Source organism: Pinus tabuliformis, chromosome 2_2 (genome assembly GCF_031772625.1).
Source record: "Pinus tabuliformis cultivar Carrire ecotype Pingquan chromosome 2_2, CPIR1, whole genome shotgun sequence".
NCBI lineage: Eukaryota > Viridiplantae > Streptophyta > Pinopsida > Pinales > Pinaceae > Pinus > Pinus tabuliformis.
The window spans coordinates 250310409-250382497 of record NC_142300.1 but is presented as its reverse complement, the minus strand read 5'-3'; the positions used below and the strand labels follow the sequence as shown (position 1 = coordinate 250382497).

The window sequence follows — 72089 nt, the reverse complement described above, 5'->3', positions numbered from 1 at the left end:
CTAAAGCTTCTCTACCCACAAGTATTTAGGAGTCCCTTTGATCGATTCAGCACTTAAACATGCCTCTTGGCAATTGCTCCTCGAAAAACTTGAAGCCCGCCTTTCTTCCTGGACCTTTAAAGTCCTTAATATCGCTATTCGATTGGTGCTAGTTAAAGCCATTTTATAATCGATGCCTCTATATCTATTCTCTATTTTAGCAGCACCAAAATTTTCTTCCTGAACCTTTAAAGCCCTTAATATGGCTATTCGGCTGGTGCTCGTTAAAGTCATTTTACAATTGATGTCTCTATATCTATTCTCTATTTTAGCGGCACCAAAATGCATGCTTAAGAGAATCAAAAATTTACAATGTAGCTTTATATGAGGATCCTCAGGCCAAAATAGTAAATGGACATTGGTCAAATGGATGACTGTTTGCCTTCCCAAAAAATATGGAGATGCGGGTCTCCGAGATCCTCAACACAGCAATGCAATTATGGGAGCAAGGATATGATGGAAATGTCTCTTAGCTCCATACACACTGTGGACTACACTTTGGACTACCAAATATGCAAATAACAGACCGCCAGAAGATTTAAACAGACTTCAATCCACTGAAAAAGACTCCTTAATATGGAATGCACCCAGACAGCATAGCGACATGACACAGAAGCACAGCTTCTAGGAAATTAGAGACAGTAGCAATGCTCATTCCAAGGTTGACTCTTGGAAACAAAAACCATCTCTCATCAATTTGTTCAAACCTCCACATACAAATGATTGGGCAACGCAACAGAAGTAAAAAGTCAATTAGCAATGAATTCCAACCCTCAATCAGGGATATAGACAATGGCTAAAAGCGGCACAAATTATCAGACAAGGAACAGAGAAAATCCACCATGAGATTGAGACAGAACTCGCGAATAGGAAAATTAGATTCTCAGACAAGAATGATATTCTGAAATGGGGGTATACTATACGTGGGATGTTCACCACTAAAGAAGCATACAACCTTTTGAATAATAATAAGGATTCAAAAGATCATATTTGGGACAAAATCTGGTCTCATGGTATTTGGCTCAAAATCTCGACGTTTCTCTAGCTGCTATGTCAAAAAGGATTCTCACGTAAGACAATCGAAGGAAAAAAAACTTCCATAAGCCCTCAAAATGCCCCAATTGCAACCAACAGAAAGAGACAATACAACGTCTTATGTAGACGTGCAACCTAGCCAATAAACTATGGGAAAAAACCAACTTTAGATGTCAAAAAAGAGTTTGAGTAATAGGGGATATTACAAACACCATCCATAATTGGGTAATCGATCCTTACAAGAGCAGGTTGCTAAACTTTCTATGGAAAATTATTCTAGGCCTTCTTCTCTGAACTTTATGGAAAGAAAGAAACAGACACATTTTTAAGAATCAATGCACGCATCTCGATAACATATGGAGTAATTTCTACAACAATCTTCAAGAAACCTTTTCACTTCAAAAATGGCATGAAGAGGACTTTCCTACCCTTCCTCGGGAGAAGAACATATGGGAGAATTGGAATCTTCGGATTACCCAAACGCTGGTAAACCCCAGCAACCTTTCTCAAATTCCCAAAGCACCAAGTAAATGGCAGCCTCCCCCTCAAAGAATGATATAATTAAACTTTGACGGAGCCTCCAAAGGCAACCCAAGCATGGCAGGTTATGGCAGGTTGGGACACGAACAATTCAGCTGAACTAGAAAGACTGTCGCAGGGACTTTGCTTAGCTCAACATCATGGATTTTTTCCTATTGTAATTTAATGAGACTCACAAATCCTTATCAACATAGCCAGTAAAATTCTCCAAGGAACACCTGCTCACAAAGTAGGCAGCAGCTAGAGATTAGAAGCACATTTAGAGCTCATAGAACAATAGCTCTTAACCAATAGAGCAATCACATTCTAACATGTCAAAAGGCAAGGCAATAAAGTGACGAATCTTCTGGAAAATCTAGGGGTGGATATTGATCGAGTTCTAAAGGCAGACTCATTTGACATCTTAAATGACAGCTTTCATTTACAGGAATTCATTCACTTGGTGCAGAACGATGCGGGTGTTTAAAAGTGTTGGTACAGCGCAACAAATTTGGTTTGGCAAATGGTGCGAACACCTGGTCACCCACGCTTCCATCCAGAAGATCACCACCGACATTAATGGCGTTTTAATGTAGTGTGCGGGCCAAGGAAACCTCAATATAGTTCTTAAGATGGCATATTCGGACCGCCTTCCCCCTGTTCCGCCTCCTCTGAAATGCAATTGTCACCCTACTGTTGTATTGCTGAGCTCGATGCCATATTCTTTGCTACATTGAGATGGTAGATGGTGCCCATTTCTCGCAGTCTCCTTTGTTGCCTTCGAACTGATGCTTCGGCCTTGAATATTGATTTTGAACCGCGAATAACCTATCCTCCTACTCCCACTGGCCATTCAATCCCTGGCATTGATCCTACTTATCCTCGTCTACCTAATTTCAACCAGGGGAACATGCTTCGTCTGCGTCACAGGATGCACTACAGGAGGGGCAGCAGCAGAGGAAGAGAAATTCGCCCACCCCCCCCCCCCCCCCCCCGGCTGTCCCTCTCTAACTTGACCCATTTAGACTCTTCCTCCCCCTCAACGACGACTCATTTCACAAGACGTTATCCAGCCACCCGCAGCAGTCGGAGGCGAAATCAGACTGCAGGTTCTCAGCGTGTTAAAGACGCTCCACTTCCAACAGATGTCTTTGTCTGACCTGTGCAACCCAGTCACTCTACCCAATTCCAGTTCAGCTGCACCTTGGAGTGTCCTTGCGTAATTGCAACCATTTCAATAGCTTTTAGAGAGGAGACTCAAAGCTCTGAATTCCCAGCTCACAATTTTCAGGAGAGGATTAACACCAGCGAAAGAAAATCCCCTAGCAGTAGCTTAGGGACACATAGAAGCCTTGAAGAAGCTCTGGGCCGCTCAGGTGCAGCTCAGGGTTGCAATAAGTCAAGTCGCTTCAAGACTATGAAAGCAACGCCGAGAGTTCAACAGGACAAGACAAATGACATGGATGCATACAAGTGTCTGATAATGGAAGAACCTCCTCCTACTACTGACACCTAACTGGCCAAGGTTGTTTTTCAGGTTTTAGGTTCCCGGCTCCCTTCCTTAGGGGTATATTCTGTTGTTTCTTTTATGAAATTGTTGTTAATTTTGATCTTTGTTCGGTTGTTACTCCTGCGTGGGTAGAAAACACTTCTAGTTTTGGACTGGTTTCCCCAGTGAGGGCGGTCTCTTTCAGTTATTGGTTGTTAAACATGGCATAATCTAAGGCTTTCTCTGTAGAGGCTGGTGCCTCCTTGTACCAATTTTGTTACATTAATAGAATTCGTCTTATTTAGAAAAAAAACAAAAACAAAATAGTACAAAGAGGCACCAGCTTCCGCATAGCACGGCCAAAATATGCCACGCTTAACAACTAAAACTGAAAGAGACTGCGCTCACCGAAGAAACTAGTCCAAAATTATAGAAGTTTGTTGCGCACGCAGAGACAACAGCCTGTAGTACTAGACATTTCATAATAAAAAACATCAGAATAAAGCCGGGAACCCAAAACCTAAAAATACCTTGACCAGCTAAGTGTCATTAGGCGGAGGAGGTTCTTCCACTATCATACACATGTACGTCTCCATATCTTCTTCTGCATCCTGAGCTACCTTTGTGTGTCCCTGAACATCTTCACTGCCTCTGTGCTTCCCTGAGCTGCTGCCAAGAGCTTTTCTGTTGCTGGAAATGTTCCGCGTCCGAGTATTACGGTCTGGCTCTTCAGAGCTTTGTGGCTCCTCTCTAAAAGCCACCGTGATGGTCGCAATTACGCAGGGTCATTCCATCGTGCAGCGGAAAATGAAATTGAGCGGAATGGCTGGGATGCAAGGATGAAACAGACACAGTATGAGGCTGGTGATCAACATCAACAGGCCAAGGACCTGCAGTCTGAGCTTTCCCCCGACCGCTGCCAGTGGCTGGGTAGCGTCCAGATAAATGAGCCGTCAAAGGGGAGGATGAATCAAACGGGGATGACTCAAAGAGAGACAAAGAGGGGGGGCAAATTGTTCTTTCTTTGCTACTTCCCCTCCTGTAGCGCATTTTATGACGTAAACGATGCATTTTTTCCTGGCAAAAACAAGCGGACGAGGACAAGAAAGAGCATAGCCAAAAAATGAGTGGAAAATTGGAGCAGAAATGGCAGAAATCAGCGGTTCAAAACTGAGATTCAAGACCGAAGAACCAGTCTAAATGCAACATAAAAGATTATGCGAGAAGTGTGCACCATCCACCATCTCAATATAGCAAAAAATTTGGCAACGTCTCCCCGTTGTTATGCGCGAGCTCAGCTCTGCAACAATAGGAAGACAATTGCAGTTCAGAGGAGGCGAAGCAGGGGGATGACGGTCTGAAGAAGCCATTTTAAAACCCGAATTGATGAAGCCTAGGCCCGCGCAGTGCATTAATATGCCATTAATTTCGACGGTGACCTTCTGAGTGGAAGCATGGGTGACCAGGTGGCCTCGCCACTTGCCAACCCATCGTCGCTCAATCATACCAACACGTTTAAATACCCGCATTCGGGAGTTCTGCATCATTCTGCACGAGATCAATACATTCCTATAGATGAGAGCTATCATTTAAAATTTCAAGCGAGCCTGTGATTAGAACTCGATCACTGTCCACCCCCAAATTTGTTAGGAGATCTGCCACTTTATTGCCTTCCCTTTTGACATGTTAGAAAGTGATTTCTCTAGTTGTTAAGAGCCATTGTTCTATGAGCTCTAAACGAGTTGTTAATCTCCAGCTGTAGGCTACTTTGTGAGCAGGTGTCCCCTGAAAAATTAAATTAGCCATGTTGATAAAGATCTGTGAGTCTCCTTCAATTACAATTGGAAAGAAACCATGCTACTGAGCTAAGTAGAGTCCCTGCCACTGTCCTTCTAATTCAAGTGAATTGTTCGTGTCCCATCTTATTGAGCCAAGGAAGAGCGGGAGTGGTTTTCCTCCATGATCCATGAAGATGCCTCCATAACCTGTCATGCTTGGGTTGTCTTTGGAGACTCCATAAAAATTTAATTGTGTCATTCTTTGGTGAGGAGGCTGCCATTTGCTTGGTACATGGGATTTTGAAAAAAGTTGTTTGGGTTCTCATATGTTTGGGTAATCCGAAGATGTCAATTCTCGCATATGTTCTGCTCCTGTGGAAGGGTAGGAAAGTCATCTTCATGCCATTTTTGAAGCACCAGAGTTTCCTGAAGATTGTTACAAAAATTACTCCAGCTGTTATCTAGAGGTGTACATTAATTCTTAAAAATGCGTCTATTTCTTTCTTTCCATAATGTCTAGAGCAGAAGACCTAGAATAATTTTCCAAAAATAGTTTAGGAACCTGCTCTTGTAAGGATTGATCGTCCAAGTACGGATGGTGCTTATAATATCACTTGCTACTCTACATCTTTTTTGACACCTAAAGTTGATTTTTTCCCATAGTTTGTTGGCTAAATGGCACGAGTCCATAAGATGTTGTATGGTCCCTCTCCGTTAGTTGCAACTGGGACATCTTGAGGGCCTGTGGAAACTTTTTTTTCTTAGATTGTCCCAGGTGAGTATCCTTTTTTGACATAGCAACCAGACAAACGTCGAAATCTTGGGCCAAATTCCGGGAGACCGAATTTTGTCCCAAAGAGGGTCTTTCGAATCCTGATTGCTAATCAAAAGGTTGTACGTCTCCTCAGTCGTAAAAATCACATGTGGTGTGTACCCCCATCTCAAAATATGCTTCTTGTCTGAGAATCTAATTTTCATATTCGTGAGTTCTATATCAATCTCATTGTGGATTTGCTCCATTCTTTGTCTGATGATTTGTGTCGCTTTTAACCATTATCTATATTCCTAGTTGAGGACTAGAATCCAGTGTTGATTGACTTTTCCCTTCTGTTGCGTGGCCTAATCATCTGTTTGTGGAGATTTGAACATATTGCTTAGCATGGGTCTTTGTTTCCAAAAGTCAACCCAGAATCTAGCATCGCTGCCATCTATGATTTCCCAAAAATTGTGCTTCTGAATCATGGCGCTACACTATCTGGCTGCATTCCATATTTAGGAGCTCTTTTCGGTGGACTGAAGTCTGATTAAATCTTCCAACAGTTTGTTATTTGCATATTTGGCAGTCCAAAATATAGCACACGGTGTGTGTGTAGCTGAGAGCCATTTCCAACATATTCTTGCTCCCATAACTGTTTTGTTGTGTTGAGGATCTCGGAGACCCGTACTTCCATATTTTTTTGGAAGGCAAACTACAGTCGATTTGACCAATGTCCATTTACAATTTTGGCCTGAGGATCCCCATAAAAAGTTACATTGTATATTTTTATCCTCTTAAACACCCATTTTGGTGCCGCCAAAATAGAGAAAAGATATAAAGGCATCGATTGTAAAACAGCTTTAACCAGCACCAACCGACTATCCATATTGAAGGATCTGTAGTTCCAAGAGGAAAGGCGGGCTTCAAATTTTTCGAGGAGCAATTACCATGAGGCATGTTTTAGAGCTGAATTAGTCAAAGGAGTGCCTAAATACTTTGAGAGTAGAAAAGCTACAGAGAATCCAAGAATACAAGATATAGAGAATTGAGTAGTGGATGGAGTGTGAAAAAAGAATATTTGGGATTTTGCAGTGTTAATGTTGGCTCCAAATGCTTCCGAATAGTCATCAAACATGGATTTAAATATTAATGTTTCTTGAACTGAAGGATGCCCAAACAACATGTTGTCATCCACAAATTGTTGATGAATGATAGCTAGAGAGTCATGGGCTAAAATGCCTTTAAGCTGCTGAGTTTGAAGAGTGTTCTTGATCATACGATGTAACCCTTCAGCCATTAGTACAAAAAGAAAGAGAGAGGGGATCTCCTTGACGAATGCCTCTAGAGGGGTGGAAAGGACGAAAAAGAATGCCATTTACCAAAATGGAGAAAAAGGTAGAGGAGATAAGATTCATTACCCATCTAATCCATGGAGAAGAGAAACCAAAGGTTGTAAACATTTTTTGAATGTAGATCCAGCTTAACTTGTCAAAAGCTTTAGAGAGATCAATTTTGAGAAGCATACCTACTTTTTTGTTGAGATTTAGTAAATGAATGATCTCATGGGTGAGAATGATGCCATCAATGATTTGCCGTCCTTCTACGTATCCTGATTGTTCTGACAATATGAATAAGGGAAGCAGCGGTTTTTGATGAAAAGAAATCACTTTGGAGATAACTTTGTAGATAACATTGCAGAGCGCTATTGGCCTGAATTTGTCCGGAGTAATAGAGTGTTTTTCTTTATGGATGAGTGCAAAGGTGGCATTTAGAGATGGAAGCAACCAATGAAAAATCCTAGATTCTTCCACAACCTGCCATACGTTCACTTTGATGAGATCCCAGAACTTATGAAATAAGTTGGAGGTAAAACCATCTGGTCCAAGAGCTTTACCCTCCTTGAGCTTATTCATTTCTAATTCAACTTCCTGTAGAGTAACCGAGAGAAGGAGCAATTGATTATGTTCTTCCGTTATGATTTTTGGGATATGCTGGAGAATCCGTTCTATAGCTGGCTGTCTGTTGATTTGTTGTTCCTGGTGAACGTTTTTAAAATGCTTGAGCTCTCTTTCAATATCATTGTGTTCTTTCAGCCTTTCTCCTTGCTGATTCTGTATTTGTGTAATGTTGTTGTGAATTCTTCTCTGTATGGTGGTGCGGTAAAAGAATTGTGTATTCCGCTCTCCGTCCTTTAGCCTTCTTACAATGGATTTTTGCTTCCAGAGGATCTCCTCTTGCTCTCTTCTCTCGTCCAATTGATTCTAAAGGTTCTGTTCCTTTTCCACCAGTGCTTCTTTCTTTCCTTCATTAATTATTTTCTGCTGAAGGTCCATCATTTCTTGTGCTAGAGCATTTTGGGCATGAAAGATATTTCCAAAAGTCGTTTGATTCCACTGCTTGATGTGCGTTTTGATTCTACATGATTTCTCAAGGCTGAATATGTCCAGATCCCCAATGTCAATACTTTTAGGCTCCTCTTCCATATGTTCGGGCTCACTGCTTCCTGCTATGAAGTCATTTGAATGGATTGGTTCTTGGAGAAAGATACCAATTTCCATTCCATTAGACCTCCCTTCAGATTCCTTATTGGGATTGGATGATGGGCTTATATCGGCATGAGGTGGCTTTAGTGCATTCCTTGTGTCTAAGGGTTGGATTAGTGAAGATAGCTTGGATTTTTCAGCGGTATGATTGGGGGGCTCAGAGTCTTTCAGAACTGGTTGTGCCAAGATATCAAAGCTATTGCTGGTAGAGGGTTTGGAGGCTTTGGTTGTGGGATTTCTAAAGCCCGAGGCGGACTTTTTGTGATGCTTTTCCCTGTTATCGACTTTTGTAAATCCTTCTGAATTAGGTTTTTCTGAGGTGGCATTTGTTTTGGGGGTTGCATTTAGGGGGCAATCATGGAAAGGATGACCATGGGCATGACATTTTCTGCATCTAAATGGAACATGTTCATAATCTATAAGCTAAATCCATTCAAAATCATCATGATATAGACTTACCGCATCCGGGAGTGCTTTGTCTAGGTGCATGTAGACACAGATGCAAGCAAAAGAGGTGTACCGTCTGAGTTTCGATTCTTCGGCTATCATTATGAACTCTCCCTGACCATTTCCTATATCTTTTAGCGATTCTTCATCCTAGTATTCCATTGGAAGGGAATACATTCGGATCCATACCGGCGCCCAACTAAAATCCTCTTTGTTCCGATTGAATCTTTCGATCCAGTCTCTCAGATACAGGCCCGCAGAGTTGAAGAAGTAGGGTCCACCATCTAGGACTCTATTACGGTCTTCTATGCAGTTGAAGATAACCGTAAAAAAACCTTTGGTCCGAGTTGCAGGGTGACATGTCCTTTACGTTTCCATTTCGTCTCAATCCATCCCTGCAGGACCTTCTTCGTCGGCTAGAAGCCGATAAATTTCCCTATGATAGCATGGTCCTTCATAAACTGGATTTGGGTATTGATCCGGTGAACATGTAGTTCTATTTTGGGTCGCTTTGCTGCATTGGGTTTGCAAGTGGCAAAAGTCGCTTTGGGGATCTCTCTATTCATTATAAAATCTTGCTGCTGAGACACTATATTAATTGAAGGCCGGAATCCTTTACAAAAAGAATTCAATTTCTACATATCCTATTCCTATTCCTGTTCCAGCACATTTTTTCTTTCTTGCCTTTCTACTGATCTACAAAATTTTGCTTTGACTAAAATTATAAATCCTCCAAAAAAACACTACCAAAAACTGCATATTTTCAATTCATTTAAATGTTAAAATATGGAAATAGGTTGTCATCTTTTTCCTTATTATTTTTTGGGCACTTATCCACCACCTCTTCCGCACTACTAGATCATTGACATGGAGGGAAAATCCCACTAAGGGAGTCCAAGAGAGGTCCCCTCCTCTCATATTAGTTGAATTCTCTACTGAAGGCCTGAGATATTCTAGATTTCCTCGCACTGAATCCACCAGGAGGAGACCGATTTCTTCCATAATCAAGGAATGGGGTAATTTCCCATTGATTCCCAATTGATCAACAAGTTTCCTTGGGGCAGCGCTGCACCAAAATTAGCCATTTCGTCTGTTTTTTTTTTTTGTGCTCTTGGAACATGAAATAGTTCAATTTCTTCAAATGCTTCCAACTGATGGATGATTTGAAATTGCAGAGTCTCCAGGTGAATCCATGCAAAAAAATTTCTTGTTCAATTGTTCAATAACCAAGAGAGAGTCCACTATGACTACCAATTTTTTTATTTCTCCTTCCCTGGTCAATCTTAGGCCTTGTAAGAGAGCTACAAACTCTTCTTCATTATTTGTAAAGAACCTAAGCCCCCATGCATATTTTGTTTCTTCATCTTCTTTGGAATCGATAAGAACCCCACCTCCTCCTGCATGTCCCAAATTTCCTTTTGATGCCTCATTGAAAACAGGAAGGAGCTACGTTTTCCCTTCCTCCAAATTTTTAATTCAAGATCATCCATCTGAAGCTTCCAATTAGGCCTAAAAATAGGCTTCAAACACCAATTAGCTTGAAGGAAGATTTAAGTTTTGCCATTTCCTTTTTGCTTCCAAAATGATTAAGATATCAGTTAGATTGAATTCCTTAGTTGGTATTGCCTCTACTACTAATTACTTTGATTTGGCAGTTGTGACACTAGATTTAACATCTTTATTCTGAAAAATTGTTTGGTTACGAGCTTTCTAGACTAGCCAACAAATATATTTGGGGAGGATGCTCCAATACTGAATGAATGTTGCTTCTTTTGAGCACTTCCACATAATTTTTGAATACAAGTTGTATACATCTCTTCCCAATACGCAGGGCAAGCGTCCATCTCAATTACTTCATTAAAAATTTCCTTCCAAACAGAATGAGCATAATTGTAGTTCTTGAATAGATGATCAATTGTCTCTTCCTTCTCTTTACACAGGACACATCTAGATGGTCCTTGAATTTTTATTTTCTTTAAATTTTCTGTTGTGAGCATTTTCCACAGAACAAGCTCTCAATAGAAAATGTTTACCTTGGGAAATCCATCAATATTCCAAATAGAATTCCACATTCCCATAGAAGATAGATTCTCACAATTGTGAAGAAGCACTTCATATTCTCTTTTAACTGAGTATGAGAGATTATTGGTGGTCATCCAAACTCTTTCATCCACGAGTTTTGTGTTGATAAGAGCACACCCTTTTAGAGCACGAATCGTCAGACTCCATTCATTCAATAGATGTTCTGGAACAACTGGACAGATTCAGCGTCTCCAATGGCCATTATCATCCAAGGAAGAAAGGTCGGTAATATAAACTAATTGATGGGATTTCATCCATTCTTCCTATTCATACATTTTGGCGCTTCATTCAAAAGCTCTTTCATATGAGAATGATCCTTCCATAATGAAATCCTTTTCCCATTTTCGACTTACCATCTTAGATGGTCAAGTATCAATGGGGTGAACTCCCTTGCAAAGCTTCCAAATCTTTGATCCCTTCTCGTTCCAATTTTCAATTTCAGGTCTCAGGAGTCGGCTTTTGTGAAAGTACTTTCTGAGGAGCGTTGGCTTCCACTATTCAGATGTAGGAGAGATCAACCTCCAAACGATCTTGGCACCCATTTTTGTGTTCATAAATTTGGGGTCCTTTAACACCTAATACCCCACAAAGGATGGGAATCCTGCTTGTCTACCAATTGACAAGATGAAATCTATTTTTATTGGACTTGCCTCGTTGCGACAAAAACTTTCTAAAAATCCCCCCCCATTTTGGACATAACCCCTTTAGGAGCTAAAAGTGCCATGCCAGAATAGAGAGGAAGGGCATAATTCACTGCTTTAATGAGGACATCTTTCCCAACAGCGTTAATCCATTTTGTTCCCCAATTCAAAAAAAAAAATGGATCGTGGTTTCCCAATCATCACTGTGAGTTTCTCCTGTGGATATTTCCAATCTAACATATTTAAATGTTTTCCATTCATTGTAGACTGAGAAGGAAATAGTCCTTGCAATTTCAGTTAAGAGATCCTCACTGTTGTTCCAGCCATAGATGTGGAACTTCTCCTTGTTAACTTCCCTTCGGATAACTCATGATAACTACACATTATCTTCTGCAATCGATTTGCAACAATTTTAGAGGCCCCTCCCAATAACAAGGTGTCGTTTGCAAAGAGAGAGTGATTTACATTTTTGCATTATGAGAAATGCATAGCCCAACTAGTTTTCCTTCCATCTTAACCTTTTACAAATTCTTGCTAAAAGGTTTTGCCAAGATGATATATAACGAGGGAGAAGGAAGGATCCCTTGTGATTTAGGGCAAGAGTTCTTCACTATTGTTCCAGCCATAGATGTGGCACTTCTCCTTGTTAACCTTCCCTTCGGATAACTCATGATAACTACACATTATATTTTGGAATTGACCTGCAACAATTTGAAAGGCCCCTCCCAATAACAAGGCGTCGTCTGCAAAGAGAAAGTGGTTTACATTTTTGACATTACGAGCAATGCATAGCCTAACTAATTTTCCTTCCAATCTGGCCTTTTCCAAATTTCTACTAAAAGGTTTTGCCAAGATGATATATAACAAGGGAGACATAGGGAAAACTTGCCTCAATCCTCTCGTTGCTCTAAGAGAGCCCTCAAGGCTTGTATTCACCAATGGGGCTATCCAAGGGGAGCTTATACAGGCTGCAATCCAACGAATTACCTTCTCATTGAAGCCCATTTTCCTCATAGTTTTGAATAGGAAGATGTGCCTCACATTATCGAAGGCATTCTCCATGTCCGACTTTATTACCATACCTACTTATCCTAATTCTTTAGTAGAATGGATAGCCTCCTACACTAAAATTATGTTGTCTATTATTTGTCTCTTCTTCATGAATCCCCCTTGGTTTTCAGAGATCAAAGAAGGCAGAAAACTTCTTGTTGCTCATCTTGATCGATTCTTAAAGGAGATTTCAACATAGTTTTAAAGGGCGCAGAGAAAAGAGGAGGATGCCTTGTTCGAGATCCTTTCCGAGAGCGGATGGAAGATTTAATGTTGGAGTGGGAATTAGTGTATTTGCTACCAAAGACCGGGAAGTTTACTTGGTCAAAAAAATTTGCCTTGTATTTTTGCCTTTTTACTTCGAAGAATTTTTTGGACGTTGTTGTTTCACTCTTTCCCTTACTAGTTTGATCTTTGCTGATCTACTTTTTTCTTGTTTTCACCCTTCTTTTGAGCGTGTCATTCATCCACTTACTCATCCGTCACATTTTTAGAAAGAGCATTTTTGCAATCCCTTGCAAAGTTCCCATACTCATGACAGTATCGGCATTTGAAAGGAATATGTTTGTAATCCATGAACTAACAATGGATCCAATCCCCTAGATTTAAGTTGATCTCTAATGAAAAGTCTTCAAGGTCAACCTCCACACATATTTTTGCACATGCAAACTGTGATCCTTTTGGTTCTTCCCGATCAATATATTTTCTGACTCCGTTGCCTATTTCCCTCAGGCATTCATCGCTCCAACAAGATAAGGGGAGTCTGGGCAGTTTTACCCATACAGGGATAACGGTTGGGGTGTCTTCGTTTGGATTAAATTCCAGAGTCCATTTATTGAGATACATCCCCCTATTTCCAAAGAAGTAAGGTCTGTTTCTGAATATAATGTCTCTGTCTTCTTTGTTTTTAAATAGGAAGGCAAAAAAGCCATTACCAACAGCATATAACTTAATATTACTAGTCATGATTGACCTTCAGGTTTTACAATCCATACCTCCATTGATTTTGGGGATGGCCACATCCCAGTGAACTTCCCTATGAGGACACGTTCTGAGAAGGCGAAAAAGGTTATCCTCGCTCCCAAAGGCAACTCTACCAAAGGGATGTCTTCAGATTTCTTTACAAACTTTGCATTTAGTTCTCTTTTCCAGTGTCAATTTTTCAGTAGTTGAAACCAGAGCTTGAAACACAGTGTTCTCATCAATTTTGGGACGAGGAGAAAGGGGGCCCCACAACATCCATGGCCGCCAACATGCTCACGACTAGGGAACAAGCTCAATTGGCACACACTTGGAATTTCAAAACTAGAACACAGATCGATGCGATTGAAAAAATATATGTGTGTTAATAACATATTTTAAAATAATAATTATGTATATAGATGAAAAAAATTACTCCATATTGCTGGTTCATTTTTATTTATTAGTTGAAAAGGAAAAATGACAGAATATAAATTTTAAAACTTTAAAATTGAATATAAATTTTAAAACTTTAAAATTTAATATATATTTTAAAACTTTAAAATTTAATATCAAATTGTAGTAAAGTTTAATAATTAATAATACAATATAAATATATACATTTTATTTAAAATTTATTATTAAATGAATAAAAGACTTACGATGGAATTTTCTATTCTTGAAGGTGAGGAATATGTGGCATGTTTGAATTATATAAAAATACATATTTAAAGTGATTTAATTTAAATGATTATGTAATTAATATTTTTTAAATATTATATAATTGTATAAATATTTAATTTTAACGATATTTTAAGTAAAGTTTTTCTTTTTTTTCGAAAGAAATTATATAAGAGAAATTTTTGGCATGTTCGTTTTGAATCAATAAATACGGTTTATCATCAAAGCCAGATGATAAAACATACCATAAAAAAAAGTTTAAATAAAAAACAATGTAAAGACATAATTTCAAATAATTTAATTTCTTTTTTATAAATATTAATTAACTTAATTTAATTTTTATAAATATAAATGTGTTATAATTATATTTATTTTCATTGAAATATGTGGATTTAGGTTGGATTCACATTCTACTACTTATTTTTTAAAAATAACAATAATTATTGAGTTTTTTAAAGATTGACATTGGTAAGAAATAAATAGTTTTTACATATTTTGAATTTTTTAAAATAAAGATAATATGATATTTATTAATGGTTAGAAAATACGGGTCGAACAATAAAGTCAAACATGAAGTAAAAATGGTTTTTTTAGTCCACCAACTTCACTAGGTGCATATAAAATGAGTATGTATTGAATTTATTTGATTTATTTAATATTTAATTTAATTCTTTGAAATTTTATTTTTTAATTAATATATATTTTGATTTATTTATGATTTAGAAAAATATTAATATATATAAATCTATAATTTCAATTTTACAATAATATTTATATTTAATTCAATATAGTTTTTATCATTATATTTATTTTAATGTTTTAAAAAATATTGTATTTCCACATTTAAGTTTAAATTTTATATTATTATTAAAGAAAATTTGTTATAATTATAAACATTTTTGGGAGAGTTTTTACGATACTATAGAGATGGATATGGGGTGTAGACTTCTCTTGAAGCCACAATGTTATCAATATATACCTAGGTAGTCATATGTATGAATACGCTAACCTTGGCTAAAACCCAAAGGGATTTACACAAGAAAACACATGATGGGTGAATCAGTGAACCAAACGAACTCAAAGAGTTACATACTTGTATTATAAAGGAAAGGTAAGTTGGTCACCTTGGACATGTGGTTATGCCAAGAGACTTGCCCAAGCATGAACTAAGATGAGTTACAAATATCAAAAGTGGCACAAATTGGCATGGATGTTTAGACCACACAAATGGAGGCATATGATCGATCGAGATATCATGGGACACATTAACTAGTTGCACGGTTTGGTGCATGACCGTTCAAATAGCCCAGAGAGAAACAAAGGGTTGATACTTGGATAGCACACTAGGTGGGGGCACCATGTGTTGATGAATCAATAAGATTACATAAGTAGAGTTTGCGAACAAGCACGAGTTAACAAAAAAACAATGGGCACAGGACATGGGATGCACCGAGTGGCTAGATAAACACGTACATGCAAATGTTTGGAGGCACAAGTTATCCAACACAAGTTGAAATCGACAAATCGACTAGCATCGCAAAAAGAAATGTGGACAAATCTACTAGCATGCCAAAAAGAAGTGCAACACCATATATAGAGAGAATCATTCGTCTAACACAAGTTTGCATACACAAGAGTTGCATGGGTAATCTAGTCGTAGTGATGGAGAAAAGATCATACTGCAAGGGGAGAACAAAGAAGAAGAATGAAGGGATCATGTTGGCAATCAGAGAACAAAGAAGAAGGGCAAGGGAAAGTGTTCTCAATTGGTACTTCTTATGTGCACACCATCGAAGATAGAATGAGTTGGGTGCACAAGATTATGTGACAATATTATATGGGTTTTGTAAGCTAAAAGTGGCATGACTTTGTATTTGGGAATCAAGCAATTTCAGGATCGAGTGTTAGGCAAGTTGGGCCTCCCAAGTTAAAAAGACGTGTGTACATATAATCTATACAATGTGGTTATGTTGTAATTGATTCTTACCATAATTGTGGATTTAATAAACACAAATGTACAAGACAACAATTGCAATACGATTGTGATTAAGGAACATAGTCTGGGTTTGCAAACTCTTGGATTGGCCAAGACAGTAAGACAAATGAGTTGTTGATCCACATGACCTATAATGATGACGAACATGGGAGCACCAAGACGAGTTGGGTGCCCAAGTGACTTGTTCGACAAGCAAAGGAGGTAATGCACAAATTTCACACACACAATTACACAAATTGTGATTGCTATATTGATCACATAAAAACTTGATGATTACAATGAACCCGGTGAGCAATATTTAAACTTTTCGACTAGCAACTCACTCAAAATAACTTTAACATGCAACTACACACTAAATTCAACTTTGCCTAAAATAAGACTTAACTCAAACTCACTCACACTTGATTCGATTAACTCACTCACTAAATTTAGACAACTGCATGCGAGTAATTATCTATCATTAACATGGCTTTAGAGCAAATGATAGTGTATCAAAACATTCTTAAATGCAACCATTTCCATGTCAGGTGGTTGTAGAGCAAGACCTCAAGCAGTGATAATGGGTGGTACATGAGACATGATTCATCTGATCAATCAAAACAAGTTCAATGAGAAAGATGTGCAATAGGAGTAGCATAACAAGGACTAGAATGATATGTGAATATCTGAGTTGGAAAGCCTATTTATAAGTAGCAAACCAAACCCTGACCTTGATAAGGGATATTGCTACACTAAGTGACTTGTGCAAAGAAAAGGTGATGAAATTGTTGGCTTACATTGATGCTTAGAAAGTGTTGAAGATGGATGTATCTAAGATGAGATGGGTCCATGTCAACGACAACATTGTCATGGAACAATCCTCTCTGATTGAAGAGATTGAAGAGAACGATCAAGTGCTTCATAAGTTTAAGGGAACACTTTGCATAGGATTGCTCAAATGGATGGATGTGGTTCAACACCTTGAAAGAAGTCAGAGAGGATTTCGTCAAGGTAGATCCATGCACATTGAAGGAGACACAGAGTCTGCTTCCTGTTGAAGAATAAGTGAAGGATGGAGTCATCTTCGTGGGAGAGTAACCCCATCAATGTACGAAAAAAAGTGAGTTGTGTGAGTTTCTTTTATGTCACTTTTGTTCACAAAACCATTATGTGAACAGTTGTCCATGGAGGGGTAGGTTGGTTGAGTCAACAGAGGATATAGTCATGCCAAAACCTGATGTGCTTGAAGAAGAGCACTCACAAGTTTGTACAACAAAGAAAAGAAAACTATTTGAATGATATCTATGCTCAACATCGCACTATGCGAGGGATTTCCATTAAAGGGGATGTACATTCGATTTGGTTAGAATGAGGACATCCCTTAAGGTAGTAAGGGCAGTTCTGTTAATGAAAGCAGATCATTTGTTCTTCTTGGATAAGGGTAATGCATCAAGCCTATTGATGGTGAGGAAAGCAAGCTTGGACAGAAGCAAGGGCAACACATCAAGCGTATCGCTGTTGAGGAAAATAAAGCTTGGAACCGAAGCTGTAAATTTCTATGATCAGGTTATTTAGAGAAGTTTGTGGGGTGACGGAAAACACTCAACCCGTGATACGTAGTTGAGAAGCAACTAGGTCATTTCTACCATGCACCAAGAGAAGTAGGATGTTAGGACTATAACACAATGTCCTGTAGGAAGATTGAGCCGATAATTTACAAGTTGATTAATAGCCACAGGTAGGAGACAAGGTTCACTCCATACTCGCGATTGTGACGAAATGAAACGATCAACCAAAATCACCACCAAAGCAGCAGAGTTGAGGGAGTTAACCTAATATCCTCCACAAGAGGATTGGACCGAGTGTAGCAGTTGAAGAGAGTTTGGAAACTCTCACTCAACCGAACTTGAACGAAGACGAAGGGGTAGCAGAAGAGGACAAGGATCCCACAGCCATTGTGAAATTTTGTTGGAGGGTCATGGGCGTATGTGACTTTCGGTTGACGGCTGAACAACTTTTAAAGTTGGGTTGTTTGCCACGGTAGTTGGTCTTGTTTACCTACCGATGAATCAATCAGACACAATGATCGCTCAGAGTCTCAGGGCAGATCTCCGAGCCTATGTCTATTAAGACCACTTGCGGACAAATACATTGTCATAAAAATAAATAAACACCCACGCTTTGAGGTAAGTGACATCATAGTAGTATTGAGCAAAGCTAAGAGGAGGAGCAGTTGCATCATTGGTACAATGAAAAGCTTGGCAATTCAAGGAGACAGAAAGGCAAACAAAAACTAGTTTTCTTTGTCGTCAGAATATATGTTCTCCCGAGTTGAGCGTGACAATTGGATTAGCTATCCAACCCGTCCAAAGCATGGGGAAATCTATGTGAAAAGACATGGCCAAAGAAATTGAAATACAGTTACAAGGAGATTCCGAAGAAGCGAACTTGTCAGAGTTGAAGACTTAGTGACAGGTTCCATAGTGAAGACATTCCAATTGGTAGATTTAGAGGTTGAGAGGTTTGCTAGTTGGGAGGTTGTTCGATGTGGAAACGATCTTGGAATGGGGAATCATGCATGATTGCAAGGAGGACATCATTATGCCATAGGTATATCTATTTCAACTTAATTTATGGATGTGAGATTGAGAAATTGTAATTTTTTAATAAATAGACCAGTTTTGATTTCAAGAGAATATTTTTCATATAATACATCATTAAATAGATGATATCAAACTTATTTGAACTGGTTTTCAATTTCAAATTAGTAAATAATAAATTAAATTTAAATATCATATATTTTTCCACTAGTTTAGCGGGTGGGCTGAATCTATTAGGCCCATTGGAATTGAACCATCGTTTCATTTCAATTGTTTTTGTTTAGTTCGTAGTGCTCTAACCGCACATATGTAACAAATTCTTTGTAAAAGAGCCCTGGTATGGCTTTCACAGGTCTCTCTATATCAAATTTCAATTGAAATTTCCAGCCTAAGAGTCGAATGCTGCAGAGGTTAAGTAGCTGCATCAAGGTCTTCTTCGGTGGCGATCGATTGAGAAGCCACTTTGTAGGAAAACGTTTTATTGGAGGAAGCAAGCGCAGTCAATCACTTGGGCAAGGGCTCTTTTCTGTCTGCAAAAAGTTGTGTTTGGCATCTCCCCATTCTCCTAGCACCAGTGGCATTGTTACCATGGTTCTTCCTTTCCAAAGAGGAACTGCATGGGAGCAGTCGCTTCCAGATCGAGCATCATACTTGCTTAAAAGTCACATTATCTATTTGGGAATGTCACTTGTTCCAGCTATAATAGAATTAATTATCGCAGAATTACTCTATCTACAGTATAATGCACCAGAGAAACCAATTTACATGTATATCAATTCCATGGGTCAATGGGTACTACAAAGCATAGCTACCAAATACGCCCGTATCAGAGAAATAAATACGGAAATTCGGCAATTCGATTCGAACATCGAATAATTCGATGAAAATTCGATTCGGTTCATGGTAACTTCGTTTGGATAACAGAAAATTCACTATTTATAGTTTATTATAATTTATTGCACGGATTTGTTAATAGTAAGTTCAGTGATCTTTGTTAATTTGCGTTTTTGAGAATAGTAAAGTAGTAATCCTTAAGCATAAAATAGATAGGTGCCTTATTGCAGTAGGAAATGGAAAGGCCACTGGATTGTAGGTAGGAAATGGAAACAAATTTTGAGTGGAGAAAATTTCTTATTTTTAATTTGAGTATTGCTTCAAAGGGTTTAGATAATAAAGAAAGAAGCAAAATCTTGAAGAGTAAATTTTATAATAATTAGTTGATTTTCTAAATATAATATATTTATATTAAGAGAAATCTTATAAACATATTTTTGAATGTTTAATTTTTAAATATGTATTAATTATAAAAGATTTTAGATAAAATTTGAAATTAAAGAAAAGTAGTTTTGAGTTTAGAATGTTTAATTTTTAAATAAATATTAATCATAAAATATTTTTAAATAAGATTTGAAAGTAAGAGGGAAGTTTTGAATTATAAAAGATTTTAGATAAAATTTGAAATTAAAGAAAAGTAGTTTTGAGTTTAGAATATTTAATTTTTAAATAAATATTAATCATAAAATATTTTTAAATAAGATTTGAAAGTAAGAGGGAAGTTTTGAATTTTGAAAAGAAGAGAGATCTTGGAGCTAAGACAAATGTGGTTATAGTTTTAGTAAGTAAACTCTAATTTTAAAATTGTCTATATTGATTAAAATTATTAAAAATTATTTAAATTTCAAAATGAATGGGGAAAATTGAATGCATTGTTGTTACAAGAAAAAGAGTATATATATTTAAATGTTTAAGATATAAACTATCGAATTTTTCCGAATTGAAATTTTTCTAGTCAAATTTTTGTGGTAATTCGAATCCGAATTCAAATTCCAACTTGGTAACTATGCTACAAAGGAGGGGCAAAAGCGAGACTGAGGCTTTTGTAGTTTATGATACAATGCGGTGAAGGAAGCAATTTTTACTCTTTGGATCAGTAAGTATGGGTGGTAGCATCTTTGCTTTTCGTGTGTAGTGCAAAAGGAAATCGTGCTTCCTTGCCATCATCTACCATAATGATAAAACAGTCAATCGCACAAGTCCGAGGCCAAGCAAATGATATTGATCTTGCACGTAAAGAAGTTAGAAATGTGAAGAACGAGCTGGTTGCTCTTCATGCACGACATACCAAACAGCCCAAAGAAAAAATTGAATGAGATATTAAGAGACCACAATATTTCAGTCCCGAGGAAGCCATTGAGTATGGGATAATTGAGGATTTTGGTGTTCTTGTCGACTTTAAAAATCACAGTTAATATAAATAGTGGAGGTTGGTTGTTTACAACACCATAAACTTATTTCTACGATCAAGATTAAAAAAAATGTAGATGTGGTGATTTTGGAATAGCTTTTTTATATTTTTAATTTAATTAACAGGAATAATCTATAATACACATTTACATATTTCATCATTCATTTTACATTGCTAACATTGAAAAAAACTATAAAATGTGGATTTCTTAAGTGCATATTTTCTTGACAGGTTATTTACTTCATTTATTTGGTTAATGTATTCTTTCACTAGCAATAGTAGATTATTGATATAAACATATAAGATATATCAACTACATTAATAAATGTGGTTATGCATGTATGAAAGTGCATGGAGGCACAACCTCAACATCATAGAGCTATACCCATATGAGCAAATAAGCACACCTTGACCAAAAACCAAGGGGTTCACACTATGAGACACATGATGGGTGGACAAGCTAACCAAATGAACCTAGGGAGATTCATAATATTACCAAAAAGTTGGTGGCTTTGGGCATCTCATTTTGTCAAGGGTCATACCTAAGCGTGGACGGAGTTGAGTTACACACAATGAAGGATGGCATGATCAACTTGCATATTGAGTTGGAATTTGCGCTGCTAGTGAAATTTGATGGTTTTTACATTTTTTTTTGTAAATTTGTTTTCGCAGTTTAAAACAAACATCTTAATAATATCACAGATTTTGTTAAAAAAAATTAACTGTATTGACAAACAAATCACTCAATAACGCACCACTTGCTTTTCACATCAAATTCCATCCCTCACTCATAACATTGCTTTGCCTGCCAAATTTCATCCCTATCCCCTAAGAGAGAAGCATGAGACGGACCAATAAACAACATAGGTCGCATCAAACGTGTGGGTCATATGACCAATTGCCTTGGTGAACAGTGTCATATGATCATTCGTATATCATGGTTCATACATGAGTGCACAGCAAGTGGTGGCACCATGTGTCGACAAACCTACGAAAGCGCATAAGTGGAGCATGTGCACGAGCATACATGGAGTCGACTAAATAAAGGATGGTTGTGGAACATGGCGCCTGTGGATGGAAGTCTGGAGCAGGCTTGGAATCAAATTTGTTCAGCCCATGAAATCAAAATTCAATGGAAATTATTTTTTTTCATCTCCAATTTTATGCAAATATGTGTCAAAAATTTTCCTTCTGTTATATTGCAACTTACAAATTTATAAATAACAACCTTCAATACTCAACATAACAACATAATGGTCTGATAATGTATTATGCCTATTATATCTCCTTAATATAATATCATGTCGATTTTCTCTCTGAAAAAACATAACAACATAATTGTGATTAAGAGAAATATTTTCATATTCATTCAATATTTACCACCATTTTGAGGTTAAAATTTTCAATGTTCGAGTCTAAGACCACAAATTCATGTGGAATGAAGTACAAGTAAATAATTAAACTTAATCAGATTATTACTCTCCAACATCTGGAAAAAGTGGATGATATTCAAAGCGATCTCTGAATTTTGAGAGCTGGTTTTTTCCTTGAAGGATATCAGGCGCTTCTCCAATGGACCACGGCACCTGCGTTTCTCTCCTACAGGCCTGTGCCAACACCAGAACTCTGGCAGATGGCAAGCAAATGCACACCCGAATACTCATAACTGTTTTAGGCACGAAGCTCGCAAATTTGTATGCCATAAGGGTTTCATTCAGGGATGCCGAGATTGCGTTCCAGAGGATACCGAAGCGGAACGTTTATGCCTGCAATGCCCGGATCAGAGGATATGTAAAGCACGGATATAGCGGCGAGGCCCTGGAGTTTTATGATCAGATGCAACAGGAAGGCGTGGCTCCAGAAAATCTTACATCTCCCCTCTTTCTGAAAGCGTGCACGGAGCTCTCCGCTCTGCAGAAAGGGACCGAAGTGCATGATTGTATTGCCAGAACAGGGCTCGGTTCCAATGTGTTTCTGGCAAATGGCCTGTTAGACATAAATGGAAAATGGGGCCTAATCGAGGATGCGCGCCAAGTGTTTGGAAAAATGTCTGAAAAAGATGTTGCCTCATGGACAGCGTTAAATACAGGGTATATTCAGAGCGGTCAGATTGATGAGGCCTGGAAGCTTTTATATGGAATGCAGGAGGAATGTGTCGAACCCAAATCGATGACCGTGGCAACCGTTATTTCAGCGTGCGCAGTCCAAGGGGCTCTGCAACAGGGTAAGGAGATTCATGACTCTTTGCTTAAAAGGGGTTTCGAATGTGATATATTTGTAGGGAGAGCTTTGGTAGACATGTATGCAAAAGGACCACCCAGACGGCCAGATCCAACAAAGCAAGGGTTCAACAAGATCCATCCACTTCGCATGGACGCTGATCTGGTACAGCGAAGGCTCCACAAGACCAATCTACCCAGCACGGAAGCAGACCTGATTCAGATTTTTATCAAAGAAGTTGAGGGCAAACACATTTGTATGCGGCTGAGTAAGGCAATGAGTATCCATGCGCTAAAAAAGGAAATCCAGGCTCGCTTTGGAACCCCTGCACGCTGTCAAAATCTCATTTACTCAGGGTACAGTATGCAGGACAACAAAACCCTCCAGTACTATGGCATAGCAAAAAATTCAACCATTATCATAAACCTTCGGCTGAGAGGAGGATACTCTGGGTCCAGTTCAAAGAATACAGGCTCCTTCAAGGACGCGGTGAACGGTAAAGGGGAAAACATTCAACCCAAACCAGCACCAGCACCAGAGCTACCAGGTCCCTATATTGTGGAACAAACACTGGAATCTCCAACGATCCAAGTAACTTCACCGGAGGTAACTAGTCTACACACTGATCTAGCCACTCATGCTGTTATATGTAGATTTAATGGGTTCTGGCCAAAATCAGATGCACTGCATCACTGGATCCTCTCAACATGGTCACCTGACTGTGAAATTCACCTATGCTCAAAGGGTTTCTTCATAGTTCGCTTTACAACAGAACAAGAACGTGACAACATTATCAATCAGGGGCCTTGGTTCTGGGGAAAGGCTGGCCTCTTCACCATCCCCTGGTTTCCTGAATTTGATGCAAATACTATGAAAGTAACAACAGTTCCTGTTTGGGTGAGGCTACATAACCTCCCTCTACATTTCTGGCACCACAAAGTTTTATCAGCCATTGGAAATTCTTTGGGGAAATTCCTTAAAACAGATGAAGAAAGAATGAACCAAGGAATATTCACCTATGCTAGATTATGTGTAGAAGTGGATCTAAGTCAGGGGCTACCTGACCACATCACATTGAACTATAATAATACGCAGAGGATACAACCGCTTGATTATGAAAATACAGCATTTAGGTGCCTTAGATGCATGCAAACAGGGCATCTTCAAAACCCCTGCCCTCTGGGCAAGAAGGACCCCAAAGTGAACAAGAAACAACAACAAAAAGCCGAATGGATGGAAGCACACCGATTGGAGGGAAAAAGAGGATATGCAGACAGAACCTACAGGGAACCAAACAAAACCAGATGTACAAATGGAACAGAAATATACACAGGAAGGAAATGCCCCAGACACACAACTGGGGCCTGACAATAGGAAACAGCAACAAGAAATACAGTTGGAAGTAAGCGGCATCAAACGATCTCATGGATCTGAAGGCTCGGAATCTGATAAGGAACAACAAATAAACACAATGGAAAAGCAGCTGGCTATCACTGCACCCAACTTCAACTCTGATGGCTGGCGCAGGGTAGAGAAGAAGAAGGGCAGGAAAGCATAGGCCAGTCGACATCTATTTTTCATTTTTTATTTTTATTTATTCTGTAATCTCTGGTCGCTTGTGAATACAGAGACAGACATCTGCATATGCTTAGGCATCTACAAAATGTAATTTTTTCTTATGAATAAAATTACGACTTTTTCTATGGGAAAAAAAAAGTAAATAATTAAACTCGGTGGACAATATCTAAAAAATTATTGGTTTATCTTAAATTAACTTATTTAAATTTACATATTTACAAACTGCATTAAAGTTGATAACAACTAACTTAAACATTTATAAGTCAAACTTGTAATTTATTTTTTAAGCAATCTTGGTTGATTCTTTAAAAATTGTATTTACTATAAAAATAAGCATTTAACTAAATAAATAATAATAATAATAATAATTAAACATTTTGTGGAATGTTAAATTCCAAGTTGAGTGTGCACACACAATTCAAGCAACTTGAATTGGAATATACAAGTAGAGACATAGATGTGTGGGCACATAATTCAACCAACTTGAGTTGGAACGCATAATCATAATCATTTGGCTAACACAAGTCACATACACAAGACCCATGGGTCATCTACTTGGAACAATGGGTAAAGGCTCACAGTGTGAGAGTCTAAGGGGAGAACGAAGAATAAAAGCAATGGGAAGTTCCCATAATTGATACTTCTTGTATGCACACCACCTCAAAGGGAGAGTGTTGGATGGATGGGTTATGTGACAGTCTTGTTTAGGTTTTATAAGCGAAGAAGTGGCAAAACTTTGTATTTAGGAGTTGGAAAACTTTATGATTGTAGCATTTTGTACGAGTCTTGGTTTTTTGTTATTTTCTTTGTATTTTTGTATAAAACAGCGTGTTAGGCTGAGTTGGGCAGTCCATGCTAAAAATACTTTTACACATATAATAAGGTATAGTGTGGTTTTCTTGATATATAAGATAAAACAAAAGTATGTAAGATAATAATCATAACAAGATTATGATTTGAAAGGCATAGTTCGGGCTCACATAGTCTTGGATCAGCGAAGCCAACAAATAGAAATGAGTCGTGATGCCACATGACCCATAGTAACAGTGAACTTGGGAGTAGCAAGTCGCATTGGGTGCTCGGCTAACTACGGTGGCAAGACAGTTTCCTTTGCATTCAACTATATGATTTGTGCTTGACTAACTAAATTATTTAATTTAACGTAATTTATAATACTAACAACTTTCTATATTATGTATTCATTAACATGTTTTAATAATTTTTAAGATATTTACACTGAAATTGTTCTTGTGATGGGTTTGGATGGGCAAATCCAACCAATCAAAGAGGCTCATTTATGTCTTCATTCCTCCAAAAATTTTGACCACATGATTAGATTTGATTTTTCCTAACTAGGTATTTTATTCTACAGAACTAGCTCATGATATATATCTTACGCTCTTAAGTAGGATAAAGGAATGAGAGGTTAGGTTCGCAGTGTTTGAAAAGCAAGAAAAGGGGCAATTAGTGTATATCATTGTATAAATGACCTTATCCCCTTCCATTTTTACTAGAACTCTTTCTAGAGTCACATCCCTGTTGAGAAGATGGCAATTTATTCCTGTTACTATGCGTCATTAAATACCCATCTCAATCATAATTACAGACTCAATTCTCTTCTTTTTCTAAGGATTCCATCTATAAAAATATCAAAGCTACCACATTGCTCTCTCCAGTTGTCCCATCTTCTCACTAGCAGAAACGTATTCAAAATCACAACATTAACTCAAGAAGAAACTCAAACTACAACGCAATCACAACCCAAAGAAGAAGCAAATGTAGTGCAACAACCAAAGGACAGCACAAGGAAAAAACCAAAAAATGAAAAAGAGTCATCTTCCAACAATACTAAACTCTATGTGGGAAATCTCCCTAGGAGTTGTGACATTGCACAACTAACTCATCTCTTTCAAGAGTTGGGAATTGTAGAGTTTGTATAGGTAATTCTCGTGTATATATATATATATATACTTGACGAACCTTTTATTTTTAAGGTTTTTTAGAGACTGACTTGGCCTATGATGGCAGGCCCCTCTGATGGCATGTTATATTTTTTCCATGATTCTATCCCCTTATAATGCAGTGACGAGTGTAGTTACTTCTTCTAGTACCTTCATACTTTCTTTATTCCATTTATAATAACTTGTGTATGTATTCAAAAGCCCTTAATTTATGCATGTAGATTTTCATGTTAATTAAAGGACCTTAATTATTTACTCTATGTGTCGGCTTTATCTCCTTTGACCTCTTTGAAAATCGAATTCTTATCTTGTTGGTGGATAAACCCTCCTTTATTTATCTAACAAACATGACTATGGACCATATGTTCACTAGGCCCTTCGTGGAACCTCCTTAGAACATGGCCCAACAATCAGTTTATTGGTCCACCTCCATTTTTTGCTGAAAGCCTCACGCAATCCCAAAGACTGGAAAAGATTAGTAGCATGTTAGTCCTCAACACCTTGTGGACTAACCCTACCAATTTATCGCTTATGGATCCACCCACTCTAAGTCTAAAGGACCAATGGAGATCATTAAACCCAATAGAGATCTCCTTGTGTTTTATCCTGAAATTCATATGAGGGGCAAAACCTTTCAGACCACTTTCACAAATTAAAAGAAGGCTTTGTACTCACAGTCTTTGAGAAAATACCAAAGATAAGTCCAAGCTTACCAGGGGCTTTATCAACCAAATCTTAGTTTTGTATCTTGTCGAATCCCCTTAACAATTCAATCGTCATTCATTGGTAGAGTCAAGACTCCATGGGTCTCGTTACCGATTAGGAGTCGAGAACTCTTACCATGCTTCTGCTGCGACTTGGCACCAAGGCCCGACCTTCGATTAGTGGCCCACCGAAGTCAAGGTCAGAGATCTAATCTGTTCTTTGACTCTCATAACACTTGACGTCGAAGCCGATAGTAACCCAATAGAGATCTCCTTGTGTTTTATCCTGAAATTCATATGAGGGGCAAAACCTTTCAGACCACTTGTACAAATTAAAATAAGGCTCTATACTCACAACATTTGAGCAAATACCAAAGATAAGTCCAGGCTTACCAGGGGCTTTATCAACGAAATCTTGGGTCTATATCTTGTCGAATCCCATAAGCTATTAAATCGTCATTTATTGGTGGAGTCGAGACTCCATGGGTCTCATTACTGGTTAGGAGTCAAGAACTCTTACCATGCTTCTGCTGCAACTTGGCACCAAGGCCCAACCTCCGATTAGTGGCCCACCAAAGTCAAGGTCAGAGATCTAATATGTTCTTTGACTCTCATAACACTTAACATCAAAGCCGACAGTGCTCTCAAGCCCGAACATTTACTAGTCTCACCAAATTCAGGATCGAAGTTGGCCTCATTCCTTCCCTTGATTCTTCCTACAGTGGCTATGATATCTTGGTTTACAAATGAAAGCGGTGTACCTCCTTCTATACCCTCTTCAAGTAATATAAAACACTGACTAATGGGTTTCGTTGAACTAGTTGGGATTCTATTTCCCTTTGTTACAACCAGTCAAGCTCCAGGTCCAGACTCTTTTTGTATTGTATTTCGTTCAATTCCTTGATCACTTCTCCAATAGTTCCCTATAAATACATACAATGTCAAAATGACTTACCTGTGTGCTCTCGTCGATGCAAGGGATGGTCCAACTTTTACTTGAACCATTGTTACAACGATTGCTCACAGAGTAGATCTCCAAAGGCATTAAAGACTACTAGTAGAATTTGCATCCCTTCTTAAGGCAAATTCGTTTGAACACCTTCAAGCGAGCACAATCTATTTCCATGATTGAAATAGGATTACACTCTATCCTTGTTAGAAATTAAACATATAATTGGACAAGGGCTAAACACAATAATGCCAATTCCATTCACTTGAACGAATAGTTACAGAGGAAAAGTTATGGCTTAATTATCGAGCTTCTATCCTTTATCTTTAGGCTTAGAATTTTGGCCCTCTACCTTTCTACAGGGTTCCCTTGCCTAACACACATAATTTCATGAACATAAAAAAATATCTACATAGTTACACAAAAATTGGACATCTACCCCAAACTGTTTACCACCTACGTTAAACACTTATCCATATTTACAAAGACTCACTTCAAAATATCCCAACATCCTAATCATATAGATTCCTATAGAATCAGGATAGTTGGCTCTACCATAAAATCATTTTAATTCTAATTTATACAAGTAAATTGGGAAATAAAACTTACATTAGGATCCCCCTAATTTCTTACACAAAGATAGTTCCTAGGTTGATTCTCCCGCATCATTACCTAGATGGAAAAAGTTGAACTCCTGGTCAAATGATTAAACCCTCCAAGATCCCAAACAAAATGTTTTTGCTCACACGCACAATTACCTTGTTCCAATTATGGTTTCAGCTTGTTAATATCTCACACATAATTTTATAACATGCCACTTATGTTGTTGGAGAAATCTTGCATAGTTAGTTGTTTGTCATTGTTAAAAAATGTCTTCATTTGTTTGCAAATTTCCATGGGTACCTTTTGCATCAATGTTCTCATCTTCCTAACTTCATCTTCTAGTTTGTTCCTATGGCCATCATTCTCCAACTCAAATTTTACGTATTATATGTCAATCATTTGGTTCATCAATTTATTTTCCGAAGATTTCAGCAACTTTAAAATATTTTCACTCCCTACATGAATAGTATTGTTATTCATCTTCATCAACTTCCTCCTGAAAGTATTTCCAAGTCAATTCAATCTTGTTTAATTTAGCAACATGACCTTCACTTGTATACTCATCGTTATTGATGTCCATCATGGTCTCTCCCTGCATTGCAAGACGTAAATTTATCACTCTTGACTTTTACTTCTGAGAAATTTTCTCAACTTGTATTGAAGACTTCTATTTATCCATCAACCCAACTAGGTTTTCATTGAGTAACTCAATACATGCATTCACACACCAATCATTAGTTTCAAAACCATAGGAATTCTCAGACTCTTTAAGTCATTTCCATCAAGATCTCTCCTTCATGTGCAAAAATTTTCTTCTAATACTACTTACGAAGCAATGGTGTATATTCCCACATTTCAACAAAAATAGAAGTCACCTTTGAGTGATTTAAAAAACCAAGTCTTCATCTAAAATCTTTATGACAAATCCAGGTGGTTGTCAATTTCTTGCAAAACACATTGTTGCTTCATATGCTCCTCATTTTATCTATTCGTTCCTATCTACTTCTTTGTTACTGTCTCCTACAATCTTCTCATCATGTATGAAAGCTTGTGATGATTGTACCTCCTTCTGACCTCCACATAAAAATAAATTATTAGCTTTAAAAGAGTGAGGCTTTTGGACCTCCATTGATGCACCTAGTATCTTTTGCAAATTTGAACTTGTCTTGTATTTCATGTGACCTTAAGTTAGTCTAATATCTTCAACCTTGCCATCATCTCCACTCCTTGGCATGATATATTTTGAGGGTTACTCTTTTCCCTCAGCATCATTGAGTCTCATTTTCCAATATGGAAGTCCCTAACAATTGCTTGCAACACTCTCTTATTGTTTTCTTCTGGTATTGATAGGAACTCCATGTGGCTTCACATCTCTTTTGGACATTTTCCCCATACCTTTAACCAACATTCATGTACGACACATCAACTTTAAATACAAAATGACATAAGACCACCTCTGGTATTTCTGCTACCAATTCGCCTTGTTGACCTTCTTCCAATATCTCACCAACATCTTCCATGAGACTTTATCCACTCCCTAAGACATTTGATTAGTGTCTTACCAACATCCTTTATTCATAACTCCCTTTGATATTTTAGACTTTTCATACAATCCATAATTCTTTTAGACAGTTTATCATTATCTTCTCCTATGAGGATGTCACCTCTCATTGTTTCACAAGTGTGAACTGATCCAACCTTAAACTCAACTACTATAAGTTCATCCTCTCTTATTGAAGCATTCAACAAACGCTTCAACTCATTCTCCGGTCTCTTAGGAATCTTCTTCTTGAAACTATTATGTCTGACAAGGAACTTAAATCTTCTCATCAGGTCTAATCTTCATTTACTGTCTTTTCATTTTTTCATCATCTCCACAAATTTGAGCCTCTCTTTCAGATGAGATGTCTCCTTAACAAAATAAATGAAAGCATGCAAAAGAAATTATAAAAAAAAATGGCATGTGAAAGAAATTAATCTAAGATAAAATTGATAAATAAATAGTTGAATTGGAGGAGAGGCTCAAATTTGTGATGATGATGATGGAATGAGAAGACCATAAACAAATATTTGAGCCTGATGAGAAAGTTGAAATTGTTTTTTAGAAAGAATGATTCAAAAATAATACCCTTAAGAAATCAAGAAAAGAGTTGTAGCACCTATTGAATGCTTCAATAAGAAAATAAGAGCTCAAAGCAATTGAGCTTAAAGCTGGAGAGTGTAATGTGAGACTATATGAAAATCTCATGGACTTTCTGAAAATTCCAAAAAAGTAGAGAGAGCTACAAATAAAAAAAAGTTGACGAGACACTATTCAAATGTTTCTGGGAATATAGAAAATGTCTTATGCAAAATGCTGGTAAGATATTGGAAAAATGCCAGCAAGGAGAACTGATAGCAAAAGTTTCATAGGTGGTTGGATTGTCTCTCATCTTTAAAGTGGGCGAATTTTATGTGAATACTTAGTAGACGCATGGACATAATTTCCAACAAATAAGAGAAGGCACATGGACTGCCTCTCAAAATTGAGAGAAGAAAGAAAAGAAGTATTGCAAACAATTACCAAAAGATGTATGGTAAATGAGAACAAAGATAAAGAAGTGGAATAAAAATCCTTAAAATATATTATATATAAGAATAGAGATGATAACGAAGTTGAGAAGATAAGACAAATTGAAGGTCTCATGGACAATGGTATAAGCCCAAATTTTCAATAAATGCTAGTAACATCAGTAGAGGCCCAAGAGCCTCACTCTTTTAAAGTTGATCATTCATTTTTATGTACAGTTTAAAAAGAGGAACAATCATCACCAGCTTCCATAGATGACGAGAGTACTATAAGAGGTCATAAGTAAAAAACAGTTGAAAACCAACAGATAAAAAAATGAACATATGAAAAAACAATGAATTTTGCAAGAAATGGAAAATCATCTAGAATTTCCATAAATATTCTAGATGAAAATTTCGTTTTTCAAATCACTCAAAAGGGACAGAATTCCATTTCTACTTAAATGTGAGAAGATACATCATCACCTCATAAAGAATGTCAGAATAATATCTTAGCATAAAGAGTATCAGAAAAAATGTTGAGCGAAGCCATAGAAGTAGCTGACAAGTCTTATGTTTTTTAAATTAATGATTGGTGTGTGAATGCAGGTGTTGTGTTGCTTAAGGAAAACTTAATTGAGTTAATGAATGAAGGAGAGTCCTCAATACAAGCTGAGATAATTTTTCAAAAGCAGAAATTTGGAGTGATAAATTAAAAGTCATGCAAAGGTGAGAAAACCATGATGGACAACAATAAATACAAGTATACAAGTGAAGATCTTGTTGTTGAAGTGAATAGAATTGAATTAGCTTGGGAGAACCTTCAAGAAGACACTGACGACAGTGAGGAGCACTGTTTAAATGAGCTACTCATGAAGATTAATTAAGATACTTTAAAGTTGTTGATGGATTTAAATTCCTTGGACGAAAAATTGATGGATAAGATTATCAACATTCAGAGTGTGAAATTTAAGCTGAAAGAAAATGGAAGTAAACCAAGCTAGAAAATGAAGTCAAAAAATGAGGATGTTTATGCAAAAAACACCCATAGAAGTATAAAAAGAAAAAGAATACAACAACCGACAAAGACAAGTAGTTGACTGTGCAATATTTCTCCATCAATGTAAGCGACATATTGCAAAATTTTGCGTGGAATCCTGGCAGACTGAAGCCAGAGGTGCAACATCGAAGCAATTGTGCATACGAACAACAACAAAATTTTGTTTGGGATCCTGGAAGATTTAATCATTTGACTAGGAAGTCAATTTTCCACCCGAAGAGTCTCATGCAAGAGCATCACCGTAGGAAAATTTACTTTGTGTAAGATCCCAAGGGAATCCTATAAATTCTAAGTGTAGGTTTATTTTCTACTATTTACTTGTATAAATTAGAGTTAGATGGATTTAGGTAGTAGAAGAACAATAGAGAGAAAAAAGTAAAAGCCAAAAGAGAGAAAGGGAGCTTGATAGTCGAGACATAATATTTTATCTGTAAATAGTATTTTCCAGTGAATATAATTTATATTCTTTTGTTTCGCCTCCTATTTGAATCCCGGTTTAATTTTTAATAAGAGTAGATTGTAACTTTGTCTCAATCGTGGAAATCAATTATGATAGCATGAGGGTGTTTAGAGGACAAACGGCTTAAGGAGGGATGCGAATTTGATAGGTAGTCTTCAATGTCTGTGGAGGTCTTGTTTGAGAGCAATGAGAAAGAAAACTCGTTTGGATTTTTTCATATTATTATTTTATTTACTGCACTTGAGTCTCGTTGTTTGGGAGAAGAAAATTTACTCTCTACTTAGTAGAGAAATTGTCCCTCTATCATATAATAAGTGTAGGTTTATTTTCTACTATTTACTTGTATAAATTAGAGTTAGAGGGATTTAGGTAGTAGAAGAACAATAGAGAGCAAAAAGTAAAAGCCAAAAGAGAGAAAGGGAGCTTGATAGTCGATACATAATATTTTATCTGTAAATAGTATTTTCCATTGAATATAATTTATATTCTTTTGTTTCGCCTCCTATTTGAATCCCGGTTTAATTTTTAATAAGAGTAGATTGTAACTTTGTCTCAATCGTGGAAATCAATTATGATAGCATGAGGGTGTTTAGAGGACAAACGGCTTAAGGAGGGATGCGAATTTGATAGGTAGTCTTCAATGTCTGTGGAGGTCTTGTTTGAGAGCAATGAGAAAGAAAACTCGTTTGGATTTTTTCATATTATTATTTTATTTACTACACTTGAGTCTCGTTGTTTGGGAGAAGCAAATTTACTCTCTACTTACTAGAGAAATTGTCCCTCTATCATATAATTAGATACATAAGGTAAAAATTGGACCATTCCCTATGATGATGAGAGAAAACAAGTCATTAATGTTGCATGTGTTTGTTTGCATATAAAGATCACTGTGGAAGTGATCATTATAGGGAATTAAAAGGAGTAATAAGAAACAAGACTCGATACCTTAAACTTAACTAGCTCCCTAGAAGAGAAGTGGAATCTTTCATTTTGCATTTAGTCAGCGACGAACCAATTGGAGGTGCATCAGAAATTATAATGGAGGAATAGAGGTCGACCTCACGTTGCGAGCCGCATCCACTAGTAAGCAATGAGAGGTGCGAATAGAAAATCATGGAGATAAGAAAAACTCAACCCTCAACCACTGTTGGGTTAGACCCGACCCCATTTCACCGCAGTTGGGCCCGATGTGTGTTTTCTGACGTGGGGTGTGTAAACTTCGACCACACGGCTACTAGCCTTTGGGATTCCGTGAAGTTTCGGTGATACGATAAATGACATTGGGTTATGTTATCCGAAAAGGAGAGATCAATCATTGATTCATGGTTTTGGTCAATTCACGAGATTGTAACAAATATCCCTCTTCTTGTCTATAGTTGTCCTCAATATTTGGCCTAGTCCTCTTCTTGTCTATAGTTGTCCTCAATATTTGGCCTAGTGCGAAATCATTGGTACAAAGGTGATGAGTAGGAGGATGACTATCAAAGCCCTTTTCATATATTCCATGTTCCTCATCTTCTCTTAGTCCTTAAATGAAATAGACAGCCCAAGAAGCAAGCAACCAAATAAATTTTCCTCCGAACCAACATTTACAAGGGAATTACGAGATAAAATTGTAAAGTAAAGGGCCCTCGCACAAATAGAATTAGAGGAGTTTGATTTAATAATAGGTCAAAGAGATAGGGTAGGAGCACAAATTAAAGAAAAAAGTTATTTTAAATAAATGGAAAATTAATGTGCATATGCCAAGGGCTCATGAACAAGGAAATGAGTTTTTATAAAAGGAAAATAAAAACTCAAAGGCGATGGGAGAAAGAAGTAAGTACACTCATAGTGGAGGAGGAGGTAGTTAGATTCCTGGGCATATTGAGCAGGCCAATAAAGAGGTCTGCCCCTCCAAAGTGGTATCAGAGAACAAGACAAAGGGAAATAATTCGTACAAGAGAACAAGATAAATTCTCAAGAGGTGGGCAAAGGATCAACTTCCAAGCAAAGGCAACTCAAGGGGTTCCAAAGGAGGTGAACTGAGATGGAAAAATTCTGAGCCAAAAGAAATTCGATGAGGAGTATTCAATGAAGGATGTATAATTGTAGCTCACTCAGAGATACATGTGTGAAAGAACACTGAGGTGAATATGGACAAGATGCAACAATGAAGACACGCGATCAGGGTATGATGAAAATTTTCAAGCATTGGAGCTTGATGCAACAGCATCGACCCACCCCACTCTTAACCGAAATTGATTCTAGATGCTTCAAGGTAGTGTGGCACTTGGCCATAGAGGACATAATTTTTTTCATCTTTTGTAATTTTAATGAAACATTTGTAGCCCTGTCATGGCAGAGGATGAGACACTCATTTTGTTAGGGTGGTTTTACATTTTTTTTTTTATACAAGTTGTCTCTAAGATGTCAAGCAGGGGGTGAGTTAATGTAATATCGAGCTAGAAAGGGCCAAGAAATTTTCACTTTAGGCCGAGAGTTCGTCATGCCATAGAGGTCGTAATATGTAATTTGTGTGTTTTGGTGCTTAGGCCCATAAGGTTGTAATGAAAAAATATATATTTCTTTTATTAGCGCATTTTAAGTATGTGTGTTTATTTATTTTTTCAGAGACCCTATCATATCGTTTTCTTTGATAGTTTGTCAAGGGCATCCAGAATGAAAGGGAGTCAGCCTGCATAGTCGGCCCACAACACTGTGGAAGTACCAAGAGAAGATATCAATCAAGCTCAACCCTGACTTGGGTGGGACCTAGTCGAATGGTTGAGCCTTGAACTAGTTAGCTATCTGCAAGGAAGTGAAAAAGGCCAACCCCCAACCAAAGTGGAGACCCCTAATTTGAAGTCAAGGATTGGTGCAAGCTCAAGGCCCAGAGATATTATGCACCGAAGGAAATTTCGTCGAGGGGTGAAGTTGAATGTTGCTATGAGATTTTTGGTGTAGCAGGAGTATGGCTTGGGAGCTCCTCGCTGCACAAATTAGATTTTTTCGTGGGCCCATAACCCATAAGCTCTCGAATTAGAGCCACTAGGGGTTATAATGAAGAATCCCCGAACAATCATAGGCCCCTCCGATGGCTTTATATGTTTTTCCCAAGATTCTATTCCTTTGTAAATTTCGTGATGAGTGTAATTACTTTTTCTCACCATCAAAATTTCTTTATTCCATTTATAATAATTTGTGTTCGTATTCTAAAGCCTCTAATTTATGCACATGGATTTTCATGTTAATTAAAGGACCCTAATTCTTTGCTCCATGTGTCAACCCTATCTCTTTCGACCTCTTTGAAAATCAAATTCTTATCTTGTCAGTGGTTAAACCTTGCTTGCTTTATCGAACAAACATAACTATGGACCATATGTTTCACAGGCCCTTCATGGAACCCAAACCAATGAAAATTTTATTAGGTAACCCATATTTTCTATTAACAGCCTTATGCAATCCCAAAGACTGGCAGAGATTAGGAGTAGACCAGTCCTCAACACCTCGTGGACTAATCCAACCAATTTATCACTTACGGGTCCACTCACTCCAAGTCTAAAAGATCTATGGTGATGTTGACGGTGCTAGACTCGCCAACATGTCAAGGGATCTCCCCAGTAAGAAGTCCCAACTAGGCCTCACAACGTTTGGTGTAAGATTCCCAGCAGTGGGTCGTACGATTTCGCACCGAGGAAAGTAATATGTCTGTGTTGGTAGTAAGGGTGTGACATATGCATCAAGTCAAGGAAGGTGCATGAGCGGTTCTAACACACAGAGGGTGAGGTGAATGCACCCCTTGGAAGCCTGTGAAAGCACGAAGTTAAGGGAACACACGAACTAAGATACATCACACACTGGAAGGCAAGTGCGTTAGCTATCTAAAGTGGTTGTTAAACCAACAACACATTTCAGTAAGATTCATACATACATGTGCAAAAAATAGCTACGCAATGCGCATGCATGCATAAGCAAACAGATACATATATCATTTAGAGTAAACAAGATAGCTGAAATACAATATGACATATGCATGAAACATGTTGGCCTTGTTATATTAAGAAGTGTAAGTTCCAGTCGTACAATAAAACGATGACCAACCACTAGTTCCGACAGTATAACATTACAGTCACTATCGCCTGCTCCTCCGAAGAAATATACTAGCTCTGCACAATGGAGAAGCCAAGACTCATTGCAATATTGTCCAAGCTTTCTCTAAAATACTCCTATCAAAATCTCGGCTGACCAAAAGCCTCTACAATGAGTTATGAGAGACTATATATAGAAAAGGGTGGGGTGGCCCTTGACATTCCCCTTCGTGATTGTTCATCTACCCTCATGACTCTTCATCTACTCAATGACTGTTACATCGAACTATTGACACTTGAACTTCCACTTTACAAGACGTTACATACAATTTGCACAAGTACCCATGTGAGACAAAATAGGCTTGAGAAAGCCATGCAAGACATCACTATGACTCGGACAACTGTGGGAAGACCTAGTCTTCGACATCCTCACAGTGGTCAACAGTAGCAAAAAAATGCCATACTTGGTAGTCCATGATAGTGTTTGTTTACTCTGTGGTGACATCTTTCTGGAAACGAACTCTTGCCTCCATTGCATCCAAGTACACTGCTCAGGCTCCTCTATCCAACTCATCTGATAATATGCGCATCATTGTCTAGAGTTCGACCAGACCAACAACATACTGATGCATGGTGTCTGCACTGATTACCAAGTCTGGGCTAGTGGCTATGTGCATGAAATCATCAAAGTACGAGTCAAGCTCCAGTCAGACTTATGCCTTTGTCTTTGCCTCAGTGAGTGTCACAATCAATGGGATCGCATGTGCACGAACAACAACATCCATACTCCTGAATTCCTGTGCATGTGAAGCCTGTAGACTAGTGATGAGCTGTGGGAGATCTTCGTAGTTCCAGGTCTGACTCCGGATGCGTGCCTTCAGCTCGGCCGCTCTAGGCTTCTTCATCTTGGGCAAGTGTAACAAGACTCCCTTGTATCTCATTGTCCATGTTTGCATGTAATCATCAGCAGCATGCACGTTTGACAAGATACGTGCTGCCAACGTTGAGATGGAAAATTGCCTTACGCACAGTACCAAACTTGGAATACAACGCCCGCATGACTGTCTCAAAGGACAATACTTCATCCAATATTTCATTCTTCAACTCCGCTCAGGTGGATGTTGTAACCAATTCTCCTCCTTGCTTGGTCGTCCGTAACTCCTTAGCCATTCACCCATTCTCAGCTATCAAGAAGCAAACACTCGAGAAAGTGGCTTTGTCATACGCTCTAGGCCAATACTATTGGATGCTTGCGCACATTAGACATGATCACTCGTTCCTCAATCTGCGTAGGAGATGTGTTATCATCCAAAGTAGACACTCTGCGAGATTGCACAACTCTGTTGCAACTCGTCGAATGAAATGTGCATCTCTCCTTCCAAATTGTCTCCAAGGATATCACTGTCTCGTTGGTCGCTTAAGACTTGCTCCACTTCTAGATCCAGTGAAGTTGGTGGGTTGACCTCTTGGTGGTAAGACATGAGGCCAATATCTTGTTTTAACTCTTGTTGCTCCATATCCATATCCATCTGTTCAAGTGCTTGTTCTCTCTCTCGAGCAAAGTCCTACTCCTACAACTGCTCGCCCTGTCTTCTTGGTGCCAAGTGTTCGGATGAGTCGACTACCTGTACGAGCACAATTTCATCAGTCTGTACACGTTGCGCCCCCTGCTGTACCTTTTCTTGTTGAGCTTCCTTTTATTGTTTGTGCATCTCCTTTTCCTTCCGAGTTGCTCCTTGAACTCATACAACTCCTTCTTTGTTTCCTCCATTCTCAATTGTTCTCTCTATCTTTGTGCATTCCTCTTGTCGCGTTGTTTCTGCTTCACCTCTATTTCCAAATATGCTTTCTACACAAGTGGGTCTGCTCAAAATTTGCAGCTTTTTTCTGCCTCTGCACTGTCAAAAAACTTCCTCTTGCCTTTGTCGCACGCCAATATGTTTACCTCTATTGTTGTTGCTGCTGGTACTCTCCTGGATGCTACTTCGTTAACCATCCACAGCTATGCCGACCGGTGCATTGGGCCTGGAGAACCTGTAACAATATCTCCATGGGTCTTTCTCCGCCCAGTGACATGCCCCATGGATCCACTGAAACTGTACTCTCGCGCAGTGATTTTTCACAATACAATGTGGGTCATACGAATTGAAGCTTCAAACGTCGAAAGGATATTTCTTGATCTGCTCTGTTTCGACATCTGCATGCTTGAGGTTTTGTATCTCATACAACTTGATCCACAACAGAAGAGTGGGCCAAGGTGCCTTCTTCCTTCGGTGCATCCTAGTTGAAAGCCTTGCCAAAATGTGATATGATACTTCTTGCATGACAAATTTGTGCTTGGAAAACTTCGGCAAAAAATGCAAAGGCTTCTCGTGTTGTGCATCCGTATGAAGGTTCCAGACAGTGAAGCATACGAATCCGCAGAAACAATCAGTCCTCCATTGTTGTCTACGACATGCAAGGTGGATCCTACTCAAATATCATCTTGTACACCGGGGTGACAAAATGATCTGACAATTGTGTGATAACTCCTCTAAAGCTTCATTCAGACAACAGTCTACAATAAGTGTTCACATAGGTCTATGTCGATGTCCATGCCCACTCCATGCCCGGAAACCGCTTTCAGGCCCAGATTGCATCCAAGATGTATGCGGACATGTAGATTTCTGCTCACTGACCTTTGGGTCACTGTCGAGCTCCTACTACCTGTTCCTTCAGCTTGTGATCCAACGTGTCGGACTAGTTTCATGCTTTGCCTTCACTGGCCAGTTTGTCCAACGCGATCACCCAACTCTGCAAGAATGTCTCCGTGCTCTCTTGGCCATATAGGCGACATGCAAAGATGACCAAGTATTGATACTCCTTCCACAGTATCTTCGTCTTGTAAATCTAGTTGGGTGTCATCCTGAATTTCGTTGGCTACCTTACCCAGTTCTTCATGGTATCCTTGGAGTTGGCATTACCGTTGGGTAGGCTGAAAGGTGTCTTTATGGTGATCACTAGCTTCGACAAATGATACATATACTGATAATCCTGTGCCATGAAGATAGCAATCTCCATCCCACTAACACTAATCAATGTCATCGTCTCAAGATCAGTATGAAAAATGATCAAATGTATCATGCTCGCACGTGGGAATGCGAGGTACCTACATGCAATCCGATACAAGCCGGACTTGTGAATTTTCACATAGACTTGGCAGTTTCAAGGTCTTTCCCAAATGTGCATGTGAATGCATCATTGATCTCTTGCCATTTCAACTTGATGTCTTTATCTACAATTAGCTTGGTGTTTTCATAGATCGTCAAACTTGTAGACACTCGCTCAACTGTTAATCCAGCTGTGCTTCCATCGGTGTCCTTTGATCCTGCTCTCTTTAAGTCCATTGATCCTGAATTGTTGAGCGATAGATGAACACCTGCTAGAACTAGAGACAGGGTGACATGCATGGCAGGAAATCTATCAGCTAAAACCAAAGCAAACTTGAGGAATGACATGCAACATACCTGGGGATCGACTGACAAGGATTGTACAATTTTCACTAGGAGGTCAAGAGACTGGCTGTCGGAACTGCGCAAAAGGCAGCCTGGACTGTCTGGAGGCAGTTTGGCTGCTGGAATTGCGAAATGCGTAATCCACACTAGCCTGCTGGGTGCTTGGATTATGCAATGCACAATTCTAGCTGGCAAGTGATGCAGACCCAGAGACTGCATTGTGCAATTTTCTGGGCCAGCAGTCAATGCATCTCAAAATTGTGCAAGACAAGACTGGAGGATAGTCATTGGCTAGAATTGAGGATTTTCTGAAAGGAAGGTAGAGGATTCCCTCTCAGAAGCACGTAATGTTGTCTTGGTGAAGCAGAGTCCAAGCAAACGCTGCTCAGACCCACCAACAAGCAACTAAAGAAAATGTGGATGTAAATGCGTGGTGATACTGTGCAAGTAGGAGTGAATGATCGTGCATGCAAATAGTGGATGCAAGATTCAAAAAAATAGAACAACATGCATGTATGTGAAGTGAGTTTCGCCGAATCGGCAATCGTTCGTGCAAAACAGTGTCATGCATATGATAATAGTGAGATGCTAACGAAAACTAAAATGGTGCTAGTACAAGCTAATATACATGCAAACGACAACAAGCGTCCACAGAAATCAAGCAAACAACACTCACACTAGCCAAAACACAAAGAGCGACAAAAATGTTGCAAAAACAAGTTAAGAGGACTTACCCGAAAATAGCTGAGTTGGATGTGTCGAAAGCTCTTGGATGTGTTGTGGGATGTCAGAGCTCCAAGATCATTGTGAAAAAGTGAGCTCTGAAACGTCGAATAAATAAGTTTGAGGCTCAGATGCGCATGCCACAAATATAGGAAAAAGGGACACTTGGAGGGAAGTTTCTAAAACAATTTTTGCATGTAACCTCCAGATGCTAAAAATAGCTCCATAAAATCTAGCAGTTCTTTTTTTCTATTTCGGGAAAAAATAGCCCATGCATGCAAGTGAAGTTTTCTCGGTCCCGCATGGAACTGGTCACCCTGAGGGCACATGCAACAGCCTGCTTTCCTAAGGGATAAATTTGCGCATTTTATGGAGTGAGTTGGGTTGGCTACCCATAGGGATTGCACCATTTCTGGGGGGAGCAGCAAATGCTGCCCAAAATTACTCACTTTTTGCGTTGAGCAGTCCTGCTGGGCTAGAGTGCGCATTTTTCACTGGGTAGGTTGACTGACAGGATTGCGCAGTTTCTAAGCCCAACAAGCTTCCAGTTAGGATTGTGCAATTTCTGGAGGGAAGATTGGTTCCCCTCCAAATTTGCGCAATTGCTTAAGGGAGATGCTCAGCCAGCAGCTGGACCAAGTCTGGAGAAGCAGCCTGTGAGGGGAGTGAAACAAGCCATCATGCACAAGTTGTCATGTTGCTAGAAAACCCATTGCAACTCATGTATTTGACAGTGAAAGACATGCTGCTGAGGATGGTTAGTAGGGAGGCTCCAAAACGAAGCTAAGGAAAAATTTTGGAGGGTGGTTGTAGCTGCTACAACAGGTGATCATTAAACTCAATAGACATATCCTTGCGTTCTATCATGTAATTCATACGAGGGGAAAAACCTTTCGGACCACTTATACAAATTAAAACAAGGTTCTATACTCACAATCTTTAAGAAAATACCAAAGACAATTCCAATCTTATCGAGGGCTTTATCAACCAAATCTTAGGTTGATAACTTGTTGCATCCCATAAACAATTCAATCGTCATTTATTTGCAAGGCCGAGACTCCATGGGTCCCATTATCGATCGAGAGTTGAGAACTTACCATGCTTCCATTGTGACTTGGCACCAAGGCCCAACCTCCCATTGGTGGCCCCCCAGAGTCAAGGTTAGAGATCGAATATTTTCTAACTCTCATAACACTTAACGTGAATGTCGATTGTGCTTCAAGCCCGACCGTTGACTGGTGTAACCAAAGTTGAGATCAAAGTTGGCCTCATTCCTTCCCCTTTCATTATTCACTTCTCGTTGCTTGCAACGTCTTCCCTTGATTCTTCATGTGGTGGCTATGAGTTCTTCGTCCATAAACAAAAGAGGCAAACCTCCTTTGGTACCCTCTTCAGGTAATATAAAACACAAACTTATGTGTTCCATCGAACAAGTTGGGATTCTATTTCTCTTTGCGAGAACCAATCGAGTTTCAGGTCCCAACTCTTTTCGTCTTATATTTCTTTCAATTTCTTAATCACTTCTCCAATAGTTCCCTCTGAACACATGCAACACCAAAATGATTTACTTGTCTACTCCCGTTGGTGCAGGGGATGGTCCAACCCTTACCGAAACCCTTACCACAATGATCACTCATAGAGTAGATCTCCGTAAGCACTGAATACTACCTGTCAAGTTCGTATCCCTCCTAAATGTGATGTCCTCTAAACACCTTCAGCCAACACAGTGTATTTCCATGACTGAGACATGGTTACACTCTATTCTTGTCGAAATTTAAACATACAATTACACAGGTGATAAACACAATAATGCCAATTCTATTCACTTGAAAGAATATTTACAGAAGAAATGGTATGGCTTGATTCTCGAGCTTCTCTCCTTTCTCTTTGGGCTTCTATTTTCCGCCCTCTACCTTTCTACAAAAGCCTTTTAGCTTAACGCACATAATTTCATGAACATAAAATATATCTACATAGTTACATATAAATTGGACATATGTCCCAAATTTCCTACAACCTAAGCTAGACACTTGTCCATATTTACAAATACTCACTTCAAAATCTCTTTAAGTTTAATTTATACAAGTAAATTGAGGAAAAATAAAACCTACATCTAGAATTTATAAAATCCCCTTGTCATGTTACACAAAGTACATTTTCCTAGGGTGATTCTCCTGCATAATTCTATAGGGACTCTTCTTATAATTAAAGTTGAAAAGTGAATCTTTTTTAAATATGTCAGGTTTTAGATTTTTTATGGTTGAACATATCAATTTTAGTAGGATAGAATATCTTGAAGAGTGATATAATTACGATTTTTTTCATATTTAATTTTACCATGATGGGCATAGAGGAAGTGTATACTAATTTCTACTAAACATATTGGACATAGGTCATCCACAATCAGGAAATCGGGCTAATTCGAAGATTTTCTTTTGCCACAATGAGCACCGTTGTAGAAGCCAAGGCATCCATTGAAAAACTACAAGCCTCTGTAAGTGGCAATTTAGTTTTTGGATTGTTGTTCTCTATTAAATAATATAGGCTTGCTAAGGAATTTTAGATATTTAATTCCAGTTGCTTGTTTTGTTTTGAAAATGAAGGCTTTGGGTGGATGTGATACGATTGTAAACTTTCTAGCAGTAGTGTTATCCAAAGGGAAAAAGTGTCAAGACGCATATGCTAAGACTCCATACTAATTATTTGTCAGTAACCTTTCCTGGTCAGTGAAGGACACCCTGAGATATTTTTTCAATGAACATGTGAATGTCATAGGTGCAAAAGTCATTTATAATCACAAAGGTTGAGTACCTAGTGCCTTTGGATTTGTTTCTTTATCCTCACAATCAAAAATGGAGGCTACCATTGCTTCATTGCACAGGAAGGTAATCGATCAGAATTGATTCTTTCATTGTTTTCTAATTTTTTTTGAAGTGCTTAGATAAACATGCCACAACATGATCCAAAGGGTGGACTTCTTTGGTATTAGGTGTTAAGCATGAGAAGTACATAATACTATTTATTGTACCAAAATAATCTGGAACTTGCGTTGGGCCTGATCTCTTTGAAACTCATGCTATATAAGGTGGGGAAGACCACACAGCCAGAAGGGAACACTTCAACCACTTCATTAGTGAACCAGTGGCCTATTGGCACATCTTTAGACTCAGATTTTTGTAGGTTAATAGGAGATGAGTATACATCCCTTACTAAGATAGCGCTACCAAAGGTTGCTCCTCTATCTAGTCAAAAGTAATCAGAAAGATAAAGAAATTATGGAGAAAGGAAACATGGTTGTAATGGTTCACTAATAACATTTACTACATCTTGTAATAGGAAATAGAACTTACTGTTATCCTCTGTTTTCCATCATTATCTTTTGTCCAAAGTTTTTCTTACATTAATACTTTTACAAATTGACTACTAGTTGTGTTCCCTTAGATGGGTGGATTCTTTCGGCTCTGCAAAAAGAAATACCACCAAGGAATCGTAAACAAATAATGCGACTGTTAGAAGCCACAATTGAATGGTGAAAGGCTTTATAAAAATCAAGGTAGAACGAAAAAGTGAAATTTTCATCTTTCAAGCGAACCACTGCCACCAAACTTGAGTCTAAGAAAGGTTGTGCAAACTCTACTTTCTGGTAGCATAGTAACTCCCTTCTCGAATGTGATATACTCAACCGTAAAATTTAGTGTTTATATTTTCTTTTCAAATTCCTTCACACAAATTCCCATGTAGTTTCTTCTAAAGCACTCCTACTCTCAATCTAGTGGAATTTGGACAGGGAGATGTGTGATTTTCTAGTGCATGTGCATGTATATTATCCTCATAAATTGTATGGATGATAAAGATAAGAATGACGCAAGTAACTGAACATCTAACCCCGAGCCACCCATTCCCAAGTGTTCACTAAAGGAGGGATCTGCAAGGAGTGATACAAATTGACACCAAGATTCTGCAAAATGTCTACTTTTTAGTTAAAGTGGAAAAATACACGTATATATAGGCTTTCAATATTAATTATGGAAATCTTCTTTTTTCGTATAAAATGCATGCTTAAAATGGTGAAGGAAAATGAACCAAAATGTCATGCGAAACTTCCATGCAACTGGTATATCATTGTACCAATTATTTCTTAATTTTTTTGAAGTATTTGGTGAGCTATGTTCATGGCTAGTGTTGGGCCTCCAAAATGTCTTCAAAATGACATCCACTTTCACCTTTATCGCCACCATTTCACTCACATGTCACAACTCCTTAACCATATAACCTTTCATTAACCATCATTTTCATAAATATATGGGTTAGGATATTTATTTACCAAAGTTATTTATTTTATGTGTTTAAAGTGAATTTATGATTAAAAAACTAGGAAATTAACATGATTTCATGTATATATATATATGTGTGTGTGTGTGTGTGTGTGTGTGTGTGTGCTTGAGTTTCATGACATGTGTAGGTCATTTGGAAGCTTCCAAGGCACCCTTATGTGGCCTCCAATGCTCAAATTCGAATTCCCTCCGAAGGAGATTTGGATAAAGGTCAAAGAAGGATATGTGTCCTATTTGGATTGTAACTCTATGAGGCGTCTCATCATTTCTTGTTTGGATTAGCTCTATGAGACACTTAGGGGATATGTGTCTTATTATGAGCTATTTGGTTGTAACTATATGAGATTTTAGTAGATCTTCATTAAATAAGGTAGCTTCTTATGTTTTTGTATAAATAGGAAACCTTCTCCTTTGAAAGGCATGTGTAAAGCTAGAGAAATGCTCAGTTTTTAATAGAGAATTTGGAGCTTATACTTGGAAATTTGAAGATTTAGTTTTGCTTGCATATGGAGCTTCTTCACTTGCCATCCTCATACACCATTGGAATGGCCATCTAATGATTGTGAGATTTAATTGCTTTTATAGATTAAAGTTCATTTGCTTTCTTAGCATTAGTTTTAGAATGACTGTGTAATCTTTGTTTTTCTAAAAACATTTCAATAGGGAAGATTTATGTATTTTATAAATTGGATTAAGTTTGAGGCAAGGGCTTATAGTTATTTAGTTTCCTTTCATGTTCTATTATTTACTTTTTTAAATCAAACCATCAATTCATTGTATAATTGAATAAAGGATCAGGCCAAGAAGGTGACTTCAAATTGGGTGATTGAATGTTCATCCTATGCAATCATTGATCTTTATTTTTTTCATGCTTTTATATTTGCTTTTAAGATCCTCATTCAATTGCATTAACTGATATTCCTAAAGGTAATTCTAAGAAATTGAATTAATCATATTTCAAGATTGAATGGTTGAATATTTAATACATGCAATTATTGAGTTATTTTCTGCACACTTTACTTGATTTTCTAGGACATCAGAAGTTAAAGTATAAATATTTGCTTACACATCATCTCAAGAAGGTAAAACTTCATAATTGAATGCTAGAGTAACTAAGTATACATTAGTTGTTTTTTATTTCATAGGTTAGTTGAATTTAATTTTCATTATTTGATTTCATAGATTAGATGAATTGGTTTTCGTTATTTTGTAGTTGGATTGATCTAAATTGAAAGACAATTTCTAGCACATACAGTGCATGCATGCTTCAAAAGTTTACGAAAGCCTCGGGTTGACAAATTAAATGACAGGCAATCACTTTGCCCCAACAGCGAGATGATCTTCGAAATGTTCCATTCCTTCGGTGTGGCTTTGCACTGTTAGGGGCAACTACTAGTTATATATTAGTTGTTGTACATGTGGTGGAATTCTTTATGATGTCAAGCAAAATAAAATTATTTAATATTCATTATGGATTAGGAAATTTTTAAAACAATTCAGTGGAATCTACTTTTGTGGTGTGGGTAATAATACCAAAATACGAATGCATTTTGGTAAACTTTCGAGATTCAACTTTGGTCATTAAAACAATGATAGTCCAATCAAATCTGGTGAGTTAAAAATTCAAGAAATTGATTTCAATAAATAAACATAAGATTTCCTATTTCACAAGGCATATCAAATGAGATCTCAACTCTAGCATAGATCATTGGCAAAGTTTGAAATCCAATTGAGCCTGAAACTTTATCAAACAATGGGATTTAAGTTATTTCTCAATCCCATGACATATTTTAATTGGGGATTATTAGAAAATTCTTCATATTGTCTTGCATGATGGAAAGGGGTTTGCAATATATTGGGAAAAGGGTGAGGTGGAGCTTTATTCCCCACTCCCATTTAATTATTTAAGCTTGGTTAATGGCTATAAATTATTGTTTAGAGTGCATGTTTGGTATCTTATCATGGATGCCTAAAGATTTGAACAAAAGTTTCTGGTTATTTTAGTGCTCTTAAGCTTATCTAGATCTAATAGCATTTTTCTTTAGGGTTTAGATTATATTTAAGAGTTAGACTTTGAAGGTGATCATTTTCCTATAATCCAATTTTTATTGGATTTGATGTTGAAAATTCTTTATTTGGAAGGCTAGTTAGTGCTTATAACACGAGTTTTAGCATTAGGGATCAATAGGAACTCATTTGAGTTGTGTTGATGGAATCTTATTAGAAGAATGATGTTCTTAAACAAAGGAAAGCGTAAGGTTGTTGGTATGGTTGGTTGGCAACTTAGGAAATCAACTTCTCTCAAATGGTTGGAATTTCACGCCCTTTCAAGTTGTGTTTTGGTACCAAAAGCTTTGAAATTTTACATTTTCACTTTGACTTTACTAAAAGGAAACTTAATGTTTCTACTAACTACCTTCTCAAAATTGGATTGGTATGTTTTAATGAGAAATTCTAAAATTTTGTTAATTGGTTAGCCCCATGCCAATTTTGTTTCATGATCCACCTTTAGGTTTTTTAACTCCTAATTCTAGGAACCTTTTTCCCTATTTCTAGTTGTCTATTTGTTTGTGATTGGGAGACATTTCTAGTTATCCTTGTTTTCCAACAATTGATAATGAGGTAATTAATGAATTTCAACAAATTCTTCATGAATACGATTTATTTCAAGCAATTGGTAGTACATTGTTGATGATAATCTCAAAAAAAAATTGAAACAAGTTTGCCCCTCTCATAATGTCATTAACGTAACAACAACCAAAGAAAAAAAATGCTTCAAAAGTCGAGAACTGATTCATTGGTGATTAAAATTAATAAGATTCATGATTAGACTTTTTTGGTGGAAGAAAATTTCTCTACAACTTCCAACAACCAAATAGGGGAAAAATTCAATATATGAATTTCAAAAGGAAAAAGAATTAATATATCAACTTCAAAAACCTATAAAAATAATTGAAGGACCTAATCCTTACCCTTTTAATGGGGGAAAGAAGTTAAAGGAAATGTTTTTAAAAATCATATTTAATATTTTATAAGGTCTATTGTCTTTTGGGTAGTTATCTCAAACTATTCCTATAAACTGACTTAAGATATGTGTTTCATCATAACTCTTTTAATTATGGTTGTATGCTCTAACCAATGTATAGTCTAATAATTCCACGAGGAATGTATATTATTGTCAATTTAAAAAACAAAACAAAAAACATTTTTTTAATAGTTTGTGTAAATTTTTTTCAAGGAATCTGCATGCCTCCCCACAACACATGACTACCCATAAACAATGGGGGAGTTGAACATGGAACCTAATACTCATATTTACTTTACTTTCTCCCCACCTCCCAATTAGACTCCTCCAAAGAATATTTTAAAAATATTATTTTTTTTATATTTCAAGTTTAAAATAATTAATTTATTCTAATAAATCCAATTGATATTTTTTTATAATAATATTAAAATAGATTTAATCTACTAGAGAGCTATGATATGAAGTAACAAAAAAAAAATGCACAAGGAAAAAACATGTTTTTGATATTTTATAGGAAATCAAAATGTACAATCCCTTGGCTTCATAGTAGCACATTTGATAACTTAAAAAATTGAGCTCAAAATAAAATCTTAGATATCTTAGGTCTTAAACATATCTTGAAATTTAACATAATAAGCAATATTATGTAAACAAAAAGATTCAAAATTCAGATTTTCATGGGCTAAACCAACAAATAATAATAATAATAATTTAATTTTCCTAGATTCTATAGTTCAAATATCTCATGTCCATTATTATATCTCATTTTCGATGAAAGTTAACCATCATTATCATGTTTATAACACATTTTACATAATTTATAACAAACATGTAGTAAATAGTTTTCTTTATATTATATCATTTATATACACGTGATCTGATTTAGAATATTAGATTGTTGTGCTAAGATTATCCTTGGATTAGAAACAAAATACTTTCATTGTTCTTAAGGATTCATGAATTTTTGCAAGTCAAATGATGAATTTTTATGTTAATTTTATGAGAAATTTAACATAAATAAGAGACTAAACAGTAACATAAATATGTGTAGAAGATCATCAAAAACACATTACAACAATAACATGATAAAAGAGTTCACCCCTCTTGAGCTACGTGTCCTTGGCCCGGCTTCCAACAGCTTGGGCCTCTCTTTTATGCTCAAAAGTGTAAAAATGTGTGCTTACAATGCTCAAATGATTTTGAAACCTACTTCAATGAGTCCAAAATGTCCAAAAATGGTTATCTAGCCTCGCTTTGCATCCAACTTGGTCAAAAATTGAAGAAGTTATGACCTCTCCTAGTTTTCTCAATATTCGCTTCACAAATTGCACTATTTCCGACATGATCCTACAATTTCTCTCCAAAAAGCACTCCTGGGAAAAAATTTCAGAGCACAACAGCTATAAACTATCAGCACCAACTGCTCCATCGCAAATCGCAATCGGCGGGAACCGGTGAGTCTTATGGTTTGTGAACGCGGCGTGGGCAATAAAGAATTTTGATAAATGGCAAACCCAACAGAAATATCAACTGAAACCCATAATCTTATCACATCCAAGATCCATCTCAAATCGCAATTGGTGGAGTCATGGGGTAACATGTATACGAGACTGTCCATTGTGCGATCTGCGACTACGATTATCACATCACAACCCGGTACGCTGGGGGCCAATTTTTGTAGCACTTCCCTTCTGCGATGTGCAATTGCAATTATCGCATCACCCTAGCTTGTTCTAAGGTCGATTCTTTAACACAGACTTGCCTGCAATATGTGATTTGTGAAATGTGGAGCCAATAGCAGCCTGCCACTCGGCGCTTCTCCGTTCGTTGAAGAGTCCTACCACGTCATCTTCTCTTGCCATCTGTCCAAGTCAAACCTGAACTTTGACTTGCTCTAACTTCTTCATATGAGCTTGGATTCGAGTGTTGTTCACACCGTTGAAATCAGGATGACAAACAGCTTGATCTGAAGCTAAGTTTATCGAAATTCTTCCACTTTGCATTTGAGCCTAATTTTGAGCACTTGATCAACATGTATACATTATTTTTTTGGAAAACAAGTCTACTTAATTTAGAGTAGCTTATAATTTTCTTTTAATTTTTTAAAGAGTAGGTTATGGATATTTTATTAAAAATAATTGTTATTAAAATAATTAGTATAAATATATTAAATTTAATGTTAATTAGGGTTAGTGTTGATATATTTAATATATTAAATCAATTAAATACTTTAAAGTTATTATTTCAAATTTTCTGATGTATACATATCATTATATTATTATTTTATTTATTAATATTAGTAGTCACCCAAATTAGATGGTTGATTGAGGAATTTATGCCTTCTCCACATGGAGGTTAGAGGCATGACAATTGTTGCTCCTACTTTCATTCTTCTTTCAGGTTGGTATGGCTTCAATTCAAGTATTAATATGGATTCATGTAAGGTTCTATGATAATTGCTAAGAAACATGGAGATAAAACTATGTATTCCAATACCTCACTTCAAATGATGCCAAAGCATGAGGAGGTTAAATTAATTGTAAGAGTCTTGATATGTGGGAGGTGTGGGTAATCATGGCCACTAACGATGGCATCCATCTAAAGAGCTAGAGCATCATCAAGCTTATTGCATCTTCATATAATATAGCACCAAGATCATCTCCTAGATAGCTCAACCATTCTATTATAATATCATCAATCTACACTCCTTTGGGTTCTCTCTTTCTAGAGCTTATCTTTATTCTCTAGTGTGTTGACTTGGCACCCTTGTGAATCTCTCAAAATTTTATTCCATTTGTGTTATTTCTTCTATTGACAATCAAGGATTTGATCAACTACTCACGATTTACATCTTATGAATAGTGACTTGTGACAATAATTATCTAGGTTATTCTTGAATTTTCTCTACTATGTCCTATCTTGGTCTCAAGCAATGTTAGAAACCATCTTCCCTTTTGGGTGGCCAAAAATCAAGGGGCTAGAGCTTGCTCATAGTGGTCATTTACATTGTATGTATAGGGGCTCTCTTTTTGTAGGTTGTCTTTTCTACTATATTTTCCATAAAAATTCTTGAATCCAATAGTTTCAATTCTAATACAATGGGTGCTTCAAAGTCTCCTCCCCTAGGAGGGCCATTCCTCATGAAACTAGACTGCAGAGGGTTGTTGATCATGCCAAAAAACATTTAGCACAAGTACACCTCCCACACTCACCAAAAGGTTGAAGAGCTTATGGATGTGGCTTGACAAAAATGATTGCAAACTTGTAAGCATCGAAACAATAAATTATTTCAAGGATGAGTCTCCAATTCTAGCTTCTCTAACTCAAATAACGCCAAGTTTTGTAGAGAAATGGAATCTTATTGGCTATCCAAAGATCTTATTATCTTATCCATTGAATATAAGGACGAAAAACAAGCCAAATACCTAAACCAACTCAACTGATTGGAAGCTAAGTTCATTGTAACATGGAAGGTGGTCTTCAGGCTAAACTTCAAGGTGACAAACTAGTAGTCAAGCAATGAAAATGACACCATGGAGGTCCCAAGCACCTTGAGATCTCCAAGAACTAGCTCCAACCCAATCATTATGGAAGAAGAACCAAGACATGAGATAAAGGGAAAAGACAAGGATCAATAAATTCTCAATCAACGAGGCCCATTCCAAGCACCTACTTGTTATTAATGTTGTTTGATAACTTATTTAAAGTTTCACCGACCTACCTTCATGTTTTTTTAGTTCGATTTTTCCACAATTCAAGTTTTGAACCTATATAGACAACATATATATATGGACCTTATCAAGAAATCTAGTTATGGTTTTGTAATGCTATTTGAGGTCTGCTTTCTACTATATCATTCCTTAGAAATCCTTGATTGTAACAATGTATAAGTAGATTAGCTTGCCAAAAAAAACATTAATTAAAATTTGGCATAGCAAGTGTGAGAGGGCTTATCATCAACCTCAAAGGAACAATTAAATATTCGTTTGTTTAAAGCCTCAACATATCAACTAACAATTAGGCTAAAGCACACATTTATGCAAGCTATGGATATCACCAATAACATGTGCATATCAAGCCTAATAATTGTAGGAGACTCCAAAAATATCATAGGGTGCACAGTTTTGGAGACTGCTCTCGACTTTTGTTTAGCTTCAATGGTCAAAATGATTTAATAAGTTGAAAGTTCAAGAAAAAAATCTTATTGCAGATGGTTTTGCAATCAATCCATATTTAACAATGTTGGGATTATCATAATTAATAACAAGGAATATTAACAACCCATGCCATGATTAAATGAAAATCTGCAAACATATAGCTAACATAAGAGGGAACATGGTTCGTTGTAAGGCTCCAAATCCACATGAACCGGAGGGTGACATGAAGCAACCGCTCTCCACTTCACACATGCTATATTGCATTCCGTCATAAGTTTGAGTACTAAAAGGAAATTGGCATAAGATCACACTGTGAGGTCTTTGATTATTTGGGTAATGGATTTGTGTTGCCTCACGGCTCTATCTAATAGGTGCTTGTATAGGTTTTTATTTTATGCTCTCAATGCAGCGTCTCAACTTTACAAGTGGGTGTGACACCTTACCCTCTTTATTTTTCAAGAAATTAGATCCATCATTTGTTTCTAATGCTAAATTGATTTGACAGTTATTTCAAGGAGATACCCTCTTATAAACTCCTATCTAATTCTACAATATTTTTTGACCTAAGCGATGATATATTCATCATTGATTTTCAATTTGAAATTTATTAAGTCTTTTGGTCGTTGGGAAATTTTTCTCTCTTCAAGGTCTTAACCATGTCTTACTTGGTCTTTATTAGAATCCACCATGCTTATAGTTTCTCGTTTGACCATCTTCAACTCTTTATATCTTTCAAATGGATATAGGAAACCAAAATTAGAAGGGCTCTAAAGTAACACATTGAGGCAATTGAAGACAAATGTAACTCTATTCTTTGAGCTTTACACAAAAATAAGAAATAAGAGAACTATATATCTACTTATATTAGATCTATAATGGACATATTAATACAGCAAAAATAACAACTCAATTCAATAAGATGTAGATAAAGCAAGGCTTTATCCAAAACTAAACACTTCAAAAATTCAAACAAAATACAATTTGTTAATTCTAATTTTGGAGAATCTATGAAAGATTAAATAATGTATAGAAATGCCTTTAGGATTAATCACATAGCTAACATGGTCCATCCTCAAAACAAAATACAAACAATCTAAAAAGCCATTACATAAAATTTCTACAACAATCTAGAAAACCATTACATAAAATCACTACTTAATATTATTTTTACTGAATAAATATATATTATAAAATAATTTAAATTACATTTCCTTTTAAAACAACCATTATTTTATTTTATTTTATTTATAAACATTTATTTTAAAAACAATATTGAATATAAACTTAACTTATTTTATTTTATTTTATTTATAAACATTTATTTTAAAAACAATATTGAATATAAACTTAACTATAACTTTTATATGATATAAATATTTCAACTATAAATCTATTTTTATATATTTAAAAAATATATTCTATTTTTATATATTTAAAAAATATATTCTATTTTTATATATTTAAAAAATATAATAGGATATGAATAGAATTATATACCAACTATATTTAAATTCTGACGTTCGTACTTGAAGTATAACCAAATAAATCTCCATTTTTAATCAAGGATTCAAGCTTAATAAAGTTTATGCTAAAAGATAAACTATTTAAGAAATAAATTATATCATAATCTAAAGTAGTTAGATGGGAATATTTTATATTCTAAAAATAATTTAATGTATATATTTAATATTTTAAATTTAATTTAATGTATATATTGAATTTTTTTTATATTGATAAATAAATTATATTTTATTAAATAAGTTTCAAAATTTAAAAATTAAAAATTAATTAATTTATAACCATAAAAACAAAAACAAATATCAATACTAATATTGAATATTAGGTCGGTTAATTATAAATCATAAGCTGATTTATATTTATATATATATATACACACGTTTGCCATTCTTCTCGGTGGGAGTTTTCCATATACTATATATAAATAGATCTTATTACACGCATCGGATACGAGGCTCGGTACAGATAACCGTGCTGGGTTTATTGTTCTTCGAATTCTTTGTTACAGTAGTTACTGTTAAAAAAGATATTGCTGTGTGGAAAATTATAGAATATTTTAATTTGGTTATCGACTCCATGAATAAGAAGGTTGAAATAGAAAATTGTACTTTTACTATCTATTCTGTTGAATATTTTACAACATAAATTCAGAGAGCTCAACTCTAAAGCAGCTTCTATTTCAAGGGAGGCACCGAAGCTTTCTATAGGCTCTTACGAGATTACTTCATGGAGACGGCCATAAATATATAGATTTTCGATTGTGAACACTAATCTACTTTTTGGTTTCTATATATTTTATTTTAAAATAAAATCATACGAATTAATATAAAAGAAATTTTATAATAAAAAAATGTTATAAAAATTTTGTACTCCACATAATAATTGAATTTAACATGAAGTAACATTTGGAATTTTGGATTTAACATTAAATTAATATTGGGATACATTAAAGCAGCCAAAAAAAATTAAAATTAAAATAATAAAAAAAATAAGAATTAAGACAAAAGAATTTTCATAGTAAAAAATGTTATAAAAGCTTGGTCGTTTAAATAATAATTGAATTTGATATCATTTTTGATTTTTAGATTTAACATTAAATTAGTATGTGGATTGGTTAAAAGAAGTAAAATAAATTTTAAAATATAAAATTTTATTATAAATATTATTAATTTGAAAATATAATAATTTTTATTTATTTATTTATTGTTAAGTTCAACATCATGTGGTTAGGGTATGGCATTAACCAAATGAGGAATATTTTAATAAGACACCGAATCATAGTTTATCTAAAACTTTGGAATTTTAATTTATTATTTTATTTCATATTAAATTATTTTTATTAATAAATAAATATATTTTAAAATTAAATATCTATAATAGAATTTTAATTTAAAATTTATTATTTCATTTAATATTAAATTATTTTTATTAATAAATAAATAAATTTTAAACATAATTATCAATATAATGTTATGTATATTAAATTCATTATAAAATGAACTTTAAAAAATATAAATCAGATTATTAATTTTTAAATAAATCAGATTATTAATTTTTAAATATTAAAATAATAATTTATATTTGTCATTTACCAATATAAATATTTCACTTTATTTTTTTATATATTTATTTTAAAATAAAATAAAATATATATTAAAAAAATAAAAAATAAAAATAACCTAAATCTGATAACCACCGTCACTCTCAACCAATTAGGGAATCCAAATCTTTACGGTACAACACCACCACCACCAACCCTCAACCAGACCAACGCTATCATTTCGAGGGGAAGAGGTTACCTAATCTAAGCACAGTCTTGTTCTTGCGAAAGGAATGGTGGTGATGGCCTTGGTGGGATTCCCGAGATGTTTCCCCGAATTGAATATTCATTAGCTGCCGGGATTAGTTGGGTTAGGCGGGGCTATACAAGTTTTATGAACTAAATGATAATTTGAATTTTATATTAGCATTGGTATTTGGATTTGGACTTTTGAATTTGACGCAGAAATATAGTCAAAATTAATATTGTATTTTTTTTAAATAATATACTTTTAAATAATAATAATTTATTTATTTTTAATATATTATTTTAATTAAATAATAGAAGTTGACTAAATTTTCATATAATTTATTTTTTTTAAATAATATATTTTTAAATATAAAATTATATTATAAATTTTTAAATAATAATAATTTATTTATTTTTATAAATTTTTAAATAATAATAATTTATTTATTTTTAATATATTATTTTAATGTGGCTGATTAGGGCGTTCGTAAGATGAAAATACTAATAAGCTATCAATTATAAGATAAAAATCGAATGTATTCGAATGTCTAAATTCTAGGGAAGATTTAATTTCAAAGGTTACGGCTTTCGTCAATAAAGTCCATGTACTTATAAAATAAGAATAAAAAAATTATCATATAAAATATATTTATCCAGTACTTACTTACTAATCATGAAATAAAGTTTAGAATGACGAGGTTTATTATCTCTATTTAGTTTCGAATAAGAAGGTTTATTATCTTTATTTATCTGAAAAAATATCATATTACTAAACAATGAATATTTGCTTATTTACTAATCATGAAATAAAGTTTCGAATAACCAGGTTTATTATCTCTATTTAGTTTCGAATAAGAAGGTTTATTATCTTTATTTATCTGGAAAAAAATATCATATTACTAAACAATGAATATTGGCTTATTTACTAATCATGAAATAAAGTTTGGAATAACCAAGTTTATTATCTCTATTTAGTTTCTAATAAGAAAGTTTATTACCAAAAAATATCATAGCACTAAACAATGAATATTAGTAGAAATTATACAGGATGCGGGTGAACAACAAGGACAATGAGGTGGCCGTCGAATGGAATGGCATATGGCTAGACCACATGACCTTCCATAGTCTGGCATAGTGGTCTAAAATTGGCATTAACAACAGCCATAAATGCCATTTAAGGGGGCACCGTCTCCCACCTGTAAGCAACCACCCACCTCAGCTTTGCGCAAACATGAATTCCATGGATAATCTTACCACTGCACCTATCCATCATTCTGTGCCACTGCAATGCCTCTGTCCTCAAGTCGCTGTAGCACCCAACTCCCACACAACTACCGGGAGATGTTGCCACCTCCTCTACTACATTGATTTTGGCCCGGCAATTCACTTCAACCAGAGCCTGGATTGCCATTTTGTCTTCCACTCGGCCTCTGCTGCTAGTCCATCTACTGAGCAGCCCGCAAATTCAACTGAGCCTCTGCATCACTCTGAGCCAACCAAAAAGAATTCTCAAACTTTTGAAGCCAATATGCCAAGAACGCGTCATCGTATGCGCAGTCGTAGGGGAGAAAGCAGAGGATGCCTGAATCGTCCCCATCACTCTCTAGTTTCCGACTCCACTTCCTCTCTGGCCGAGCAAACTACTGGGCGCTACCCAAATACCCATAGTGGAAGAGGCCCCTCTCAATCTTACAGCCTCCATTTGACACCCCTTGCCTCGCCTCCCAATGGCATTCCTTCCATTTCTGCCTCACCTCCCAAAGGCACTCCATTCAATGCACAGTTGCATCTCCAAAATGCCCAATTCATATTTTGTTCATCCCTGAACTTGCCCATCATCACTGCCACTATTTCCATTTTTTTTCACGAGACAGAGCAAGCAATTGAGGGACAGGCCACTGTAGGTGGCAGTTGCACCAGAGCAATTGGGGGCAGGCCACTGAAGGTGGTAGCCATACCAAAGCAAAACTAGACATGGCTCAGACGAGCACCCACAGAGCAAGGAAGAGGCAAACTGAGAAAGAGACGAGTCAAGGGGGGAAGGAGGCAGACAAGGACCAACACGCAGACAAAGCCATGGACCCTTATCGTTGTTTCATCGAGGGAGAACATCCAGCGCAGCAGGCAACACGGAGGCCTCGCAACAGGCAGGTGGCGACTTGGAGGATTACAGGTGCTTCATCATGGAGAAACACCTATCGTCTCCGCCTCGCTCCTAGTCAGCCACTTTGCTTGCCGCGTGTCCGCCACATAGCTCGCCACGTGTTTGCCACACAGCCTGCCATGTGTCTATTTTTCTCAAGTTTCTAGAACTTTGCTTTCTAGTTTTTTTTAATGGGGTTCCGGAAAAACTGCTGGTTTTAGGTTCCTTGGTTTTTGTTTCACCTTGAAAACTGATAAAAAACTGTGGGCCTTAGCTGGTTTTCCCTACATAGGCAGCAAGTTAAATTTTGAAATCGTTTTTTTATTCGGACTGGTTTCCCATTATAGGCAGTCCAGACTTTGTCTGCTGTTTTTTGCCATTACTCAAACATTGATAGACACAGGCTAAGACCTGAATGTATAATATTTGTTAAATAATAGAATTAGCCTACCTTAAAAAATATATATAAATAAAAATAAAAAATAAAACATATTTGTAGAAATTAATTAATTGTTTTGATCGGAGCGTTATCCACGCCACCAGAAAGTTCATGAACGCTGGAAAACTCGCGTTATCCACACAACCAGAAAGTTCATGAACGCTGGTTGTACTCGATTATTCCATCAAATAGCCTTACCACAGACAAAGTTTACAATTAAGATGTTAGTCCACAGTCTCGTGAAGCCTTAAAATCTTTACGGTCACTCTTGCATTCAAAATGACATCAATACAGTCGACGCACTATTCCAAGTGGAAAGATATTTCCATCCAACGCACTGCCGCTGATATATGGTTGTTAGAATCATAAAGGTGTAAACTATCGTTATTTTAAGAGGTTAGTAGATTTCTAATTGCAGTCTTAGTGGTCATTTATTTGTTAAGTTTGAAAATATGCAGAAGTATAAGTGGTCTAAATTGGTTGTTGAAAAAGAGAAATCGCTCAAAAAGCTATGCATCAAACAAAAGAGAAAGTAGTTAAGTAAATGGGATATAAATTTGGATGATTGTGTTAGGAAATAGAGGACTGCCTTCTAGACAAAACAAGTATACAAAAAAATTGTATATTAAGTCAAAGAATTTAATCTAACCTGGAAACATAATGATAAAAAGTATTTAGAAACAGAATGATAAAAAGCATTTGAATTCTTTAATTAAGCTAAAATTTTAATTGTACAAAATTGGTGGTTAGAGAAGAGAAATCGCTCAAAAAGCTAAGGATCAAACAAAATAGAAAGTAGTTAAATAAATGGGATATAAATTTCGATGACTAGGTTAGAAAATCCAGGACTGCCATCTGGATAAAACAAGTATAAAAAATATATATTTCGAGTCAAAGAATTTAATCTAACCTGCACACATAATGATAAAAAATATTTGAATTCTTTAACTAAGCTAAAATTTTAATTTTAATTGTACATATGAGAACTAGCTCTCATTATCTAAAATATGAAACTGATAGATAAATCGTCCTTAAAAAAGATTAGAAAAAATACTTGCATTTTTTTACCTACAGCAAAAAGATGATAAAAACATAATAACATGTATCAAAGAATATGCAACCAATGAAATTATTCCTCTGAATATAGATTCTCGTGAACGTTATTAAAAAAACATTCAATTCAATTCAATTCGAAGGAAAATGGGAACGTCGAAACTCGCCATAGATCACTACTGAATGCGCTTTTCATAGACATTAACGCCTAAAATACCAGATACCCTATTGCTCATCAATTATGGAATCTTGAAACGGTGCAGCTGTTTTGATCAGTGTGGTGCACTATCTATCTATGGTGGATTACTACTGTCTAACTCTAAAATAAGAATCTCTACGTAATAATAATACAGGTGATGCAGACAATATTATACCTTGAGGCAGTGGAACACGCAGTAACTCTTGAATTTTTTTCATTTAATAAAAACCTACACTTAATAACTCATCCTATCCCATAAAGCGTAGCAAATTCCTTACAGTTTAACTTGGACGCACATCACATATGTTGCAACGCATCTGCAAATTTGTAAAAGTTGTTCGTCTCCAACAATATCATTCAAATTAACATTTCAGAAAAGATAAAAGGCATACGAAACATTGCACCTTAAAAATCGTGGCAGTCCAGATTTTGTTAAAAACTGAAATTCGTTTCCTGCGAAACAAAACAGGGGAACATGTTATCGGATGGGCAACGAAAAATATTTGATGTATTGGCCACTGAATATGAAAACCTAAGAATACCTGAGAAAGTGGAAGTATAGCTTCCATTGGTGAAACATGGAATGCTTTGCTGGTTATAAATAGGTAGAACAGAACACATAAAGATCTATTAATAACTCCCAAATTGTGTACAGAGAAAAATGGTGGAGAATCGCGTGCTTGTACCAACGGACACGTGAAAAATCTGGACGCCATCTCCATGACCAATTGAATTTGACAGCCACTATTAAAAGCCAACTTAACAATGACAACCTTGCTACACTTTCTATCTGAGGAAGGCATCCAGTTCTGTGGACCCTACGAAGAGCGTTGTCTCTTTCTATATTTATAGATGTGATGTGTGAGACACTTGAGATGCATGATGCATCACGTCACTGGGAGTCAAAATACTATGTATAGCAGGCGCAGGCGAATCTTGAAAACGGGCCACTTCTTCCAGTTTTAGTGGACAGTACAATAATGGCCCAGATTTGTTTGGAGATTTGTGGTACCAGATGATCTGATTTACTGGACCGTGGTTTCTTAAACCAGCAGATTTCAGACATGAACAGAGCGCGGTCACATGAAATGAAGCAGATTGAACAGAGCACGGCCACATGAAATGAGGCAGATATAGTACGCACGGTTGTGGCAGGCATCATTTCTTCCGTGCGATATTGTCGGTGATCGTTTCGCAGACATTTGAAATTTGAGCAGAAAATATGAAAGCTATGTGCCGATTTTCAAATCTATTTTTAAATTATTATTTTCAATTAAAAAATATGAATTGTTTCTGTTATATTGATTGATGTAAATTAATTTATATCCCTTTATTTTGTAAAATGTGTTTAAATTTCAAAATAAAAATAATTACTACTAGGTTACTTCAAGCCGTAGTCTTACAATTATGTTTTTTTTTTTCAGAAAGCCGTAGTCTTACAATTATGTTTTTTTTTTTCAGAAAGGTATAGAAGTTTTGGTTATATTTTGAAAAAAATTGGTTGAGATTTTTGTAAATCTAAGTAAAAGCTGTCAAAATTCATAATTTTAGACGTTTTAGATGTTTTTGATGATGCTGAATCTATTTTCATCATCAAAAATATGATCCAAATACTGTCTAAAAAAATTGAAATATTTTTGTCCTAATTCCCACCACTTTTAACTATCTAGATAATTCCTCCACTTCCTTAGTTAAATAAATCCTAAATTAAAAATACTTTAACAAATTAATATTTTTAGATATTTTAAAATTAGACTCTTTCACTAACCTACCAAAAAGTAATGTCATCCCTTAAATCTGTTTGAATAATAATCGACCTAGCAACCTGTGAACTATATTGGAAAAACAGAAATCTGACTAACACCAAAATGACGATTTTTATTTAATACTATGTGCCGATTATTAAGCATGGTTATGTGGTCTACATCTTGGTTGCATTTAATTTAATGCTTTGTGAACCATATTAAATACAGTCATTTGTTTGAGGTATATTTAAATTGCTATATGTTTTGGATATTTAGTTTTCAATTTGATAATGTAATTTTTAGTGAGATTTTAATTTTGTATTATTTAAATCATATTTTGAATGTATAAATGAAACATTTAATTTAATGCTTTGTGAACCCTATTAAATACAGTCCTTTGTTTGAGGTATATTTAAATTGTTATATGGTTTGGATATTTAGTTTTCAATTTGATAATGTAATTTTTAGTGAGAGTTTAATTTGGTATTATTTAAATTATATTTTGAATGTATAAATGAATTTATTTTCATTAAAAAAATATATAGATTTCATAAATAATGTACTATATACTAATAAAAAGCATTTCAAAATTAAGTCAGTGTCTATTAAAGAACATTGATGTATTTTATTATCAAGTATATATGCCTTTATATTAGTATGGGTGTTACTATAACTATATTATGTATCATGTACTGTGATAGATAATAAAAGAAGTTTTTAAGGATCCCAGACTAGGAAGGATGTGTTGAAAACTATACAAGGTCTCTCAATAAGGATATGTGGGGAATTTGGGGGTTCTCAATACTAGTTTTGCGTCTCAATGTCTTACACATGGTTGAGGGAATACGAGCCATGGGCCCTAAAGGAAACCTCTTGGTATCTAGGGTCAAGAAATATGTCTTGAACCACCATACAAGACCTCTTGAGTGTGTCCTTTGCCAATGAATGGGGTTACCAATTTTATTAGGAGGTGGATTATGGCAAGCACTAGAAATGGGTATTGAAGAGCTTCTACAAGTTTGGTAACATAAGAACTAGTGTTTGGCTTATTTTCTTTTCTTCTCATCAAAATCCTTCTCTTGATTATTCTCCCACTAGAAACTCTTTATGCTCATTGTTATAGCATGGAGTGGTTCAGTGATTGCTAAAAATGAAGCGTTGAACTTTTGTAGACACTGTGCTACCCCAATAAAACTCTTAACTTCAATGACATTTGCATGAATTGACCACTTCATGATGGCCTCCATCTTTGTGGGATCTATCTTAAGGGCCCCTCCACCAATCACATAATCCATACAACAAAAATTGCTAGGAAAACTCTCATTTTTTTAGATTACCCTGTCATTTTTATTTATTTTTAAATCTTTAGCACGTACAAGACGCGAGATATGCTCCTCCCAAGTAGCACTATAAACCATTATATCATCCAAATAGACTATAACAAATGAATTTAGACATGGATGTAATACATCATTCATCAACCTCATAATTATAGTTGGTGCATTGCATAAACCAAATGGCATAACCAACTATTCATACAAACCTTTCCTAGTTTTGAAGGTTGTCTTATTCTTTGAATCGAACCTAGTGGTATCCTGAGTTTAGACCTAGCTTGGTGAAGTCTTTTGCATGTTGCAAATGATCTAATTGATCATCGAACCTGGGTAAAGGGTACCAACTCTTGAGCATAATCTTGTTTAATGCTCTATAATTGATGCACATTCTCCAAGTCCCATCCTTCTTTCGTACAATTATGATGAGTGACCCCATAAGATGAGGTTCTTGGTATAGTGAAATTGAGCATTGGTCAAAAGATCATTAGAGAGGTTCTTGGAAAAGTGATGGCAGGGGTTAGGGTTTTCTTCTGTGGAGCCTCAAACAATGTTGTTTCTTACTAGGAGTGTGTCACACACAACAAGAGAGCTCTTCCATAAGGAGAAGTTGAGATAATGTTTCCACGTGGTGATGGGAGGGTTTTGTTGTTGATTGTGCTTATGGAAATTTGGTGGTTGTCCCATAGTCAAATGCATAAATCCCAACAGGGTTGACTTTTTTCTGTTGTTGTGGCAATCAATAGTGTCTCATATCAAAGAAGAAATGGACTCAAGGTTCATAAGTCTGACAGAGGCATATTTTTTTTATGACAATATGCAAAGCGATGACATGTCAGGGTTGTGGCCTAATATCTTTTATTGGATAGATCTAGAAGCGGTTGACCTTCGTGGATGGATGCCAAGACAGTGCATGGAACCCTTGAAATTTCCCCATCGTGGCAACATGGTACTTATGGTTTGGAAATGCCAAGTATGCCCTTTGGGGATGGTGATAAAGACATTTCACTTATGTGTGTAGAGACTACTTTACAATGAGGATATGCCCTCCTTTGGGTATCCTCAATGTTTTTTATTTCCAGATTTGGACAAAAGATGCAAGGGCCTTCGGCTTGATCTTCCCCAGATCAAAAGGCCTTATAATGAAAAATTGGAACCAAAGGACTTTCTTCATAATTTATATAAAACCTTAAGCGGGAAATCGGTCCTCTTAGGGGTTCAGGGTTCAGATCTAGTGGAAAATTTGAAGCAGACTATTCAAAACAACTTGGGTATACTAGTGTTTTGCCAGAGTGTTATTTATGGGTGGAACTTGATGCAAGACTCCATTCATTTGAAAGATTATGCCATTGAAAGGAACTCCACCATAATATTAAATATGAAACTGATGGGTGGGGCTTCAGGTAACAAAAACCCTAATGGACCAACCTCGTTCAAGGATGCAATCAAAGGGAAAGTTGCCACTTCTACTGATCATATGCAAAATATGTCAGAACCATACATAGTGGAACAAGTAGAAAGACCATCGGTGATGGATGTCAAACCCTCAAAAGTAAAATTATTTTTTATTGATCTTCAATATAAGGTGTTAATATGTAGGTTTAATGGCTTATGGTCTAGATCTAAAGATTTACATTATGGATGTATTCTTCTTGGACACCCAGCTATGATCTCTACTTATGTTCCAAGGTTTTATTCATATTTCAATTTGACACACAAAAATATATGGAGAAAGTCCTAACTAACAAACTATGGTTTTGGGGTAGAACTAGGTTTTTCATTACCCCATGGTTCCCAGAATTTAATGCTACAAGCATGGTGGTCACTACAATGTCGATATGGGTGTGATTACCAAATCTCCCTCTCCCTTTTTAGGACCATCGGGTCCTGGAAGATATTGGAAATACTCTTGGATGATTCAAGAAATTGGACTTTGAAAAAACAGAAAAAGGTATAGTTACATTTGCCATAATTTGTGTGGAGAGAGACCTTAGAAAAGGTCTACTGTATCCATCTAAAACATGAAAACTTATAGTGGACTCAGGCTTTAGATGATGAGAATATGACATTTAGATGTTGAATCTATTTTCAGATAAGACACATGCAAAATGCATGCCCATTGGCAAAAGGATCCTAAAAAGAAAAAGAGGCAGGATCGTAAGCCAAAGGGATGGCAGGTACCAAACAGTTTTGAAGAAGAGACTATGGAGAATACTCCAATTATGGATTCACTGGCACAACATGGAAACTAAGTAGATGAAGGTGTTGGGGATCAATCAGGATCCATGATTCATATCGAGAAGGGTACAAAATTAGTAGAGATCAAAGCATCATAGTAGTATAAAGAGGCAACAATCAATGAAAAGGGATCAGGGCTATAAAGAGGAATCATGTATCCAAGAGTTCAGTTCAAACAAAGAAATCCCTTTGCAGGAAGCTAGAAATTAATTGGCAATGGTAACAGTTGATCCCAACCATGGGGTTTGGAAAAAATGTTAGAAAATGAAAAGAGAAAAGGGGTAAACTAAGTGATTATTATCACACTTACCCCCAACAAAATTATGTATTTTTTTATAGTTATTTATTTTATTTTCATCAACCGAAAGGTTGACATGATCAAATCCATTGCAGCATCTACAGAATGTAATTTTGTTCCATGTTTTCAAGTTGAATAAAATTACGATTTTTTCCTCAGATTAAAAAAAAAAGTGAGGTTCTTGATCGAATCACACCCTAATCTAGTAGTTGTTGCAAACATCTTCACTTCTAGTTGACTATGGAGAGTCTGGAAATAATTGTATTTCATTCTCCACTTTCCTATTGGGTGGTATCCCTTTAGGTTCCTGCAATACTCCTCTATATGCCTATTGAAACTCTTTCAATTGCTGATTATTTTATTTAATACACCCCTCCAAGAATGCCTTTTCTCTTATTGACTCTTCATAAGACTCATTAATTAAAGCATATTTCTTATTGGAACTAATTAGCTTCTTAGATTGGTTGGCACTTACTAATGAAATATTTGACTTTCCTTTATGCCCGTTGATGATGAAGAAATTCCCATCCTACACATTTAGAGACTTCCAAACACTACTCCACATACTTCAAGTAGTACTACATCCAATTCACTTCATTTGTAAAATCAACACTTATAGAAAATTTAATCTTGCATTGCTTCGTTACCTTGATCTCTATGACCTTGTTCACCCATCCTAATAAGCATGAGCTAGGATGATCACAAATGTCCAATCCAATATTGTTAACTAGATCCACTGCTATGAGATTAGCCTATGAACCAGAGTCAAATAGAGCATCTATCTTGGTCTTCTAGCATAAAAGAGTTTAACCATTTATTTCTCTTCCTAGTGATGAAGGGCACTTAGGTTCACCTCCCTCTGCATGGATGTACAAACAATGTTCTTATCCACATAAGAGATTCTTTTGACTTGATTGCTCGAATCTATGACTAGAAGATTCTTTTTATTTGCATCATTCTTGCATTTCTTTGAGTTCAGCACTAGATCTTGTTTCTAACACTTTTTTCTCAGTGTGACCATCAATCTTGTAATGGTTACATTGGTTATTAGAATTTTCGCACAAGTGTGCAGTGGTTATCGTCTTCTTATTCTCCCCCCCTTTCCACTTCTTCTTCCCCTCTTTGAAAGCTTCCTATTTCTCTTTCTATTTGGAGCTACTTAATTACCCTTTCCTATGGCCCATGCTTCCTAGATATTGTGCATGTAGACATGCCTCGTCCATTGTCCTTGAATTTAAAAGCATCACTTGCTTTCATAAATGACTATGTGTAGACCCCAAATATACTTGAGGAATATATCTAGGTTCTTGAGAGAGATATCCAGCATGATGGCCATCTCTCTTAACTTGGTGATGTACTCTTATATATGTTGACCCTCCCTATGCCTAAACTAGTGCCACCAGATCCATTGGTCTTCTACATAACTGATAGGGTAAATTTAGGATTCAATATTTTGAAGTCCTCCAATATAGTTATTGGAAAAAAATCCTCTAGCCTAAGTGTTTTGTATGGGTTTCTTGCTAGGTTAAAGCATGGCCCTTTAGCTTCAATCTATAAAATGATATGTTTTTTCCCTTATCTATATGTTGAACATTTAAATTAAGTTCTAGTTGTTGCAACTGATTATTCATTTTTAATGCATCAATTTCCCCTTGATATGGGTTTTTGTCCACTTTTGCTTCCAATTTAATAGCTATTATGCCTTCTTGGGTTCCTTATCTCAACTCATTTTCTAGATGTTTATTGTTTCTTAATTTCCCCCTCTAATCCAATCTCTAAGTTAGACCCTCCAACCTGTCAAAGTGGTCCAAGCTTGCTTACTATAGCTACAATGAGGAGGTCCATATTATGATTGATGTTGACAACTTTGTGCTTCTAACCTCACAAATCTCTCTCTTTTGTCAGATCTTAAGGGTTATGAAGAGACTAGTTGACCATGGCTAGGGCTTTGCAACTTTTTTCCTAAAAAAATACCTAAATTGTTACAACTTCCCACAAAATGTTAGAAATATGTTGGCATTGATGTCAAAGGAAGTATCATGGAGTGGAAAAGATCATGTGGTTGAAGGAAAATTGATGAACAGGTGAAATTGGTATCTAATGGAGCATTATTTGTAGATCGGTTTTTGTCTTAGATAGTCATCTCATATGTTCCTAAAAACTGCTCATATGGATAGAGTACGAAAAATCCTTTCCAACTGTATATTGAAGTTGTCAGGCCAGGCAGTAACTCTCCAAAAGAAAAAACTGATTCGTGTATATTCCATAGGTAACCCATTGTTATATACAATAGCGAGTGATTGTTCAATTCATCTCCCGATGACTGTTCACCTTCCCAATTTATTTATTTACATAAAATTCCCAATCATGAAGATTAGGTGTCAACATTTCCCCCCTTAATCTGAAGGGATGTTGGTGAGTCCAAGCATCATTCTGAATCGTTCAAGCTTTTCCCTTCCAAGTGCTTTGGTGAAGATGTCTGCAATTTTCTCATTTGTGGAACAATGACGAAGATGGATTGTTTTGGCCTCAACATGATGTCGAATCAGATGATATTTAGTATTGATATGCTTTGTTCGATCATGGAACTTTGGGTTCTTGGCCAACTTTATTGCAGAGGTGTTATCAATCATGAGTGGAGTTGATTGTACTTGTTTTACCTGCAAATCTTCAAGAATTTTCCTGAGCCACACAATTTCTTTCGTTGCTTCAGCTGCTACCACGTATTCTGCTTCTATTGTGGAATCTGCTGGAACTGATTGTTTGCGTGATCTCCAGGAGACAGCTCCTGATCCAAGACTCATAGCATATCCTGAAGTAGATACCCCAGTTTCTTTGTCTCCATCGAAGTCTGAATCAGAGTATCCAATCAAGCTGAAGTCGTCCACCTGTGTATACTTGACTCCAAGGTCTTGAGTTCCCTTCAAGTACCTTAGAACTCTTTTTGCAGCAGACCAATGTCCCTCACAAGGCTTTTGCATGAACCTGGAGAGGATTCCAACAGTAAATGAAATGTCTGGTCGAGTAGTAGTGAGGTAGATGAGACTTCCTACAAGTTGTCTATACTTTGTTGCATCCTCAAATTCCTTTCCTTCAACAGATGTGAGCTTTAAGTTTTGTTCCATTGGAGTAGAAAGAGGATTGCATTCTGTCATGCCAAATCTGTTTAACAAATCTCCAATGTATTTCTTTTGAGAAAGAAATATGGCTTTTGGATGTTGGGTTACTTCAATGCCAAGATAGTAATGAACATAGCCCAAATCAGTCATTTCAAAACTTTTCCCCAATTCCTTCTTTATGGATGCAATGTAGCTTTCATTGTTCCCTGTCATTAAAAGATCATCTACATATACCACAAGATACACAACTGTTTTGCCAACTTTCTTGACAAACAAAGTTGCATCATCAAGATCAAAATGATTGAAGTTGAGTTTCAGAAGATGCTCAATTAGTTTTTCATACCAGGCTCGTGGTGCTTGTTTGAGGCCATACAAGGACTTCACAAGTTTGCATACTTTATGTTCATATCCTTTCACAGCAAATCCTTCAGACTGGGACATAAAAACATTCTCTTTTATATCTCCATTCAAGAATGCAATTTTTACATCCATTTGATGGACTTTCCAACCATTCTAAGCTGCTAGTGCAAAGAGTGTCCAGATGGTGGCCCATTTTGCTGTGGGGGCAAAAGTTTCCTCATAATCGACCCCTTCCTTCTGTGCAAAACCTTTTGCCACAACCCTAGCTTTGTGCTTGTCAAGTGAGCCATCGGCTTTGTACTTGTTCTTGTAGACCCACTTGCAGCCAATTGGTTTGGTTCCGAATGGAGGATCAACCAGCTTCCAAGTGCCATTCTTTATGAGAGCATCATACTCCTTTTGCATCGCTTCTTTCCATTCATCATGAGAAGCAGCTTCTTTGAAGGAAGTTGGTTCAAAATCTATAGACAAGTTCAATTCACAATCATAAGTAACATCCATATCAACAGGTGAATTAGAGTCATCTACATCACCTCCATTTTGTCGGTTTGAATTTCTGGTTCTTGTTTTTCCAATTTCATCAGGATGAACACTTTCAAGTGTCTTTGTTAGCCATTTTGGGGGACCTTTCTGAGATGGTCCAGGCTGCTCTGTTGATTGAGTTGGGATTGAATCAAGATTGAGTCTCCCAATTCTATCAATTACATCACTTAAAGCATCATCTGTTGTTGGAGTTTCATGCAGGGGAGATTGTTCTTCAGAAGAAGATTCCACATGTTGATCTAGTATAGGAATCCCCCCTTCAAGATGTGGAATCTGATTATCAAATTCTTGAAATGATTTCGTTTTTGAGAATCTATCCAAGCGATCAAGTTGCCGCTCAACAACATTGTCAGATTTGGATGATTCAAGAAAAATGACATCTCTAGATACAACAAACTTTTTATTTACTTCATCATAGAGGCGGTATGCTTTAGAGGTGTTTGAATACCCCAGGAAGATACACTTACGACTTCTAGCACCAAGTTTGTTTCTATGTACCTTTGGTATCAAAGCATAACAGGTGGAACCAAAGATCCTGAGATGTTTTACCGAAGGAACATGTCCATACCACAATTCATAAGGAGTCTTGTTTCTTATAGCATTAGATGGACATCTATTCTTTATATATGCAGCACATAGAACAGCATCAACCCAAAACATTATCTTTACATTTTTGAAGAAAAGCATGGACCGTACCATATTCAAGATTGTTCTATTCATTCTTTCAGCTACACCATTCTGTTGGGGATTATAAGGCACAGTTGTTTGATGTTTGATCCCATGTTGGCGAAGATAGTGTTCGAATTCATTTGATGTATATTCTTTTCCATTATCAGTGCGTATAGACCCAATATGAGATTGTGCATCATTTTTAACCCATTTATGAAAATTCTTGAATGTTTGAAAAGCATCAAATTTGTTCTTCAATAAATAAACCCAACACATTCTGGTGTAATCATCAATAAATGTCATGATATATTTATTTCCATTTGCAGAAGGAACAGGCATTGGACCACATAAATCTGAATGAATGAGTTCAAGCTTCCTATGTGCTCTTGAATGTGAATCACGAAAAGATTGTTTGCTATGCTTTCCTAGAATGCAAGCATCACATTGCTTATGTTTCCTAGGAATTGTAGGCAAACCAGCAACACCATTTTTCTTCAATAAGCGGAGACTGTCATAGTTTAAATGTCCAAATATAGCATGCCATAATAAACTTGATGGAAGTGTACCTTCTTCATGATGAGAAATATATGAGAAATGTTGTGCATGAGCAGAGGTTCCTTGCAGTTTGAGAAGTCTTTCTTCTTCTATTCCCCTCATGACAAGTGAGTGGTCAGATGCTTTTCTTACCTCAAGCTTGCCATCAAACATATGAATGGAGTGACCTTGCTGGCGGATGTGGACCAAGGACAACAAGTTTCTCTTGAGCTGTGGGAGATATAGAACATGATCCAGAAGAAAGTCTGGAAGACCAGGCAGTTTAAGCTTGATTGTGCCAAGCCCTGATGGCTTGATTTTTGACTGATCTGCAAAGTATACTGCTCCATCAACATTGTCAGTGAAATCTTCAAAAAAATCTTTTCTATGAGTTATATGACAGGTTGATCCTGAATCAAGCAACCAACCATTTTTCAAAGAAGCAAGTGAAGCATTAAACAAATCTTCATTTACTCCAATGTTACATTGTGCCTCAATATAGTGAGCGGATTCAGGTGCTTTACCTTTGTCTGTATCATCAATTTTACCTTTCTGCTGGTTTCTTTTCTGCTCAATTTTGTCCCATGGTAGCTTGCATGTAGAAGTATCATGTGATCCATTTCGTTTGCAGCGAATGCAATGCAGATCTGCCTTTTCTCCTTGAGAATGTTTGCCCCCCCTGCCTCTGAAGTATCTTCCTCTTCCTCTTCGTCCACCTCTTCCTCTTGTAGAATCTTGAGCAGGATGCTTTTCTTTATGAGCAAGGCACACAGTCTCTTCAGAAGATTCAGGGATTGTCTTCTTTCCAAAGGCTTTCTCTCTTTCAGCAAACTTTTCCACAAGAGAGTCAAAGGTTCTATCTTTAAGATTTCCTTTTGCTTGTAAAGACTCAAGATAATTGGAGTAAGTAGGATAGAGTGACTTGAGAAAAGCAATAAGAGGGATATCCAGCTCAACCTTAGTGGATTTAATATCATGCATTATAGACTTTACTTCAGATGCAAGAGCAAGAGGATCATTATTTTTCAGTTCAAGAGTGAAGAGTTTAATCATGAGCTGAACAACTTCAAGTGCAGAATGTGAGTCATAGAGTTCTTTCAGCTTTTGTAAAGCTTCAAAGGCAGTTGAATATGATGAAATATGGCAACTTACTTCTTTATTTACAGATGCTGCGATTAATGCATAGGCTTTGCTGTTCTTGTTTTCCCAAATGACGAGCTCTTTGTCTGATGTAGGTTGCACTGGGTCACTGTCTCCTTCTCTGACACACACTGCTTTCCACAACTCATTGAAGATGAGGGTGTGTTTTATCATCCGGGACCATTCAGGATAGTTCTCCTTGCCAGTGAGAACTATTCCTACCATAGAGATGATTGAATGCATTC

The 72089-nt window shown here is 36.4% G+C and overlaps 1 pseudogene; it reads left to right on the top strand.

Moving 5' to 3' along the window:
* The first annotated feature begins 26186 nt into the window (after nt 1-26186).
* LOC149192230 (28 kDa ribonucleoprotein, chloroplastic-like) lies at nt 26187-44113 on the top strand (annotated as a pseudogene).
* Nucleotides 44114-72089: the final 27976 nt, after the last annotated feature.